Source organism: Rhipicephalus microplus, unplaced genomic scaffold (genome assembly GCF_043290135.1).
Source record: "Rhipicephalus microplus isolate Deutch F79 unplaced genomic scaffold, USDA_Rmic scaffold_35, whole genome shotgun sequence".
In the NCBI taxonomy this organism is placed as follows: Eukaryota; Metazoa; Arthropoda; class Arachnida; order Ixodida; family Ixodidae; genus Rhipicephalus; species Rhipicephalus microplus.
The window spans coordinates 1,860,957-1,925,814 of NW_027464608.1; positions in this window are offsets into that span (position 1 = coordinate 1,860,957).

Consider the following 64,858-nt stretch of genomic DNA (forward strand, 5'->3'; position numbering starts at 1 on the left):
CTAGTTGTGGAGTCTCTAGTTGCGGAGTTTCTCGTTTTTGAGTCTCTAGTTGTGGAGTTTCTAGTTGCGGAGTTTCTAGTTGTGGAGTTCCTATTTGTGGAGTTTCTAGTTGTGGAGTTTCAAGTTCTGGAGTTTCTAGTTGTGGAGTTTGTAGTTGTGGAGTTTCCAGTTGTTGAGGTTCTAGTTGTTGAGTCTCTAGTTGTCGAGTTTCTAGTTGTGGAGTTTCTAGTTGTGAAGCTTCTAGTTCTGGAGTTTCTAGTTGTGGAGTCTCTAGTTGTCGAGTCTCTAATGGTGGAGTCTCTAGTTTTGGAGATTCTAGTCGGAGTTTCTAGTTGTGGAGTTTCTAGTTGCGGAGTTTCTAGTTTTGGAGTTTCTAGTTGTGAAGTCTCTAGTTGTGGAGTCTCTAGTTGTGGAGTTTCTAGTTGTTGAGTTTCTCGTTGTGGAGTTTCTAGTTGCGACGTTTCAAATGCGGAGTCTCTAGTTTTGGAGTTTCTAGTTGCGGAGTATCTAGTTGTGGAGTTACTAGTTATGGAGTTTCTAGTTGCGGAGTTTCTAGTTTTGGAGTTTCTAGTTGTGAAGTGTCTTGTTTGGAGTCTCTAGTTGTGGAGTTCCTAGTTGTTGAGTTTCTAGTTGCGGAGTTTCTTGTGTGAGAGCTTCATTTGCGTCGTCTCTAGTTGTGGAGTTTCTAGTTGTGGAGTTTCCAGTTGTGGAGTTTCTAGTTGCGGAGTTTCTGATTGTGGAGTTTCTAGTTGTGGAATTTCTAGTCGTGGAGGTTCTAGTTGTAGAGTTTCTAGTCGTGGAGTTTCTAGTTGAGCAGTTTCTAGTTGTGGAGTTTCTAGTTCTGGAGTTTCCTGTTGCGGAGTATTTAGTTGTCGGGTCTCTAGTTGTGGAGCCTCTAGTTGCGGAGTTTCTAGTCGGAGTTTCTTGTTGCAGAGTTTCTAGTTGTGAAATTTGTAGTTGTGGAGTTTCTAGTTGTGGAGTCTCTAGTTGTGGAGTTTCTAGTTGTTGAGTTTCTAGTTGTTGAGTTTCTAGTTGCGGAGGTTCAATTGCGGAGTCTGTAGTTGTGGAGTTTCCTGTTGTGGATTTTCTGGTTGCGGAGTTTCTGGTTGTGGAGTCTCTAGTTGTGGAGTCTGTAGTTGTGGAGTCCCTGGTTGTGCAGTTTGTAATCGGAGTTTCTAGTCGGAGTTTCTGGTTGTGGAGTTTCTAGTTGTGGAATTTCTAGTTGTGGAGTTTTAAGTTGGGGAGTTTCTAGTTGTGGAGTTTCTAGTTGCGGAGTTTCTTGTGTCAGAGTTTCATTTGCGTCGTCTCTAGTTGTGGAGTTTCTACTTGTGGAGTTTCCAGTTGTGGAGTTTCTAGTTGCGGAGTTTCTGATTGTGGAGTTTCTAGTTGTGGAATTTCTAGTCGTGGAGGTTCTAGTTGTAGAGTTTCTAGTCGTGGAGTTTCTAGTTGAGCAGTTTCTAGTTGTGGAGTTTCTAGCTCTGGAGTTTCCAGTTGCGGAGTATCTAGTTGTCGAGTCTCTAGTTGTGGAGCCTCTAGTTGTGGAGTTTCTGGTCGGAGTTTCTCGTTGCAGAGTTTCTAGTTGTGAAATTTGTAGTTGTGGAGTTTCTAGTTGTGGAGTCTCTAGTTGCGGAGTTTCTGGTTTTTGAGTCTCTAGTTGTGGAGTTTCTAGTTGCGGAGTTTCTAGTTGTGGAGTTCCTATTTGTGGAGTTTCTAGCTGGGGAGTTTCAAGTTCTGGAGTTTCTAGTTGTGGAGTTTCTAGTTGCGGAGTTTCCAGTTGTGGAGGTTCTAGTTGTTGAGTCTCTAGTTGTCGAGTTTCTAGTTGTGGAGTTTCTAGTTGTGAAGTTTCTAGTTCTGGAGTTTCTAGTTGTGGAGTCTCTAGTTGTCGAGTCTCTAATGGTGGAGTCTCTAGTTGTGGAGATTCTAGTCGGAGTTTCTAGTTGTGGAGTTTCTAGTTGCGGAGTTTCTAGTTTTGAAGTTTCTAGTTGTGAAGTCTCTAGTTGTGGAGTCTCTAGTTGTGGAGTTTCTAGTTGTTGAGTTTCTCGTTGTGGAGTTTCTAGTTGCGAAGTTTCAAATGCCGAGTCTCTAGTTTTGGAGTTTCTAGTTGCGGAGTATCTAGTTGTGGAGTTTCTAGTTGTGGAGTTTCTAGTTGCGGAGTTTCTAGTTTTGGAGTTTTTAGTTGTGAAGTCTCTAGTTTGGAGTCTCTAGTTGTGGAGTTCCTAGTTGTTGAGTTTCTAGTTGCGGAGTTTCTTGTGTCAGAGTTTCATTTGCATCGTCTCTAGTTGTGGAGTTTCTAGTTGTGGAGTTTCCAGTTGTGGAGTTTCTAGTTGCGGAGTTTCTGATTGCGGAGTTTCTAGTTGTGGAATTTCTAGTCCTGGAGGTTCTAGTTGTAGAGTTTCTAGTCGTGGAGTTTCTAGTTGAGCAGTTTCTAGTTGTGGAGTTTCTAGTTCTGGAGTTTCCAGTTGCGGAGTATCTAGTTGTGAAATTTGTAGTTGTGGAGTTTCTAGTTGTGGAGTCTCTAGTTGTTGAGTTTCTAGTTGTTGAGTTTCTAGTTGTTGAGTTTCTAGTTGCGGAGGTTCAATTGCGGAGTCTCTAGTTGTGGAGTTTCCAGTTGTGGATTTTCTGGTTTTGGAGTTTCTGGTTGTGGAGTCTGTAGTTGTGGAGTCCCTGGTTGTGCAGTTTGTAATCAGAGTTTCTAGTTGCGGAGTTTCTGGTTGTGGAGTTTCTAGTTGTGGAATTTCTAGTTGTGGAGTTTTAAGTTGGGGAGTTTCTAGTTGTGGAGTTTCTAGTTGCGGAGTTTCTAGTTGTGGAGGTTCTAGTTGTGGAGTTTCTAGTCGTGGAGTTTCTAGTTGCGCAGTTTCTATTTGTGGAGTTTCTAGCTCTGGAGTTTCCAGTTGCGGAGTATCTAGTTGTCGAGTCTCTAGTTGTGGAGCCTCTAGTTGTGGAGTTTCTGGTCGGAGTTTCTTGTTGCAGAGTTTCTAGTTGTGAAATTTGTAGTTGTGGAGTTTCTAGTTGTGGAGTCTCTAGTTGCGGAGTTTCTGGTTTTTGAGTCTCTAGTTGTGGAGTTTCTAGTTGCGGAGTTTCTAGTTGTGGAGTTCCTATTTGTGGAGTTTCTAGTTGGGGAGTTTCAAGTTCTGGAGTTTCTAGTTGTGGAGTTTCTAGTTGCGGAGTTTCCAGTTGTGGAGGTTCTAGTTGTTGAGTCTCTAGTTGTCGAGTTTCTAGTTGTGGAGTTTCTAGTTGTGAAGTTTCTAGTTCTGGAGTTTCTAGTTGTGGAGTCTCTAGTTGTCGAGTCTCTAATGGTGGAGTCTCTAGTTGTGGAGATTCTAGTCGGAGTTTCTAGTTGTGGAGTTTCTAGTTGCGGAGTTTCTAGTTTTGGAGTTTCTAGTTGTGAAGTCTCTAGTTGTGGAGTCTCTAGTTGTGGAGTTTCTAGTTGTTGAGTTTCTCGTTGTGGAGTTTCTAGTTGCGAAGTTTCAAATGCCGAGTCTCTAGTTTTGGAGTTTCTAGTTGCGGAGTATCTAGTTGTGGAGTTTCTAGTTGTGGAGTTTCTAGTTGTGGAGTTTCTAGTTTTGGAGTTTCTAGTTGTGAAGTCTCTAGTTTGGAGTCTCTAGTTGTGGAGTTCCTAGTTGTTGAGTTTCTAGTTGCGGAGTTTCTTGTGTCAGAGTTTCATTTGCGTCGTCTCTAGTTGTGGAGTTTCTAGTTGTGGAGTTTCCAGTTGTGGAGTTTCTAGTTGCGGAGTTTCTGATTGTGGAGCTTCTAGTTGTGGAATTTCTAGTCGTGGAGGTTCTAGTTGTAGAGTTTCTAGTCGTGGAGTTTCTAGTTGAGCAGTTTCTAGTTGTGGAGTTTCTAGTTCTGGAGTTTCCAGTTGCGGAGTATCTAGTTGTGAAATTTGTAGTTGTGGAGTTTCTAGTTGTGGAGTCTCTAGTTGTGGAGTTTCTAGTTGTTGAGTTTCTAGTTGTTGAGTTTCTAGCTGCGGAGGTTCAATTGCGGAGTCTCTAGTTGTGGAGTTTCCAGTTGTGGATTTTCTGGTTTCGGAGTTTCTAGTTGTGGAGTCTCTAGTTTTGGAGTTTCTAGTTGTTGAGTTTCTAGTTGTTGAGTTTCTAGTTGCGGAGGTTCAATTGCGGAGTCTCTAGTTGTGGAGTTTCCAGTTGTGGATTTTCTGGTTGCGGAGTTTCTCGTTGTGGAGTCTCTAGTTGTGGAGTCTGTAGTTGTGGAGTCCCTGGTTGTGCAGTTTGTAATCGGAGTTTCTAGTCGGAGTTTCTGGTTGTGGAGTTTCTAGTTGTGGAGTTTCTAGTTGTGGAGTTTTAAGTTGGGGAGTTTCTAGTTGTGGAGTTTCTAGTTGCGGAGTTTCTAGTTGTGGAGGTTCTAGTTGTGGAGTTTCAAGTCGTGGAGCTTCTAGTTGCGCAGTTTCTATTTGTGGAGTTTCCAGTTCTGAAGTTTCCAGTTGCGGAGTGTCTAGTTGTCGAGTCTCTAGTTGTGGAGTTTCTAGTCGGAGTTTCTAGTTGCAGAGTTTCCAGTCTTGAAATTACTAGTTGTGGAGTTTGTAGTTGTAGAGTCTCTAGTTGTGGAGTTTCTAGTTGTTGAGTTTATAGTTGTGGAGTTTCTAGTTGCGGAGGTTCAATTGCAGAGTCTCTAGTTGTGGAGTTTCTAGTTGTGGAGTTTCCAGTTGTGGAGTTTCTAGTTGCGGAGTTTCTGGTTTTTGAGTCTCTAGTTGTGGAGTTTCTAGTTGCGGAGTTTCTAGTTGTGGAGTTCCTATTTGTGGAGTTTCTAGTTCTGGAGTTTCTAGTTGTGGAGTTTCTAGTTGCGGAGTTTCCAGTTGTGGAGGTTCTAGTTGTTGAGTCTCTAGTTATCGAGTTTCTAGTTGTGGAGTTTCTAGTTGTGAAGTTTCTAGTTCTGAAGTTTCTAGTTGTGGAGTCTCTAGTTGTCGAGTCTCTAATGGTGGAGTCTCTAGTTGTGGAGATTCTAGTCGGAGTTTCTAGTTGTGGAGTTTCTAGTTGCGGAGTTTCTAATTTTGGAGTTTCTAGTTGTGAAGTCTCTAGTTGTGGAGTCTCTAGTGTTGGAGTTTCTAGTTGTTGAGTTTCTCGTTGTGGAGTTTCTAGTTGCGAAGTTTCAAATGCGGAGTCTCTAGTTTTGGAGTTTCTAGTTGCGGAGTATCTAGTTGTGGACTTTCTAGTTGTGGAGTCTCTAGATGCGGAGTTTCTAGTTGTGAAGTTTCTAGTTGTGGAGTTTCAAGTTCTGGAGTCTCTAGTTGCGGAGTCTCTAGTTGCAGAGTCTCTAGTTGCGGATTTTCTAGTTCAAGTATCTCTAGTTGTGGAGTTTTTATTGTTGAGTTTCTAGCTGTGGAGTTTCTAGTTGCGGAGTCTCAAGTTTTGGAGTTTCCAGTTGTGGAGCTTCTATTTGTGGAGTCTCTAATTGCGGAGTCACTAGTTGTGGAGTTTGTAGTTGTGAAGTTTCTAGTTGTGGAGTTTGTAGTTGCGAAGTTTCTAGTTTTGGAGTTTCAATTGTGGAGTTTGTAGTTGAGTTTCTTGTTGTTGGGTTTCTAGTTGTGGAGTTTCTAGTTGTGGAGTTTCTAGTTGTGGAGTCTCTTGTCGTGGAGTGTCCAGTTGTGGAGTCTCTAGTTGCGAAGTTTCTAGTCGTGCAGTGTCTAGTTGCGGAGTATCTAGTTGCGGAGTTTCTAGTTGTGGAGTTTCTGGTTGTGGAGTTTCTATTTGTGGAGTTTCTGGGTACAGTCTCTAGTTGTGGAGTTTAGAGTTGAGGAGTCTCTAGTCACGGAGTCTCTAGTTGTGGAGTTCCTATTTGTAGAGTTTCTAGTTGTGGAGTTTCTAGTGTTGGAGTTTCTAGTTGTGGAGTTTCTAGTTTCGGAGTTTCTAGTTGTGGAGTTTCAAGTTCTGCAGTTTCTAGTTGTGGAGTTTCTAGTTGTGGAGTTTCCAGTTGTGGAGGTTCTAGTTGTTGAGTCTCTAGTTGTGGAGTTTCTAGTTGTGAAGTTTCTAGTTCTGGAGTTTCTAGTTGTGGAGTCTCTAGTTGTCGAGTCTCTAATGGTGGAGTCTCTAGTTGTGGAGATTCTAGTCGGAGTTTCTAGTTGTGGAGTTTCTAGTTGCGGAGTTTCTAGTTTTGGAGTTTCTAGTTATGAAGTCTCTAGTTTTGGAGTTTCTAGTTGCGGAGTTTCAAATGCGGAGTCTCTAGTTTTGGAGTTTCTAGTTGCGGAGTGTCTAGTTGTGGAGTTTCTTGTTATGCAGGTTCTAGTTGTGGAGTTTCTAGTCGTGGAGTTTCTAGTTGCGAAGTTTCTAGTTGTGGAGTTTCTAGTTCTGGAGTTTCCAGTTGCGGAGTATCTAGTTGTCGAGTCTCTAGTTGTGGAGTCTCTAGTTGTGGAGTTTCTAGTCGGAGTTTCATGTTGCAGAGTTTCTAGTTGTGAAATTTCTAGTTGTGGAGTTTCAAGTTGTGGAGTCTCTAGTTGTGGAGTTTCTAGTTGTTGAGTTTCTAGTTGTGGAGTTTCTAGTTGTGGATGTTCAATTGCGGAGTCTCTAGTTGTGGAGTTTCTAGTTGTGGAGTTTCCAGTTGTGGAGTTTCTAGTTGCGGAGTTTCTGGTTGTGGAGTCACCAGTTGAGAAGTCTTTAGTTGTGGAGTTTCTGGTTGTGCAGTTTGTAATCGGAGTTTCTAGATGCAGAGTTTCTAGTTGTTAAGTTTCTAGTTGTGGAGTTTCAAGTTCTGCAGTTTCTAGTTGTGGAGTTTGTAGTTGTAGAGTATCTAGTTGTGGAGTTTCTAGTCGCGGAGTTTCTAGTCGCGGAGTCTCTGGTTGCGGAGTCTCTAATTCCGGAGTTTCTAGTTTTGGAGTCTCTAGTTGCGGAGTGTCTAGTTGCAGAGTCTCTAGTTGCAGAGTTTCTAGTTCAAGTATCTCTAGTTGTGGAGTTTCTATTGTGGAGTTTCTAGCTGTGGAGTTTCTAGTTGCGGAGTCTCAAGGTTTGGAGTTTCCAGTTGTGGAGCTTCTATTTGGAGGTCTCTAATTGCGGAGTCACAAGTTGTGGAGTTTGTAGTTGTGAAGTTTCTAGTTGTGGAGTTTGTAGTTGCGAAGTTTCTAGTTTTGGAGTTTCAATTGTGGAGTTTGTAGTTGCGCAGTCTCTAGTTGTGAAGTTTGTAGTTGAGTTTCTTGTTGTTGGGTTTCTAGTTGTGGAGTTTCTAGTTGTTGAGTTTCTAGTTGTGGAGTCTCCAGTTGTGGAGTTTCTAGTTGCGGAGTTTCTTGTTGCAGAGTTTCTAGTTGTGAAATTTGTAGTTGTGGAGTTTCTAGTTGTGGAGTCTCTAGTTGTGGAGTTTCTAGTTGTTGAGTTTCTAGTTGTTGAGTTTCTAGTTGCGGAGGTTCAATTGCGGAGTCTCTAGTTGTGGAGTTTCCAGTTGTGGATTTTCTGGTTGCGGAGTTTCTGGTTGTGGAGTCTCTAGTTGTGGAGTCTGTAGTTGTGGAGTCCCTGGTTGTGCAGTTTGTAATCGGAGTTTCTAGTCGGAGTTTCTGGTTGTGGAGTTTCTAGTTGTGGAATTTCTAGTTGTGGAGCTTTAAGTTGGGGAGTTTCTAGTTGTGGAGTTTCTAGTTGCGGAGTTTCTAGTTGTGGAGGTTCTAGTTGTGGAGTTTCTAGTCGTGGAGCTTCTAGTTGCGCAGTTTCTATTTGTGGAGTTTCCAGTTCTGAAGTTTCCAGTTGCGGAGTGTCTAGTTGTCGAGTCTCTAGTTGTGGAGTCTCTAGTTGTGGAGTTTCTAGTCGGAGTTTCTAGTTGCAGAGTTTCTAGTCTTGAAATTACTAGTTGTGGAGTTTGTAGTTGTGGAGTCTCTAGTTGTGGAGTTTCAAGTTGTTGAGTTTATAGTTGTGGAGTTTCTAGTTGCGGAGGCTCAATTGCAGAGTCTCTAGTTGTGGAGTTTCTAGTTGTGGAGTTTCCAGTTGTGGAGTTTCTAGTTGCGGAGTTTCTGGTTTTTGAGTCTCTAGTTGTTGAGTCTCTAGTTGTCGAGTTTCTAGTTGTGGAGTTTCTAGTTGTGAAGTTTCTAGTTCTGGAGTTTCTAGTTGTGGAGTCTCTAGTTGTCGAGTCTCTAATGGTGGAGTCTCTAGTTGTGGAGATTCTAGTCGGAGTTTCTAGTTGTGGAGTTTCTAGTTGCGGAGTTTCTAGTTTTGGAGTTTCTAGTTGTGAAGTCTCTAGTTGTGGAGTCTCTAGTTGTGAAGTTTCTAGTTGTTGAGTTTCTCGTTGTGGAGTTTCTAGTTGCGAAGTTTCAAATGCGGAGTCTCTAGTTTTGGAGTTTGTAGTTGTGGAGCTTCTATTTGTGGAGTCTCTAATTGCGGAGTCACTAGTTGTGGAGTTTGTAGTTGTGAAGTTTCTAGTTGTGGAGTTTGTAGTTGCGAAGTTTCTAGTTTTGGAGTTTCAATTTTGGAGTTTCTAGTTGCGGAGTCTCTAGTTGTCGAGTCTCTAATGGTGGAGTCTCTAGATGCGGAGATTCTAGTCGGAGTTTCTAGTTGTGGAGTTTCTAGTTGCGGAGTTTCTAGTTTTGGAGTTTCTAGTTGTGGAGTTTCTAGTTGTGGAGTCTCTTGTCGTGGAGTGTCCAGTTGTGGAGTCTCTAGTTGCGAAGTTTCTAGTCGTGCAGTGTCTAGTTGCGGAGTATCTAGTTGCGGAGTTTCTAGTTGTGGAGTTTCTGGTTGTGGAGTTTCTAGTTGTGGAGTTTCTGGGTACAGTCTCTAGTTGTGGAGTTTAGAGTTGAGGAGTCTCTAGTCACGGAGTCTCTAGTTGTGGAGTTCCTATTTGTAGAGTTTCTAGTTGTGGAGTTTCTAGTGTTGGAGTTTCTAGTTGTGGAGTTTCTAGTTTCGGAGTTTCTAGTTGTGGAGTTTCAAGTTCTGCAGTTTCTAGTTGTGGAGTTTCTAGTTGTGGAGTTTCCAGTTGTGGAGGTTCTAGTTCTGGAGTATCTAGTTGTGGAGTCTCTAGTTGTCGAGTCTCTAATGGTGGAGTCTCTAGTTGTGGAGATTCTAGTCGGAGTTTCTAGTTGTGGAGTTTCTAGTTGCGGAGTTTCTAGTTTTGGAGTTTCTAGTTGTGAAGTCTCTAGTTTTGGAGTTTCTAGTTGCGGAGTATCAAATGCGGAGTCTCAAGTTTTGGAGTTTCTAGTTGCGGAGTATCTAGTTGTGGAGTTTCTAGTTATGCAGGTTCTAGTTGTGGAGTTTCTACTCGTGGAGTTTCTAGTTGCGCAGTTTCTAGTTGCGCAGTTTCTTGTTCTGGAGTTTCCAGTTGCGGAGTATCTAGTTGTCGAGTCTCTAGTTGTGGAGTCTCCAGTTGTGGAGTTTCTAGTCGGAGTTTCTTGTTGCAGAGTTTCTAGTTGTGAAATTTCTAGTTGTGGAGTTTCTAGTTGTGGAGTCTCCAGTTGTGGAGTTTCTAGTTGTTGAGTTTCTAGTTGTGGAGTTTCTAGTTGTGGATGTTCAATTGCGGAGTCTCTAGTTGTGGAGTTTCTAGTTGTGGAGTTTCCAGTTGTGGAGTTTCTAGTTGCGGAGTTTCTGGTTGTGGAGTCACTAGTTGAGAAGTCTTTAGTTGTGGAGTTTCTGGTTGTGCAGTTTGTAATCGGAGTTTCTAGATGCAGAGTTTCTAGTTGTTAAGTTTCTAGTTGTGGAGTTTCAAGTTCTGCAGTTTTTAGTTGTGGAGTTTGTAGTTGTAGAGTATCTAGTTGTGGAGTTTCTAGTCGCGGAGTTTCTAGTCGCGGAGTCTCTGGTTGCGGAGTCTCTGGTTGCGGAGTCTCTAGTTCCGGAGTCTCTAGTGGCGGAGTCTCTAGTTGCAGAGTCTCTAGTTGCAGAGTTTCTAGTTCAAGTATCTCTAGTTGTGGAGTTTCTATTGTGGAGTTTCTAGCTGTGGAGTTTCTAGTTGCGGAGTCTCAAGGTTTGGAGTTTCCAGTTGTGGAGCTTCTATTTGGAGGTCTCTAATTGCGGAGTCACAAGTTGTGGAGTTTGTAGTTGTGAAGTTTCTAGTTTTGGAGTTTCAATTGTGGAGTTTGTAGTTGCGCAGTCTCTAGTTGTGAAGTTTGTAGTTGAGTTTCTTGTTGTTGGGTTTCTAGTTGTGGAGTTTCTAGTTGTTGAGTTTCTAGTTGTGGAGTCTCTTGTCGTGGAGTGTCTAGTTGTGGAGTCTCTAGTTGCGAAGTTTCTAGTCGTGCAGTGTCTAGTTCGGAGTTTCTAGTTGTGGAGTTTCTAGTGTTGGAGTTTCTAGTTGTGGAGTTTCTAGTTTCGGAGTTTCTAGTTGTGGAGTCTCTAGTTGTAGAGTCTCTAGTTGTGGAGTTTCTAGCTGTGGAGTCTCTATTTGCAGAGTTCCTAGTTGTGGAGTCTTTAGTTGCGGAGTTTCTTGTTGCGGAGTTTCTAGTTGTGGAGGTTCTAGTTGTGGACTTTCTAGTCGTGGAGTTTCTAGCTGTAGAGTTTCTAGTTGTTGAGTTTCTAGTTGTGGAGTCTCTAGTTGTGGAGTTTGAAGTCGGTTTTCCTACTAGTGGAGTTTCTAGTTGCGGAGTGTGTAGCTGTGGAGTTTCTGTTTGCAGAGTTTTTAGTTGTGAAATTTCTAGTTGTGAAGTCTAGTTGTGGAGTTCCTGTTGTTGAGTTCCTAGTTGTTGAGTTTCTAGTTGCGGAGTTTCTAGTGTCGGCGTTTCATTTGCGTCGTCTCTAGTTGTGGAGTTTCTAGTTGTAGAGTTTCCAGTTGTGGAGTTTCTAGTTGCGGAGTTTCTGATTGTGGAGTTTCTAGTTTTTGAATTTCTAGTTGTGGAGTTTCTAGTTGCGGAGTTTCTAGTTGTGGAGTTCCTATTTGTGGAGTTTATAGTTGTGGAGTTTCAAGTTCTGGAGTTTCTAGTTGGGGAGTTTCTAGTTGCGGAGTTTCCAGTTGTGGAGGTTTTAGTTGTTGAGTCTCTAGTTGTGGCATTTCTAGTTGTGAAGTTTCTAGTTCTGGAGTTTCTAGTTGTGGAGTCTCTAGTTGTCGAGTCTCTAATGGTGGAGTCTCTAGTTGTGGAGATTCCAGCCGGAGTTTCTAGTTGTGGAGTTTCTAGTGGCGGAGTTTCTAGTTTTGGAGTCTCTAGTTGTGGATTTCCTGGTTGCGGAGTTTCTGGTTGTGGAGTCTCTAGTTGTGGAGTCTGTAGTTGTGGAGTCCCTGGTTGTGCAGTTTGTAATCGGAGTTTCTAGTTGCGGAGTTTCTGGTTGTGGAGTTTCTAGTTGTGGAATTTCTAGTTGTGGAGTTTCAAGTTGGGGAGTTTCTAGTTGTGGAGTTTCTAGTTGCGGAGTCTCAAGGTTTGGAGTTTCCAGTTGTGGAGCTTCTATTTGGAGGTCTCTAATTGCGGAGTCACAAGTTGTGGAGTTTGTAGTTGTGAAGTTTCTAGTTGTAGAGTTTGTAGTTGCGAAGTTTCTAGTTTTGGAGTTTCAATTGTGGAGTTTGTAGTTGCGCAGTCTCTAGTTGTGAAGTTTGTAGTTGAGTTTCTTGTTGTTGGGTTTCTAGTTGTGGAGTCTCTAGTTGCAGAGTTTCTAGTTCAAGTATCTCTAGTTGTGGAGTTTCTATTGTGGAGTTTCTAGCTGTGGAGTTTCTAGTTGCGGAGTCTCAAGGTTTGGAGTTTCCAGTTGTGGAGCTTCTATTTGGAGGTCTCTAATTGCGGAGTCACAAGTTGTGGAGTTTGTAGTTGTGAAGTTTCTAGTTGTGGAGTTTGTAGTTGCGAAGTTTCTAGTTTTGGAGTTTCAATTGTGGAGTTTGTAGTTGCGCAGTCTCTAGTTGTGAAGTTTGTAGTTGAGTTTCTTGTTGTTGGGTTTCTAGTTGTGGAGTTTCTAGTTGTTGAGTTTCTAGTTGTGGAGTCTCCAGTTGTGGAGTTTCTAGTTGCGGAGTTTCTGATTGTGGAGTTTCTAGTTGTGGAATTTCTAGTCGTGGAGGTTCTAGTTGTAGAGTTTCTAGTCGTGGAGTTTCTAGTTGAGCAGTTTCTAGTTGTGGAGTTTCTAGCTCTGGAGTTTCCAGTTGCGGAGTATCTAGTTGTCGAGTCTCTAGTTGTGGAGCCTCTAGTTGTGGAGTTTCTAGTCGGAGTTTCTTGTTGCAGAGTTTCTAGTTGTGAAATTTGTAGTTGTGGAGTTTCTAGTTGTGGAGTCTCTAGTTGCGGAGTTTCTCGTTTTTGAGTCTCTAGTTGTGGAGTTTCTAGTTGCGGAGTTTCTAGTTGTGGAGTTCCTATTTGTGGAGTTTCTAGTTGTGGAGTTTCAAGTTCTGGAGTTTCTAGTTGTGGAGTTTGTAGTTGTGGAGTTTCCAGTTGTTGAGGTTCTAGTTGTTGAGTCTCTAGTTGTCGAGTTTCTAGTTGTGGAGTTTCTAGTTGTGAAGCTTCTAGTTCTGGAGTTTCTAGTTGTGGAGTCTCTAGTTGTCGAGTCTCTAATGGTGGTGTCTCTAGTTTTGGAGATTCTAGTCGGAGTTTCTAGTTGTGGAGTTTCTAGTTGCGGAGTTTCTAGTTTTGGAGTTTCTAGTTGTGAAGTCTCTAGTTGTGGAGTCTCTAGTTGTGGAGTTTCTAGTTGTTGAGTTTCTCGTTGTGGAGTTTCTAGTTGCGACGTTTCAAATGCGGAGTCTCTAGTTTTGGAGTTTCTAGTTGCGGAGTATCTAGTTGTGGAGTTTCTAGTTATGGAGTTTCTAGTTGCGGAGTTTCTAGTTTTGGAGTTTCTAGTTGTGAAGTGTCTTGTTTGGAGTCTCTAGTTGTGGAGTTCCTAGTTGTTGAGTTTCTAGTTGCGGAGTTTCTTGTGTGAGAGCTTCATTTGCGTCGTCTCTAGTTGTGGAGTTTCTAGTTGTGGAGTTTCCAGTTGTGGAGTTTCTAGTTGCGGAGTTTCTGATTGTGGAGTTTCTAGTTGTGGAATTTCTAGTCGTGGAGGTTCTAGTTGTAGAGTTTCTAGTCGTGGAGTTTCTAGTTGAGCAGTTTCTAGTTGTGGAGTTTCTAGTTCTGGAGTTTCCTGTTGCGGAGTATTTAGTTGTCGGGTCTCTAGTTGTGGAGCCTCTAGTTGCGGAGTTTCTAGTCGGAGTTTCTTGTTGCAGAGTTTCTAGTTGTGAAATTTGTAGTTGTGGAGTTTCTAGTTGTGGAGTCTCTAGTTGTGGAGTTTCTAGTTGTTGAGTTTCTAGTTGTTGAGTTTCTAGTTGCGGAGGTTCAATTGCGGAGTCTGTAGTTGTGGAGTTTCCTGTTGTGGATTTTCTGGTTGCGGAGTTTCTGGTTGTGGAGTCTCTAGTTGTGGAGTCTGTAGTTGTGGAGTCCCTGGTTGTGCAGTTTGTAATCGGAGTTTCTAGTCGGAGTTTCTGGTTGTGGAGTTTCTAGTTGTGGAATTTCTAGTTGTGGAGTTTTAAGTTGGGGAGTTTCTAGTTGTGGAGTTTCTAGTTGCGGAGTTTCTTGTGTCAGAGTTTCATTTGCGTCGTCTCTAGTTGTGGAGTTTCTACTTGTGGAGTTTCCAGTTGTGGAGTTTCTAGTTGCGGAGTTTCTGATTGTGGAGTTTCTAGTTGTGGAATTTCTAGTCGTGGAGGTTCTAGTTGTAGAGTTTCTAGTCGTGGAGTTTCTAGTTGAGCAGTTTCTAGTTGTGGAGTTTCTAGCTCTGGAGTTTCCAGTTGCGGAGTATCTAGTTGTCGAGTCTCTAGTTGTGGAGCCTCTAGTTGTGGAGTTTCTGGTCGGAGTTTCTCGTTGCAGAGTTTCTAGTTGTGAAATTTGTAGTTGTGGAGTTTTTAGTTGTGGAGTCTCTAGTTGCGGAGTTTCTGGTTTTTGAGTCTCTAGTTGTGGAGTTTCTAGTTGCGGAGTTTCTAGTTGTGGAGTTCCTATTTGTGGAGTTTCTAGCTGGGGAGTTTCAAGTTCTGGAGTTTCTAGTTGTGGAGTTTCTAGTTGCGGAGTTTCCAGTTGTGGAGGTTCTAGTTGTTGAGTCTCTAGTTGTCGAGTTTCTAGTTGTGGAGTTTCTAGTTGTGAAGTTTCTAGTTCTGGAGTTTCTAGTTGTGGAGTCTCTAGTTGTGGAGTTTCTAGTTGTGGAGTCTCTTGTCGTGGAGTGTCCAGTTGTGGAGTCTCTAGTTGCGAAGTTTCTAGTCGTGCAGTGTCTAGTTGCGGAGTATCTAGTTGCGGAGTTTCTAGTTGTGGAGTTTCTGGTTGTGGAGTTTCTAGTTGTGGAGTTTCTGGGTACAGTCTCTAGTTGTGGAGTTTAGAGTTGAGGAGTCTCTAGTCACGGAGTCTCTAGTTGTGGAGTTCCTATTTGTAGAGTTTCTAGTTGTGGAGTTTCTAGTGTTGGAGTTTCTAGTTGTGGAGTTTCTAGTTTCGGAGTTTCTAGTTGTGGAGTTTCAAGTTCTGCAGTTTCTAGTTGTGGAGTTTCTAGTTGTGGAGTTTCCAGTTGTGGAGGTTCTAGTTGTTGAGTCTCTAGTTGTGGAGTTTCTAGTTGTGAAGTTTCTAGTTCTGGAGTTTCTAGTTGTGGAGTCTCTAGTTGTCGAGTCTCTAATGGTGGAGTCTCTAGTTGTGGAGATTCTAGTCGGAGTTTCTAGTTGTGGAGTTTCTAGTTGCGGAGTTTCTAGTTTTGGAGTTTCTAGTTGTGAAGTCTCTAGTTTTGGAGTTTCTAGTTGCGGAGTATCAAATGCGGAGTCTCAAGTTTTGGAGTTTCTAGTTGCGGAGTATCTAGTTGTGGAGTTTCTAGTTATGCAGGTTCTAGTTGTGGAGTTTCTACTCGTGGAGTTTCTAGTTGCGCAGTTTCTAGTTGCGCAGTTTCTTGTTCTGGAGTTTCCAGTTGCGGAGTATCTAGTTGTCGAGTCTCTAGTTGTGGAGTCTCCAGTTGTGGAGTTTCTAGTCGGAGTTTCTTGTTGCAGAGTTTCTAGTTGTGAAATTTCTAGTTGTGGAGTTTCTAGTTGTGGAGTCTCCAGTTGTGGAGTTTCTAGTTGTTGAGTTTCTAGTTGTGGAGTTTCTAGTTGTGGATGTTCAATTGCGGAGTCTCTAGTTGTGGAGTTTCTAGTTGTGGAGTTTCCAGTTGTGGAGTTTCTAGTTGCGGAGTTTCTGGTTGTGGAGTCACTAGTTGAGAAGTCTTTAGTTGTGGAGTTTCTGGTTGTGCAGTTTGTAATCGGAGTTTCTAGATGCAGAGTTTCTAGTTGTTAAGTTTCTAGTTGTGGAGTTTCAAGTTCTGCAGTTTTTAGTTGTGGAGTTTGTAGTTGTAGAGTATCTAGTTGTGGAGTTTCTAGTCGCGGAGTTTCTAGTCGCGGAGTCTCTGGTTGCGGAGTCTCTAGTTCCGGAGTTTCTAGTTTTGGAGTCTCTAGTGGCGGAGTCTCTAGTTGCAGAGTCTCTAGTTGCAGAGTTTCTAGTTCAAGTATCTCTAGTTGTGGAGTTTCTATTGTGGAGTTTCTAGCTGTGGAGTTTCTAGTTGCGGAGTCTCAAGGTTTGGAGTTTCCAGTTGTGGAGCTTCTATTTGGAGGTCTCTAATTGCGGAGTCACAAGTTGTGGAGTTTGTAGTTGTGAAGTTTCTAGTTTTGGAGTTTCAATTGTGGAGTTTGTAGTTGCGCAGTCTCTAGTTGTGAAGTTTGTAGTTGAGTTTCTTGTTGTTGGGTTTCTAGTTGTGGAGTTTCTAGTTGTTGAGTTTCTAGTTGTGGAGTCTCTTGTCGTGGAGTGTCTAGTTGTGGAGTCTCTAGTTGCGAAGTTTCTAGTCGTGCAGTGTCTAGTTCGGAGTTTCTAGTTGTGGAGTTTCTAGTGTTGGAGTTTCTAGTTGTGGAGTTTCTAGTTTCGGAGTTTCTAGTTGTGGAGTCTCTAGTTGTAGAGTCTCTAGTTGTGGAGTTTCTAGCTGTGGAGTCTCTATTTGCAGAGTTCCTAGTTGTGGAGTCTTTAGTTGCGGAGTTTCTTGTTGCGGAGTTTCTAGATGTGGAGTTTCTATTTGCGGAGTTCCTAGTTTCCGAGTCTCTAGTGTTGGAGTTTCTAGTTGCGGAGTCTCTAGTTGTGGAGGTTCTAGTTGTGGACTTTCTAGTCGTGGAGTTTCTAGCTGTAGAGTTTCTAGTTGTTGAGTTTCTAGTTGTGGAGTCTCTAGTTGTGGAGTTTGAAGTCGGTTTTCCTACTAGTGGAGTTTCTAGTTGCGGAGTGTGTAGCTGTGGAGTTTCTGTTTGCAGAGTTTTTAGTTGTGAAATTTCTAGTTGTGAAGTCTAGTTGTGGAGTTCCTGTTGTTGAGTTCCTAGTTGTTGAGTTTCTAGTTGCGGAGTTTCTAGTGTCGGCGTTTCATTTACGTCGTCTCTAGTTGTGGAGTTTCTAGTTGTAGAGTTTCCAGTTGTGGAGTTTCTAGTTGCGGAGTTTCTGATTGTGGAGTTTCTAGTTTTTGAATTTCTAGTTGTGGAGTTTCTAGTTGCGGAGTTTCTAGTTGTGGAGTTCCTATTTGTGGAGTTTATAGTTGTGGAGTTTCAAGTTCTGGAGTTTCTAGTTGGGGAGTTTCTAGTTGCGGAGTTTCCAGTTGTGGAGGTTCTAGTTGTTGAGTCTCTAGTTGTGGCGTTTCTAGTTGTGAAGTTTCTAGTTCTGGAGATTCTAGTTGTGGAGTCTCTAGTTGTCGAGTCTCTAATGGTGGAGTCTCTAGTTGTGGAGATTCCAGCCGGAGTTTCTAGTTGTGGAGTTTCTAGTGGCGGAGTTTCTAGTTTTGGAGTCTCTAGTTGTGGATTTCCTGGTTGCGGAGTTTCTGGTTGTGGAGTCTCTAGTTGTGGAGTCTGTAGTTGTGGAGTCCCTGGTTGTGCAGTTTGTAATCGGAGTTTCTAGTTGCGGAGTTTCTGGTTGTGGAGTTTCTAGTTGTGGAATTTCTAGTTGTGGAGTTTCAAGTTGGGGAGTTTCTAGTTGTGGAGTTTCTAGTTGCGGAGTCTCAAGGTTTGGAGTTTCCAGTTGTGGAGCTTCTATTTGGAGGTCTCTAATTGCGGAGTCACAAGTTGTGGAGTTTGTAGTTGTGAAGTTTCTAGTTGTGGAGTTTGTAGTTGCGAAGTTTCTAGTTTTGGAGTTTCAATTGTGGAGTTTGTAGTTGCGCAGTCTCTAGTTGTGAAGTTTGTAGTTGAGTTTCTTGTTGTTGGGTTTCTAGTTGTGGAGTCTCTAGTTGCAGAGTTTCTAGTTCAAGTATCTCTAGTTGTGGAGTTTCTATTGTGGAGTTTCTAGCTGTGGAGTTTCTAGTTGCGGAGTCTCAAGGTTTGGAGTTTCCAGTTGTGGAGCTTCTATTTGGAGGTCTCTAATTGCGGAGTCACAAGTTGTGGAGTTTGTAGTTGTGAAGTTTCTAGTTGTGGAGTTTGTAGTTGCGAAGTTTCTAGTTTTGGAGTTTCAATTGTGGAGTTTGTAGTTGCGCAGTCTCTAGTTGTGAAGTTTGTAGTTGAGTTTCTTGTTGTTGGGTTTCTAGTTGTGGAGTTTCTAGTTGTTGAGTTTCTAGTTGTGGAGTCTCCAGTTGTGGAGTTTCTAGTTGCGGAGTTTCTGATTGTGGAGTTTCTAGTTGTGGAATTTCTAGTCGTGGAGGTTCTAGTTGTAGAGTTTCTAGTCGTGGAGTTTCTAGTTGAGCAGTTTCTAGTTGTGGAGTTTCTAGCTCTGGAGTTTCCAGTTGCGGAGTATCTAGTTGTCGAGTCTCTAGTTGTGGAGCCTCTAGTTGTGGAGTTTCTAGTCGGAGTTTCTTGTTGCAGAGTTTCTAGTTGTGAAATTTGTAGTTGCGAAGTTTCTAGTTTTGGAGTTTCAATTGTGGAGTTTGTAGTTGCGCAGTCTCTAGTTGTGAAGTTTGTAGTTGAGTTTCTTGTTGTTGGGTTTCTCGTTTTTGAGTCTCTAGTTGTGGAGTTTCTAGTTGCGGAGTTTCTAGTTGTGGAGTTCCTATTTGTGGAGTTTCTAGTTGTGGAGTTTCAAGTTCTGGAGTTTCTAGTTGTGGAGTTTGTAGTTGTGGAGTTTCCAGTTGTTGAGGTTCTAGTTGTTGAGTCTCTAGTTGTCGAGTTTCTAGTTGTGGAGTTTCTAGTTGTGAAGCTTCTAGTTCTGGAGTTTCTAGTTGTGGAGTCTCTAGTTGTCGAGTCTCTAATGGTGGAGTCTCTAGTTTTGGAGATTCTAGTCGGAGTTTCTAGTTGTGGAGTTTCTAGTTGCGGAGTTTCTAGTTTTGGAGTTTCTAGTTGTGAAGTCTCTAGTTGTGGAGTCTCTAGTTGTGGAGTTTCTAGTTGTTGAGTTTCTCGTTGTGGAGTTTCTAGTTGCGACGTTTCAAATGCGGAGTCTCTAGTTTTGGAGTTTCTAGTTGCGGAGTATCTAGTTGTGGAGTTTCTAGTTATGGAGTTTCTAGTTGCGGAGTTTCTAGTTTTGGAGTTTCTAGTTGTGAAGTGTCTTGTTTGGAGTCTCTAGTTGTGGAGTTCCTAGTTGTTGAGTTTCTAGTTGCGGAGTTTCTTGTGTGAGAGCTTCATTTGCGTCGTCTCTAGTTGTGGAGTTTCTAGTTGTGGAGTTTCCAGTTGTGGAGTTTCTAGTTGCGGAGTTTCTGATTGTGGAGTTTCTAGTTGTGGAATTTCTAGTCGTGGAGGTTCTAGTTGTAGAGTTTCTAGTCGTGGAGTTTCTAGTTGAGCAGTTTCTAGTTGTGGAGTTTCTAGTTCTGGAGTTTCCTGTTGCGGAGTATTTAGTTGTCGGGTCTCTAGTTGTGGAGCCTCTAGTTGCGGAGTTTCTAGTCGGAGTTTCTTGTTGCAGAGTTTCTAGTTGTGAAATTTGTAGTTGTGGAGTTTCTAGTTGTGGAGTCTCTAGTTGTGGAGTTTCTAGTTGTTGAGTTTCTAGTTGTTGAGTTTCTAGTTGCGGAGGTTCAATTGCGGAGTCTGTAGTTGTGGAGTTTCCTGTTGTGGATTTTCTGGTTGCGGAGTTTCTGGTTGTGGAGTCTCTAGTTGTGGAGTCTGTAGTTGTGGAGTCCCTGGTTGTGCAGTTTGTAATCGGAGTTTCTAGTCGGAGTTTCTGGTTGTGGAGTTTCTAGTTGTGGAATTTCTAGTTGTGGAGTTTTAAGTTGGGGAGTTTCTAGTTGTGGAGTTTCTAGTTGCGGAGTTTCTTGTGTCAGAGTTTCATTTGCGTCGTCTCTAGTTGTGGAGTTTCTACTTGTGGAGTTTCCAGTTGTGGAGTTTCTAGTTGCGGAGTTTCTGATTGTGGAGTTTCTAGTTGTGGAATTTCTAGTCGTGGAGGTTCTAGTTGTAGAGTTTCTAGTCGTGGAGTTTCTAGTTGAGCAGTTTCTAGTTGTGGAGTTTCTAGCTCTGGAGTTTCCAGTTGCGGAGTATCTAGTTGTCGAGTCTCTAGTTGTGGAGCCTCTAGTTGTGGAGTTTCTGGTCGGAGTTTCTCGTTGCAGAGTTTCTAGTTGTGAAATTTGTAGTTGTGGAGTTTCTAGTTGTGGAGTCTCTAGTTGCGGAGTTTCTGGTTTTTGAGTCTCTAGTTGTGGAGTTTCTAGTTGCGGAGTTTCTAGTTGTGGAGTTCCTATTTGTGGAGTTTCTAGCTGGGGAGTTTCAAGTTCTGGAGTTTCTAGTTGTGGAGTTTCTAGTTGCGGAGTTTCCAGTTGTGGAGGTTCTAGTTGTTGAGTCTCTAGTTGTCGAGTTTCTAGTTGTGGAGTTTCTAGTTGTGAAGTTTCTAGTTCTGGAGTTTCTAGTTGTGGAGTCTCTAGTTGTCGAGTCTCTAATGGTGGAGTCTCTAGTTGTGGAGATTCTAGTCGGAGTTTCTAGTTGTGGAGTTTCTAGTTGCGGAGTTTCTAGTTTTGAAGTTTCTAGTTGTGAAGTCTCTAGTTGTGGAGTCTCTAGTTGTGGAGTTTCTAGTTGTTGAGTTTCTCGTTGTGGAGTTTCTAGTTGCGAAGTTTCAAATGCCGAGTCTCTAGTTTTGGAGTTTCTAGTTGCGGAGTATCTAGTTGTGGAGTTTCTAGTTGTGGAGTTTCTAGTTGCGGAGTTTCTAGTTTTGGAGTTTTTAGTTGTGAAGTCTCTAGTTTGGAGTCTCTAGTTGTGGAGTTCCTAGTTGTTGAGTTTCTAGTTGCGGAGTTTCTTGTGTCAGAGTTTCATTTGCATCGTCTCTAGTTGTGGAGTTTCTAGTTGTGGAGTTTCCAGTTGTGGAGTTTCTAGTTGCGGAGTTTCTGATTGCGGAGTTTCTAGTTGTGGAATTTCTAGTCCTGGAGGTTCTAGTTGTAGAGTTTCTAGTCGTGGAGTTTCTAGTTGAGCAGTTTCTAGTTGTGGAGTTTCTAGTTCTGGAGTTTCCAGTTGCGGAGTATCTAGTTGTGAAATTTGTAGTTGTGGAGTTTCTAGTTGTGGAGTCTCTAGTTGTTGAGTTTCTAGTTGTTGAGTTTCTAGTTGTTGAGTTTCTAGTTGCGGAGGTTCAATTGCGGAGTCTCTAGTTGTGGAGTTTCCAGTTGTGGATTTTCTGGTTTTGGAGTTTCTGGTTGTGGAGTCTGTAGTTGTGGAGTCCCTGGTTGTGCAGTTTGTAATCGGAGTTTCTAGTTGCGGAGTTTCTGGTTGTGGAGTTTCTAGTTGTGGAATTTCTAGTTGTGGAGTTTTAAGTTGGGGAGTTTCTAGTTGTGGAGTTTCTAGTTGCGGAGTTTCTAGTTGTGGAGGTTCTAGTTGTGGAGTTTCTAGTCGTGGAGTTTCTAGTTGCGCAGTTTCTATTTGTGGAGTTTCTAGCTCTGGAGTTTCCAGTTGCGGAGTATCTAGTTGTCGAGTCTCTAGTTGTGGAGTCTCCAGTTGTGGAGTTTCTAGTCGGAGTTTCTTGTTGCAGAGTTTCTAGTTGTGAAATTTCTAGTTGTGGAGTTTCTAGTTGTGGAGTCTCCAGTTGTGGAGTTTCTAGTTGTTGAGTTTCTAGTTGTGGAGTTTCTAGTTGTGGATGTTCAATTGCGGAGTCTCTAGTTGTGGAGTTTCTAGTTGTGGAGTTTCCAGTTGTGGAGTTTCTAGTTGCGGAGTTTCTGGTTGTGGAGTCACTAGTTGAGAAGTCTTTAGTTGTGGAGTTTCTGGTTGTGCAGTTTGTAATCGGAGTTTCTAGATGCAGAGTTTCTAGTTGTTAAGTTTCTAGTTGTGGAGTTTCAAGTTCTGCAGTTTTTAGTTGTGGAGTTTGTAGTTGTAGAGTATCTAGTTGTGGAGTTTCTAGTCGCGGAGTTTCTAGTCGCGGAGTCTCTGGTTGCGGAGTCTCTAGTTCCGGAGTTTCTAGTTTTGGAGTCTCTAGTGGCGGAGTCTCTAGTTGCAGAGTCTCTAGTTGCAGAGTTTCTAGTTCAAGTATCTCTAGTTGTGGAGTTTCTATTGTGGAGTTTCTAGCTGTGGAGTTTCTAGTTGCGGAGTCTCAAGGTTTGGAGTTTCCAGTTGTGGAGCTTCTATTTGGAGGTCTCTAATTGCGGAGTCACAAGTTGTGGAGTTTGTAGTTGTGAAGTTTCTAGTTTTGGAGTTTCAATTGTGGAGTTTGTAGTTGCGCAGTCTCTAGTTGTGAAGTTTGTAGTTGAGTTTCTTGTTGTTGGGTTTCTAGTTGTGGAGTTTCTAGTTGTTGAGTTTCTAGTTGTGGAGTCTCTTGTCGTGGAGTGTCTAGTTGTGGAGTCTCTAGTTGCGAAGTTTCTAGTCGTGCAGTGTCTAGTTCGGAGTTTCTAGTTGTGGAGTTTCTAGTGTTGGAGTTTCTAGTTGTGGAGTTTCTAGTTTCGGAGTTTCTAGTTGTGGAGTCTCTAGTTGTAGAGTCTCTAGTTGTGGAGTTTCTAGCTGTGGAGTCTCTATTTGCAGAGTTCCTAGTTGTGGAGTCTTTAGTTGCGGAGTTTCTTGTTGCGGAGTTTCTAGATGTGGAGTTTCTATTTGCGGAGTTCCTAGTTTCCGAGTCTCTAGTGTTGGAGTTTCTAGTTGCGGAGTCTCTAGTTGTGGAGGTTCTAGTTGTGGACTTTCTAGTCGTGGAGTTTCTAGCTGTAGAGTTTCTAGTTGTTGAGTTTCTAGTTGTGGAGTCTCTAGTTGTGGAGTTTGAAGTCGGTTTTCCTACTAGTGGAGTTTCTAGTTGCGGAGTGTGTAGCTGTGGAGTTTCTGTTTGCAGAGTTTTTAGTTGTGAAATTTCTAGTTGTGAAGTCTAGTTGTGGAGTTCCTGTTGTTGAGTTCCTAGTTGTTGAGTTTCTAGTTGCGGAGTTTCTAGTGTCGGCGTTTCATTTGCGTCGTCTCTAGTTGTGGAGTTTCTAGTTGTAGAGTTTCCAGTTGTGGAGTTTCTAGTTGCGGAGTTTCTGATTGTGGAGTTTCTAGTTTTTGAATTTCTAGTTGTGGAGTTTCTAGTTGCGGAGTTTCTAGTTGTGGAGTTCCTATTTGTGGAGTTTATAGTTGTGGAGTTTCAAGTTCTGGAGTTTCTAGTTGGGGAGTTTCTAGTTGCGGAGTTTCCAGTTGTGGAGGTTCTAGTTGTTGAGTCTCTAGTTGTGGCGTTTCTAGTTGTGAAGTTTCTAGTTCTGGAGTTTCTAGTTGTGGAGTCTCTAGTTGTCGAGTCTCTAATGGTGGAGTCTCTAGTTGTGGAGATTCCAGCCGGAGTTTCTAGTTGTGGAGTTTCTAGTGGCGGAGTTTCTAGTTTTGGAGTCTCTAGTTGTGGATTTCCTGGTTGCGGAGTTTCTGGTTGTGGAGTCTCTAGTTGTGGAGTCTGTAGTTGTGGAGTCCCTGGTTGTGCAGTTTGTAATCGGAGTTTCTAGTTGCGGAGTTTCTGGTTGTGGAGTTTCTAGTTGTGGAATTTCTAGTTGTGGAGTTTCAAGTTGGGGAGTTTCTAGTTGTGGAGTTTCTAGTTGCGGAGTCTCAAGGTTTGGAGTTTCCAGTTGTGGAGCTTCTATTTGGAGGTCTCTAATTGCGGAGTCACAAGTTGTGGAGTTTGTAGTTGTGAAGTTTCTAGTTGTGGAGTTTGTAGTTGCGAAGTTTCTAGTTTTGGAGTTTCAATTGTGGAGTTTGTAGTTGCGCAGTCTCTAGTTGTGAAGTTTGTAGTTGAGTTTCTTGTTGTTGGGTTTCTAGTTGTGGAGTCTCTAGTTGCAGAGTTTCTAGTTCAAGTATCTCTAGTTGTGGAGTTTCTATTGTGGAGTTTCTAGCTGTGGAGTTTCTAGTTGCGGAGTCTCAAGGTTTGGAGTTTCCAGTTGTGGAGCTTCTATTTGGAGGTCTCTAATTGCGGAGTCACAAGTTGTGGAGTTTGTAGTTGTGAAGTTTCTAGTTGTGGAGTTTGTAGTTGCGAAGTTTCTAGTTTTGGAGTTTCAATTGTGGAGTTTGTAGTTGCGCAGTCTCTAGTTGTGAAGTTTGTAGTTGAGTTTCTTGTTGTTGGGTTTCTAGTTGTGGAGTTTCTAGTTGTTGAGTTTCTAGTTGTGGAGTCTCCAGTTGAGCAGTTTCTAGTTGTGGAGTTTCTAGCTCTGGAGTTTCCAGTTGCGGAGTATCTAGTTGTCGAGTCTCTAGTTGTGGAGCCTCTAGTTGTGGAGTTTCTGGTCGGAGTTTCTCGTTGCAGAGTTTCTAGTTGTGAAATTTGTAGTTGTGGAGTTTCTAGTTGTGGAGTCTCTAGTTGCGGAGTTTCTGGTTTTTGAGTCTCTAGTTGTGGAGTTTCTAGTTGCGGAGTTTCTAGTTGTGGAGTTCCTATTTGTGGAGTTTCTAGCTGGGGAGTTTCAAGTTCTGGAGTTTCTAGTTGTGGAGTTTCTAGTTGCGGAGTTTCCAGTTGTGGAGGTTCTAGTTGTTGAGTCTCTAGTTGTCGAGTTTCTAGTTGTGGAGTTTCTAGTTGTGAAGTTTCTAGTTCTGGAGTTTCTAGTTGTGGAGTCTCTAGTTGTCGAGTCTCTAATGGTGGAGTCTCTAGTTGTGGAGATTCTAGTCGGAGTTTCTAGTTGTGGAGTTTCTAGTTGCGGAGTTTCTAGTTTTGAAGTTTCTAGTTGTGAAGTCTCTAGTTGTGGAGTCTCTAGTTGTGGAGTTTCTAGTTGTTGAGTTTCTCGTTGTGGAGTTTCTAGTTGCGAAGTTTCAAATGCCGAGTCTCTAGTTTTGGAGTTTCTAGTTGCGGAGTATCTAGTTGTGGAGTTTCTAGTTGTGGAGTTTCTAGTTGCGGAGTTTCTAGTTTTGGAGTTTTTAGTTGTGAAGTCTCTAGTTTGGAGTCTCTAGTTGTGGAGTTCCTAGTTGTTGAGTTTCTAGTTGCGGAGTTTCTTGTGTCAGAGTTTCATTTGCATCGTCTCTAGTTGTGGAGTTTCTAGTTGTGGAGTTTCCAGTTGTGGAGTTTCTAGTTGCGGAGTTTCTGATTGCGGAGTTTCTAGTTGTGGAATTTCTAGTCCTGGAGGTTCTAGTTGTAGAGTTTCTAGTCGTGGAGTTTCTAGTTGAGCAGTTTCTAGTTGTGGAGTTTCTAGTTCTGGAGTTTCCAGTTGCGGAGTATCTAGTTGTGAAATTTGTAGTTGTGGAGTTTCTAGTTGTGGAGTCTCTAGTTGTTGAGTTTCTAGTTGTTGAGTTTCTAGTTGTTGAGTTTCTAGTTGCGGAGGTTCAATTGCGGAGTCTCTAGTTGTGGAGTTTCCAGTTGTGGATTTTCTGGTTTTGGAGTTTCTGGTTGTGGAGTCTGTAGTTGTGGAGTCCCTGGTTGTGCAGTTTGTAATCGGAGTTTCTAGTTGCGGAGTTTCTGGTTGTGGAGTTTCTAGTTGTGGAATTTCTAGTTGTGGAGTTTTAAGTTGGGGAGTTTCTAGTTGTGGAGTTTCTAGTTGCGGAGTTTCTAGTTGTGGAGGTTCTAGTTGTGGAGTTTCTAGTCGTGGAGTTTCTAGTTGCGCAGTTTCTATTTGTGGAGTTTCTAGCTCTGGAGTTTCCAGTTGCGGAGTATCTAGTTGTCGAGTCTCTAGTTGTGGAGTCTCCAGTTGTGGAGTTTCTAGTCGGAGTTTCTTGTTGCAGAGTTTCTAGTTGTGAAATTTCTAGTTGTGGAGTTTCTAGTTGTGGAGTCTCCAGTTGTGGAGTTTCTAGTTGTTGAGTTTCTAGTTGTGGAGTTTCTAGTTGTGGATGTTCAATTGCGGAGTCTCTAGTTGTGGAGTTTCTAGTTGTGGAGTTTCCAGTTGTGGAGTTTCTAGTTGCGGAGTTTCTGGTTGTGGAGTCACTAGTTGAGAAGTCTTTAGTTGTGGAGTTTCTGGTTGTGCAGTTTGTAATCGGAGTTTCTAGATGCAGAGTTTCTAGTTGTTAAGTTTCTAGTTGTGGAGTTTCAAGTTCTGCAGTTTTTAGTTGTGGAGTTTGTAGTTGTAGAGTATCTAGTTGTGGAGTTTCTAGTCGCGGAGTTTCTAGTCGCGGAGTCTCTGGTTGCGGAGTCTCTAGTTCCGGAGTTTCTAGTTTTGGAGTCTCTAGTGGCGGAGTCTCTAGTTGCAGAGTCTCTAGTTGCAGAGTTTCTAGTTCAAGTATCTCTAGTTGTGGAGTTTCTATTGTGGAGTTTCTAGCTGTGGAGTTTCTAGTTGCGGAGTCTCAAGGTTTGGAGTTTCCAGTTGTGGAGCTTCTATTTGGAGGTCTCTAATTGCGGAGTCACAAGTTGTGGAGTTTGTAGTTGTGAAGTTTCTAGTTTTGGAGTTTCAATTGTGGAGTTTGTAGTTGCGCAGTCTCTAGTTGTGAAGTTTGTAGTTGAGTTTCTTGTTGTTGGGTTTCTAGTTGTGGAGTTTCTAGTTGTTGAGTTTCTAGTTGTGGAGTCTCTTGTCGTGGAGTGTCTAGTTGTGGAGTCTCTAGTTGCGAAGTTTCTAGTCGTGCAGTGTCTAGTTCGGAGTTTCTAGTTGTGGAGTTTCTAGTGTTGGAGTTTCTAGTTGTGGAGTTTCTAGTTTCGGAGTTTCTAGTTGTGGAGTCTCTAGTTGTAGAGTCTCTAGTTGTGGAGTTTCTAGCTGTGGAGTCTCTATTTGCAGAGTTCCTAGTTGTGGAGTCTTTAGTTGCGGAGTTTCTTGTTGCGGAGTTTCTAGATGTGGAGTTTCTATTTGCGGAGTTCCTAGTTTCCGAGTCTCTAGTGTTGGAGTTTCTAGTTGCGGAGTCTCTAGTTGTGGAGGTTCTAGTTGTGGACTTTCTAGTCGTGGAGTTTCTAGCTGTAGAGTTTCTAGTTGTTGAGTTTCTAGTTGTGGAGTCTCTAGTTGTGGAGTTTGAAGTCGGTTTTCCTACTAGTGGAGTTTCTAGTTGCGGAGTGTGTAGCTGTGGAGTTTCTGTTTGCAGAGTTTTTAGTTGTGAAATTTCTAGTTGTGAAGTCTAGTTGTGGAGTTCCTGTTGTTGAGTTCCTAGTTGTTGAGTTTCTAGTTGCGGAGTTTCTAGTGTCGGCGTTTCATTTGCGTCGTCTCTAGTTGTGGAGTTTCTAGTTGTAGAGTTTCCAGTTGTGGAGTTTCTAGTTGCGGAGTTTCTGATTGTGGAGTTTCTAGTTTTTGAATTTCTAGTTGTGGAGTTTCTAGTTGCGGAGTTTCTAGTTGTGGAGTTCCTATTTGTGGAGTTTATAGTTGTGGAGTTTCAAGTTCTGGAGTTTCTAGTTGGGGAGTTTCTAGTTGCGGAGTTTCCAGTTGTGGAGGTTCTAGTTGTTGAGTCTCTAGTTGTGGCGTTTCTAGTTGTGAAGTTTCTAGTTCTGGAGTTTCTAGTTGTGGAGTCTCTAGTTGTCGAGTCTCTAATGGTGGAGTCTCTAGTTGTGGAGATTCCAGCCGGAGTTTCTAGTTGTGGAGTTTCTAGTGGCGGAGTTTCTAGTTTTGGAGTCTCTAGTTGTGGATTTCCTGGTTGCGGAGTTTCTGGTTGTGGAGTCTCTAGTTGTGGAGTCTGTAGTTGTGGAGTCCCTGGTTGTGCAGTTTGTAATCGGAGTTTCTAGTTGCGGAGTTTCTGGTTGTGGAGTTTCTAGTTGTGGAATTTCTAGTTGTGGAGTTTCAAGTTGGGGAGTTTCTAGTTGTGGAGTTTCTAGTTGCGGAGTCTCAAGGTTTGGAGTTTCCAGTTGTGGAGCTTCTATTTGGAGGTCTCTAATTGCGGAGTCACAAGTTGTGGAGTTTGTAGTTGTGAAGTTTCTAGTTGTGGAGTTTGTAGTTGCGAAGTTTCTAGTTTTGGAGTTTCAATTGTGGAGTTTGTAGTTGCGCAGTCTCTAGTTGTGAAGTTTGTAGTTGAGTTTCTTGTTGTTGGGTTTCTAGTTGTGGAGTCTCTAGTTGCAGAGTTTCTAGTTCAAGTATCTCTAGTTGTGGAGTTTCTATTGTGGAGTTTCTAGCTGTGGAGTTTCTAGTTGCGGAGTCTCAAGGTTTGGAGTTTCCAGTTGTGGAGCTTCTATTTGGAGGTCTCTAATTGCGGAGTCACAAGTTGTGGAGTTTGTAGTTGTGAAGTTTCTAGTTGTGGAGTTTGTAGTTGCGAAGTTTCTAGTTTTGGAGTTTCAATTGTGGAGTTTGTAGTTGCGCAGTCTCTAGTTGTGAAGTTTGTAGTTGAGTTTCTTGTTGTTGGGTTTCTAGTTGTGGAGTTTCTAGTTGTTGAGTTTCTAGTTGTGGAGTCTCCAGTTGTGGAGTTTCTAGTTGCGGAGTTTCTGATTGTGGAGTTTCTAGTTGTGGAATTTCTAGTCGTGGAGGTTCTAGTTGTAGAGTTTCTAGTCGTGGAGTTTCTAGTTGAGCAGTTTCTAGTTGTGGAGTTTCTAGCTCTGGAGTTTCCAGTTGCGGAGTATCTAGTTGTCGAGTCTCTAGTTGTGGAGCCTCTAGTTGTGGAGTTTCTAGTCGGAGTTTCTTGTTGCAGAGTTTCTAGTTGTGAAATTTGTAGTTGTGGAGTTTCTAGTTGTGGAGTCTCTAGTTGCGGAGTTTCTCGTTTTTGAGTCTCTAGTTGTGGAGTTTCTAGTTGCGGAGTTTCTAGTTGTGGAGTTCCTATTTGTGGAGTTTCTAGTTGTGGAGTTTCAAGTTCTGGAGTTTCTAGTTGTGGAGTTTGTAGTTGTGGAGTTTCCAGTTGTTGAGGTTCTAGTTGTTGAGTCTCTAGTTGTCGAGTTTCTAGTTGTGGAGTTTCTAGTTGTGAAGCTTCTAGTTCTGGAGTTTCTAGTTGTGGAGTCTCTAGTTGTCGAGTCTCTAATGGTGGAGTCTCTAGTTTTGGAGATTCTAGTCGGAGTTTCTAGTTGTGGAGTTTCTAGTTGCGGAGTTTCTAGTTTTGGAGTTTCTAGTTGTGAAGTCTCTAGTTGTGGAGTCTCTAGTTGTGGAGTTTCTAGTTGTTGAGTTTCTCGTTGTGGAGTTTCTAGTTGCGACGTTTCAAATGCGGAGTCTCTAGTTTTGGAGTTTCTAGTTGCGGAGTATCTAGTTGTGGAGTTTCTAGTTATGGAGTTTCTAGTTGCGGAGTTTCTAGTTTTGGAGTTTCTAGTTGTGAAGTGTCTTGTTTGGAGTCTCTAGTTGTGGAGTTCCTAGTTGTTGAGTTTCTAGTTGCGGAGTTTCTTGTGTGAGAGCTTCATTTGCGTCGTCTCTAGTTGTGGAGTTTCTAGTTGTGGAGTTTCCAGTTGTGGAGTTTCTAGTTGCGGAGTTTCTGATTGTGGAGTTTCTAGTTGTGGAATTTCTAGTCGTGGAGGTTCTAGTTGTAGAGTTTCTAGTCGTGGAGTTTCTAGTTGAGCAGTTTCTAGTTGTGGAGTTTCTAGTTCTGGAGTTTCCTGTTGCGGAGTATTTAGTTGTCGGGTCTCTAGTTGTGGAGCCTCTAGTTGCGGAGTTTCTAGTCGGAGTTTCTTGTTGCAGAGTTTCTAGTTGTGAAATTTGTAGTTGTGGAGTTTCTAGTTGTGGAGTCTCTAGTTGTGGAGTTTCTAGTTGTTGAGTTTCTAGTTGTTGAGTTTCTAGTTGCGGAGGTTCAATTGCGGAGTCTGTAGTTGTGGAGTTTCCTGTTGTGGATTTTCTGGTTGCGGAGTTTCTGGTTGTGGAGTCTCTAGTTGTGGAGTCTGTAGTTGTGGAGTCCCTGGTTGTGCAGTTTGTAATCGGAGTTTCTAGTCGGAGTTTCTGGTTGTGGAGTTTCTAGTTGTGGAATTTCTAGTTGTGGAGTTTTAAGTTGGGGAGTTTCTAGTTGTGGAGTTTCTAGTTGCGGAGTTTCTTGTGTCAGAGTTTCATTTGCGTCGTCTCTAGTTGTGGAGTTTCTACTTGTGGAGTTTCCAGTTGTGGAGTTTCTAGTTGCGGAGTTTCTGATTGTGGAGTTTCTAGTTGTGGAATTTCTAGTCGTGGAGGTTCTAGTTGTAGAGTTTCTAGTCGTGGAGTTTCTAGTTGAGCAGTTTCTAGTTGTGGAGTTTCTAGCTCTGGAGTTTCCAGTTGCGGAGTATCTAGTTGTCGAGTCTCTAGTTGTGGAGCCTCTAGTTGTGGAGTTTCTGGTCGGAGTTTCTCGTTGCAGAGTTTCTAGTTGTGAAATTTGTAGTTGTGGAGTTTCTAGTTGTGGAGTCTCTAGTTGCGGAGTTTCTGGTTTTTGAGTCTCTAGTTGTGGAGTTTCTAGTTGCGGAGTTTCTAGTTGTGGAGTTCCTATTTGTGGAGTTTCTAGCTGGGGAGTTTCAAGTTCTGGAGTTTCTAGTTGTGGAGTTTCTAGTTGCGGAGTTTCCAGTTGTGGAGGTTCTAGTTGTTGAGTCTCTAGTTGTCGAGTTTCTAGTTGTGGAGTTTCTAGTTGTGAAGTTTCTAGTTCTGGAGTTTCTAGTTGTGGAGTCTCTAGTTGTCGAGTCTCTAATGGTGGAGTCTCTAGTTGTGGAGATTCTAGTCGGAGTTTCTAGTTGTGGAGTTTCTAGTTGCGGAGTTTCTAGTTTTGAAGTTTCTAGTTGTGAAGTCTCTAGTTGTGGAGTCTCTAGTTGTGGAGTTTCTAGTTGTTGAGTTTCTCGTTGTGGAGTTTCTAGTTGCGAAGTTTCAAATGCCGAGTCTCTAGTTTTGGAGTTTCTAGTTGCGGAGTATCTAGTTGTGGAGTTTCTAGTTGTGGAGTTTCTAGTTGCGGAGTTTCTAGTTTTGGAGTTTTTAGTTGTGAAGTCTCTAGTTTGGAGTCTCTAGTTGTGGAGTTCCTAGTTGTTGAGTTTCTAGTTGCGGAGTTTCTTGTGTCAGAGTTTCATTTGCATCGTCTCTAGTTGTGGAGTTTCTAGTTGTGGAGTTTCTAGTTGCGGAGTTTCTGATTGCGGAGTTTCTAGTTGTGGAATTTCTAGTCCTGGAGGTTCTAGTTGTAGAGTTTCTAGTCGTGGAGTTTCTAGTTGAGCAGTTTCTAGTTGTGGAGTTTCTAGTTCTGGAGTTTCCAGTTGCGGAGTATCTAGTTGTGAAATTTGTAGTTGTGGAGTTTCTAGTTGTGGAGTCTCTAGTTGTTGAGTTTCTAGTTGTTGAGTTTCTAGTTGTTGAGTTTCTAGTTGCGGAGGTTCAATTGCGGAGTCTCTAGTTGTGGAGTTTCCAGTTGTGGATTTTCTGGTTTTGGAGTTTCTGGTTGTGGAGTCTGTAGTTGTGGAGTCCCTGGTTGTGCAGTTTGTAATCGGAGTTTCTAGTTGCGGAGTTTCTGGTTGTGGAGTTTCTAGTTGTGGAATTTCTAGTTGTGGAGTTTTAAGTTGGGGAGTTTCTAGTTGTGGAGTTTCTAGTTGCGGAGTTTCTAGTTGTGGAGGTTCTAGTTGTGGAGTTTCTAGTCGTGGAGTTTCTAGTTGCGCAGTTTCTATTTGTGGAGTTTCTAGCTCTGGAGTTTCCAGTTGCGGAGTATCTAGTTGTCGAGTCTCTAGTTGTGGAGCCTCTAGTTGTGGAGTTTCTGGTCGGAGTTTCTTGTTGCAGAGTTTCTAGTTGTGAAATTTGTAGTTGTGGAGTTTCTAGTTGTGGAGTCTCTAGTTGCGGAGTTTCTGGTTTTTGAGTCTCTAGTTGTGGAGTTTCTAGTTGCGGAGTTTCTAGTTGTGGAGTTCCTATTTGTGGAGTTTCTAGTTGGGGAGTTTCAAGTTCTGGAGTTTCTAGTTGTGGAGTTTCTAGTTGCGGAGTTTCCAGTTGTGGAGGTTCTAGTTGTTGAGTCTCTAGTTGTCGAGTTTCTAGTTGTGGAGTTTCTAGTTGTGAAGTTTCTAGTTCTGGAGTTTCTAGTTGTGGAGTCTCTAGTTGTCGAGTCTCTAATGGTGGAGTCTCTAGTTGTGGAGATTCTAGTCGGAGTTTCTAGTTGTGGAGTTTCTAGTTGCGGAGTTTCTAGTTTTGGAGTTTCTAGTTGTGAAGTCTCTAGTTGTGGAGTCTCTAGTTGTGGAGTTTCTAGTTGTTGAGTTTCTCGTTGTGGAGTTTCTAGTTGCGAAGTTTCAAATGCCGAGTCTCTAGTTTTGGAGTTTCTAGTTGCGGAGTATCTAGTTGTGGAGTTTCTAGTTGTGGAGTTTCTAGTTGTGGAGTTTCTAGTTTTGGAGTTTCTAGTTGTGAAGTCTCTAGTTTGGAGTCTCTAGTTGTGGAGTTCCTAGTTGTTGAGTTTCTAGTTGCGGAGTTTCTTGTGTCAGAGTTTCATTTGCGTCGTCTCTAGTTGTGGAGTTTCTAGTTGTGGAGTTTCCAGTTGTGGAGTTTCTAGTTTCGGAGTTTCTGATTGTGGAGTTTCTAGTTGTGGAATTTCTAGTCGTGGAGGTTCTAGTTGTAGAGTTTCTAGTCGTGGAGTTTCTAGTTGAGCAGTTTCTAGTTGTGGAGTTTCTAGTTCTGGAGTTTCCAGTTGCGGAGTATCTAGTTGTGAAATTTGTAGTTGTGGAGTTTCTAGTTGTGGAGTCTCTAGTTGTGGAGTTTCTAGTTGTTGAGTTTCTAGTTGTTGAGTTTCTAGCTGCGGAGGTTCAATTGCGGAGTCTCTAGTTGTGGAGTTTCCAGTTGTGGATTTTCTGGTTTCGGAGTTTCTAGTTGTGGAGTCTCTAGTTTTGGAGTTTCTAGTTGTTGAGTTTCTAGTTGTTGAGTTTCTAGTTGCGGAGGTTCAATTGCGGAGTCTCTAGTTGTGGAGTTTCCAGTTGTGGATTTTCTGGTTGCGGAGTTTCTCGTTGTGGAGTCTCTAGTTGTGGAGTCTGTAGTTGTGGAGTCCCTGGTTGTGCAGTTTGTAATCGGAGTTTCTAGTCGGAGTTTCTGGTTGTGGAGTTTCTAGTTGTGAAGTTTCTAGTTGTGGAGTTTTAAGTTGGGGAGTTTCTAGTTGTGGAGTTTCTAGTTGCGGAGTTTCTAGTTGTGGAGGTTCTAGTTGTGGAGTTTCAAGTCGTGGAGCTTCTAGTTGCGCAGTTTCTATTTGTGGAGTTTCCAGTTCTGAAGTTTCCAGTTGCGGAGTGTCTAGTTGTCGAGTCTCTAGTTGTGGAGTCTCTAGTTGTGGAGTTTCTAGTCGGAGTTTCTAGTTGCAGAGTTTCCAGTCTTGAAATTACTAGTTGTGGAGTTTGTAGTTGTAGAGTCTCTAGTTGTGGAGTTTCTAGTTGTTGAGTTTATAGTTGTGGAGTTTCTAGTTGCGGAGGTTCAATTGCAGAGTCTCTAGTTGTGGAGTTTCTAGTTGTGGAGTTTCCAGTTGTGGAGTTTCTAGTTGCGGAGTTTCTGGTTTTTGAGTCTCTAGTTGTGGAGTTTCTAGTTGCGGAGTTTCTAGTTGTGGAGTTCCTATTTGTGGAGTTTCTAGTTCTGGAGTTTCTAGTTGTGGAGTTTCTAGTTGCGGAGTTTCCAGTTGTGGAGATTCTAGTTGTTGAGTCTCTAGTTATCGAGTTTCTAGTTGTGGAGTTTCTAGTTGTGAAGTTTCTAGTTCTGGAGTTTCTAGTTGTGGAGTCTCTAGTTGTCGAGTCTCTAATGGTGGAGTCTCTAGTTGTGGAGATTCTAGTCGGAGTTTCTAGTTGTGGAGTTTCTAGTTGCGGAGTTTCTAATTTTGGAGTTTCTAGTTGTGAAGTCTCTAGTTGTGGAGTCTCTAGTTGTGGAGTTTCTAGTTGTTGAGTTTCTCGTTGTGGAGTTTCTAGTTGCGAAGTTTCAAATGCGGAGTCTCTAGTTTTGGAGTTTCTAGTTGCGGAGTATCTAGTTGTGGACTTTCTAGTTGTGGAGTCTCTAGATGCGGAGTTTCTAGTTGTGAAGTTTCTAGTTGTGGAGTTTCAAGTTCTGGAGTCTCTAGTTGCGGAGTCTCTAGTTGCAGAGTCTCTAGTTGCGGATTTTCTAGTTCAAGTATCTCTAGTTGTGGAGTTTTTATTGTTGAGTTTCTAGCTGTGGAGTTTCTAGTTGCGGAGTCTCAAGTTTTGGAGTTTCCAGTTGTGGAGCTTCTATTTGTGGAGTCTCTAATTGCGGAGTCACTAGTTGTGGAGTTTGTAGTTGTGAAGTTTCTAGTTGTGGAGTTTGTAGTTGCGAAGTTTCTAGTTTTGGAGTTTCAATTGTGGAGTTTGTAGTTGAGTTTCTTGTTGTTGGGTTTCTAGTTGTGGAGTTTCTAGTTGTGGAGTTTCTAGTTGTGGAGTCTCTTGTCGTGGAGTGTCCAGTTGTGGAGTCTCTAGTTGCGAAGTTTCTAGTCGTGCAGTGTCTAGTTGCGGAGTATCTAGTTGCGGAGTTTCTAGTTGTGGAGTTTCTGGTTGTGGAGTTTCTATTTGTGGAGTTTCTGGGTACAGTCTCTAGTTGTGGAGTTTAGAGTTGAGGAGTCTCTAGTCACGGAGTCTCTAGTTGTGGAGTTCCTATTTGTAGAGTTTCTAGTTGTGGAGTTTCTAGTGTTGGAGTTTCTAGTTGTGGAGTTTCTAGTTTCGGAGTTTCTAGTTGTGGAGTTTCAAGTTCTGCAGTTTCTAGTTGTGGAGTTTCTAGTTGTGGAGTTTCCAGTTGTGGAGGTTCTAGTTGTTGAGTCTCTAGTTGTGGAGTTTCTAGTTGTGAAGTTTCTAGTTCTGGAGTTTCTAGTTGTGGAGTCTCTAGTTGTCGAGTCTCTAATGGTGGAGTCTCTAGTTGTGGAGATTCTAGTCGGAGTTTCTAGTTGTGGAGTTTCTAGTTGCGGAGTTTCTAGTTTTGGAGTTTCTAGTTTTGAAGTCTCTAGTTTTGGAGTTTCTAGTTGCGAAGTTTCAAATGCGGAGTCTCTAGTTTTGGAGTTTCTAGTTGCGGAGTGTCTAGTTGTGGAGTTTCTTGTTATGCAGGTTCTAGTTGTGGAGTTTCTAGTCGTGGAGTTTCTAGTTGCGAAGTTTCTAGTTGTGGAGTTTCTAGTTCTGGAGTTTCCAGTTGCGGAGTATCTAGTTGTCGAGTCTCTAGTTGTGGAGTCTCTAGTTGTGGAGTTTGTAGTCGGAGTTTCTTGTTGCAGAGTTTCTAGTTGTGAAATTTCTAGTTGTGGAGTTTCTAGTTGTGGAGTCTCCAGTTGTGGAGTTTCTAGTTGTTGAGTTTCTAGTTGTGGAGTTTCTAGTTGTGGATGTTCAATTGCGGAGTCTCTAGTTGTGGAGTTTCTAGTTGTGGAGTTTCCAGTTGTGGAGTTTCTAGTTGCGGAGTTTCTGGTTGTGGAGTCACTAGTTGAGAAGTCTCTAGTTGTGGAGTTTCTGGTTGTGCAGTTTGTAATCGGAGTTTCTAGATGCAGAGTTTCTAGTTGTTAAGTTTCTAGTTGTGGAGTTTCAAGTTCTGCAGTTTTTAGTTGTGGAGTTTGTAGTTGTAGAGTATCTAGTTGTGGAGTTTCTAGTCGCGGAGTTTCTAGTCGCGGAGTCTCTGGTTGCGGAGTCTCTAGTTCCGGAGTTTCTAGTTTTGGAGTCTCTAGTTGCGGAGTCTCTAGTTGCAGAGTCTCTAGTTGCAGAGTTTCTAGTTCAAGTATCTCTAGTTGTGGAGTTTCTATTGTGGAGTTTCTAGCTGTGGAGTTTCTAGTTGCGGAGTCTCAAGGTTTGGAGTTTCCAGTTGTGGAGCTTCTATTTGGAGGTCTCTAATTGCGGAGTCACAAGTTGTGGAGTTTGTAGTTGTGAAGTTTCTAGTTGTGGAGTTTGTAGTTGCGAAGTTTCTAGTTTTGGAGTTTCAATTGTGGAGTTTGTAGTTGCGCAGTCTCTAGTTGTGAAGTTTGTAGTTGAGTTTCTTGTTGTTGGGTTTCTAGTTGTGGAGTTTCTAGTTGGTGAGTTTCTAGTTGTGGAGTCTCTTGTCGTGGAGTGTCTAGTTGTGGAGTCTCTAGTTGCGAAGTTTCTAGTCGTGCAGTGTCTAGTTCGGAGTTTCTAGTTGTGGAGTTTCTAGTTTCGAAGTTTCTAGTTGTGGAGTCTCTAGTTGTAGAGTCTCTAGTTGTGGAGTTTCTAGCTGTGGAGTCTCTACTTGCAGAGTTCCTAGTTGTGGAGTCTTTAGTTGCGGAGTTTCTAGTTGCGGAGTTTCTAGATGTGGAGTTTCTATTTGCGGAGTTCCTAGTTTCCGAGTCTCTAGTGTTGGAGTTTCTAGTTGCGGAGTCTCTAGTTGTGGAGGTTCTAGTTGTGGACTTTCTAGTCGTGGAGTTTCTAGCTGTAGAGTTTCTAGTTGTTGAGTTTCTAGTTGTGGAGTCTCTAGTTGTGGAGTTTGAAGTCGGTTTTCCTACTTGTGGAGTTTCTAGTTGCGGAGTGTGTAGCTGTGGAGTTTCTGTTTGCAGAGTTTTTAGTTGTGAAATTTCTAGTTGTGAAGTCTAGTTGTGGAGTTCCTGTTGTTGAGTTCCTAGTTGTTGAGTTTCTAGTTGCGGAGTTTCTAGTGTCGGCGTTTCATTTGCGTCGTCTCTAGTTGTGGAGTTTCTAGTTGTAGAGTTTCCAGTTGTGGAGTTTCTAGTTGCGGAGTTTCTGATTGTGGAGTTTCTAGTTGTGGAATTTCTAGTTGTGGAGTTTCTAGTTGCGGAGTTTCTAGTTGTGGAGTTCCTATTTGTGGAGTTTCTAGTTGTGGAGTTTCAAGTTCTGAAGTTTCTAGTTGGGGAGTTTCTAGTTGCGGAGTTTCCAGTTGTGGAGGTTCTAGTTGTTGAGTCTCTAGTTGTGGCGTTTCTAGTTGTGAAGTTTCTAGTTCTGGAGTTTCTAGTTGTGGAGTCTCTAGTTGTCGAGTCTCTAATGGTGGAGTCTCTAGTTGTGGAGATTCCAGCCGGAGTTTCTAGTTGTGGAGTTTCTAGTGGCGGAGTTTCTAGTTTTGGAGTTTCTAGTTGTGGATTTCCTGGTTGCGGAGTTTCTGGTTGTGGAGTCTCTAGTTGTGGAGTCTGTAGTTGTGGAGTCCCTGGTTGTGCAGTTTGTAATCGGAGTTTCTAGTTGCGGAGTTTCTGGTTGTGGAGTTTCTAGTTGTGGAATTTCTAGTTGTGGAGTTTCAAGTTGGGGAGTTTCTAGTTGTGGAGTTTCTAGTTGCGGAGTCTCAAGGTTTGGAGTTTCCAGTTGTGGAGCTTCTATTTGGAGGTCTCTAATTGCGGAGTCACAAGTTGTGGAGTTTGTAGTTGTGAAGTTTCTAGTTGTGGAGTTTGTAGTTGCGAAGTTTCTAGTTTTGGAGTTTCAATTGTGGAGTTTGTAGTTGCGCAGTCTCTAGTTGTGAAGTTTGTAGTTGAGTTTCTTGTTGTTGGGTTTCTAGTTGTGGAGTCTCTAGTTGCAGAGTTTCTAGTTCAAGTATCTCTAGTTGTGGAGTTTCTATTGTGGAGTTTCTAGCTGTGGAGTTTCTAGTTGCGGAGTCTCAAGGTTTGGAGTTTCCAGTTGTGGAGCTTCTATTTGGAGGTCTCTAATTGCGGAGTCACAAGTTGTGGAGTTTGTAGTTGTGAAGTTTCTAGTTGTGGAGTTTGTAGTTGCGAAGTTTCTAGTTTTGGAGTTTCAATTGTGGAGTTTGTAGTTGCGCAGTCTCTAGTTGTGAAGTTTGTAGTTGAGTTTCTTGTTGTTGGGTTTCTAGTTGTGGAGTTTCTAGTTGTTGAGTTTCTAGTTGTGGAGTCTCCAGTTGTGGAGTTTCTAGTTGCGGAGTTTCTGATTGTGGAGTTTCAAGTTGTGGAATTTCTAGTCGTGGAGGTTCTAGTTGTAGAGTTTCTAGTCGTGGAGTTTCTAGTTGAGCAGTTTCTAGTTGTGGAGTTTCTAGCTCTGGAGTTTCCAGTTGCGGAATATCTAGTTGTCGAGTCTCTAGTTGTGGAGCCTCTAGTTGTGGAGTTTCTAGTCGGAGTTTCTTGTTGCAGAGTTTCTAGTTGTGAAATTTGTAGTTGTGGAGTTTCTAGTTGTGGAGTCTCTAGTTGCGGAGTTTCTCGTTTTTGAGTCTCTAGTTGTGGAGTTTCTAGTTGCGGAGTTTCTAGTTGTGGAGTTCCTATTTGTGGAGTTTCTAGTTGTGGAGTTTCAAGTTCTGGAGTTTCTAGTTGTGGAGTTTGTAGTTGCGGAGTTTCCAGTTGTTGAGGTTCTAGTTGTTGAGTCTCTAGTTGTCGAGTTTCTAGTTGTGGAGTTTCTAGTTGTGAAGCTTCTAGTTCTGGAGTTTCTAGTTGTGGAGTCTCTAGTTGTCGAGTCTCTAATGGTGGAGTCTCTAGTTTTGGAGATTCTAGTCGGAGTTTCTAGTTGTGGAGTTTCTAGTTGCGGAGTTTCTAGTTTTGGAGTTTCTAGTTGTGAAGTCTCTAGTTGTGGAGTCTCTAGTTGTGGAGTTTCTAGTTGTTGAGTTTCTCGTTGTGGAGTTTCTAGTTGCGACGTTTCAAATGCGGAGTCTCTAGTTTTGGAGTTTCTAGTTGCGGAGTATCTAGTTGTGGAGTTTCTAGTTATGGAGTTTCTAGTTGCGGAGTTTCTAGATTTGGAGTTTCTAGTTGTGAAGTGTCTTGTTTGGAGTCTCTAGTTGTGGAGTTCCTAGTTGTTGAGTTTCTAGTTGCGGAGTTTCTTGTGTGAGAGCTTCATTTGCGTCGTCTCTAGTTGTGGAGTTTCTAGTTGTGGAGTTTCCAGTTGTGGAGTTTCTAGTTGCGGAGTTTCTGATTGTGGAGTTTTTAGTTGTGGAATTTCTAGTCGTGGAGGTTCTAGTTGTAGAGTTTCTAGTCGTGGAGTTTCTAGTTGAGCAGTTTCTAGTTGTGGAGTTTCTAGTTCTGGAGTTTCCTGTTGCGGAGTATTTAGTTGTCGGGTCTCTAGTTGTGGAGCCTCTAGTTGCGGAGTTTCTAGTCGGAGTTTCTTGTTGCAGAGTTTCTAGTTGTGAAATTTGTAGTTGTGGAGTTTCTAGTTGTGGAGTCTCCAGTTGTGGAGTTTCTAGTTGTTGAGTTTCTAGTTGTTGAGTTTCTAGTTGCCGAGGTTCAATTGCGGAGTCTGTAGTTGTGGAGTTTCCTGTTGTGGATTTTCTGGTTGCGGAGTTTCTGGTTGTGGAGTCTCTAGTTGTGGAGTCTGTAGTTGTGGAGTCCCTGGTTGTGCAGTTTGTAATCGGAGTTTCTAGTCGGAGTTTCTGGTTGTGAAGTTTCTAGTTGTGGAATTTCTAGTTGTGGAGTTTTAAGTTGGGGAGTTTCTAGTTGTGGAGTTTCTAGTTGCGGAGTTTCTAGTTGTGGAGGTTCTAGTTGTGGAGTTTCTAGTCGTGGAGCTTCTAGTTGCGCAGTTTCTATTTGTGGAGTTTCCAGTTCTGAAGTTTCCAGTTGCGGAGTGTCTAGTTGTCGAGTCTCTAGTTGTGGAGTCTCTAGTTGTGGAGTTTCTAGTCGGAGTTTCTAGTTGCAGAGTTTCTAGTCTTGAAATTACTAGTTGTGGAGTTTGTAGTTGTGGAGTCTCTAGTTGTGGAGTTTCTAGTTGTTGAGTTTATAGTTGTGGAGTTTCTAGTTGCAGAGGTTCAATTGCAGAGTCTCTAGTTGTGGAGTTTCTAGTTGTGGAGTTTCCAGTTGTGGAGTTTCTAGTTGTGGAGTTTCTGGTTTTTGAGTCTCTAGTTGTAAAGTTTCTAGTTGCGGAGTTTCTAGTTGTGGAGTTCCTATTTGTGGAGTTTCTAGTTCTGGAGTTTCTAGTTGTGGAGTTTCTAGTTGCGGAGTTTCCAGTTGTGGAGGTTCTAGTTGTTGAGTCTCTAGTTGTCGAGTTTCTAGTTGTGGAGTTTCTAGTTGTGAAGTTTCTAGTTCTGGAGTTTCTAGTTGTGGAGTCTCTAGTTGTCGAGTCTCTAATGGTGGAGTCTCTAGTTGTGGAGATTCTAGTCGGAGTTTCTACTTGTGGAGTTTCTAGTTGCGGAGTTTCTAGTTTTGGAGTTTCTAGTTGTGAAGTCTCTAGTTGTGGAGTCTCTAGTTGTGAAGTTTCTAGTTGTTGAGTTTCTCGTTGTGGAGTTTCTAGAGTCGAAGTTTCAAATGCGGAGTCTCTAGTTTTGGAGTTTCTAGTTGCGGAGTATCTAGTTGTGGAGTTTCTAGTTGTGGAGTATCTAGATGCGGAGTTTCTAGTTGTGAAGTATCTAGTTGTGGAGTTTCAAGTTCTGGAGTTTCTAGTTGTGGAGTTTCTAGTTTTAGAGTATCTAGTTGTGGAGTTTCTAGTCGCGGAGTTTCTAGTCGCGGAGTCTCTGGTTGCGGAGTCTCTAGTTCCGGAGTTTCTAGTTTTGGAGTCTCTAGTTGCGGAGTCTCTAGTTGCAGAGTCTCTAGTTGCAGAGTTTCTAGTTCAAGTATCTCTAGTTGTGGAGTTTCTATTGTGGAGTTTCCAGCTGTGGAGTTTCTAGTTGCGGAGTCTCAAGGTTTGGAGTTTCCAGTTGTGGAGCTTCTATTTGGAGGTCTCTAATTGCGGAGTCACAAGTTGTGGAGTTTGTAGTTGTGAAGTTTCTAGTTGTGGAGTTTGTAGTTGCGAAGTTTCTAGTTTTGTAGTTTCAATTGTGGAGTTTGTAGTTGCGCAGTCTCTAGTTGTGAAGTTTGTAGTTGAGTTTCTTGTTGTTGGGTTTCTAGTTGTGGAGTTTCTAGTTGTTGAGTTTCTAGTTGTGGAGTCTCTTGTCGTGGAGTGTCTAGTTGTGGAGTCTCTAGTTGCGAAGTTTCTAGTCGTGCAGTGTCTAGTTCAGAGTTTCTAGTTGCGGAGTTTCTAGTTGTGGAGTTTCTGGTTGTGGAGTTTCTAGTTGTGGAGTTTCTGGGTACAGTCTCTAGTTGTGGAGTTTAGAGTTGAGGAGTCTCTAGTCACGGAGTCTCTAGTTGTGGAGTTCCTATTTGTAGAGTTTCTAGTTGTGGAGTTTCTAGTGTTGGAGTTTCTAGTTGTGGAGTTTCTAGTTTCGGAGTTTCTAGTTGTGGAGTCTCTAGTTGTGGAGTCTCTAGTTGTGGAGTTTCTAGCTGTGGAGTCTCTATTTGCAGAGTTCCTAGATGTGGAGTCTTTAGTTGCGGAGTTTCTAGTTGCGGAGTTTCTAGATGTGGAGTTTCTATTTGCGGAGTTCCTAGTTTCCGAGTCTCTAGTGTTGGAGTTTCTAGTTGTGGAGTCTCTAGTTGTGGAGGTTCTAGTTGTGGACTTTCTAGTCGTGGAGTTTCTAGCTGTAGAGTTTCTAGTTGTTGAGTTTCTAGTTGTGGAGTCTCTAGTTGTGGAGTTTGAAGTCGGTTTTCCTACTTGTGGAGTTTCTAGTTGCGGAGTGTGTAGCTGTGGAGTTTCTGTTTGCAGAGTTTTTAGTTGTGAAATTTCTAGTGTTGAAGTCTAGTTGTGGAGTTCCTGTTGTTGAGTTCCTAGTTGTTGAGTTTCTAGTTGCGGAGTTTCTAGTGTCGGCGTTTCATTTGCGTCGTCTCTAGTTGTGGAGTTTCTAGTTGTAGAGTTTCCAGTTGTGGAGTTTCTAGTTGCGGAGTTTCTGATTGTGGAGTTTCTAGTTGTGGAATTTCTAGTTGTGGAGTTTCTAGTTGCGGAGTTTCTAGTTGTGGAGTTCCTATTTGTGGAGTTTCTAGTTGTGGAGTTTCAAGTTCTGGAGTTTCTAGTTGTGGAGTTTCTAGTTGCGGAGTTTCCAGTTGTGGAGGTTCTAGTTGTTGAGTCTCTAGTTGTGGCGTTTCTAGTTGTGAAGTTTCTAGTTCTGGAGTTTCTAGTTGTGGAGCCTCTAGTTGTCGAGTCTCTAATGGTGGAGTCTCTAGTTGTGGAGATTCAAGCCGGAGTTTCTAGTTGTGGAGTTTCTAGTTGCGGAGTTTCTAGTTTTGGAGTTTCTAGTTGTGGATTTCCTGGTTGCGGAGTTTCTGGTTGTGGAGTCTCTAGTTGTGGAGTCTGTAGTTGTGGAGTCCCTGGTTGTGCAGTTTGTAATCGGAGTTTCTAGTTGCGGAGTTTCTGGTTGTGGAGTTTCTAGTTGTGGAATTTCTAGTTGGGGAGTTTCAAGTTGGGGAGTTTCTAGTTGTGGAGTTTCTAGTTGCGGAGTTTCTAGTTTTGGAGTTTCTAGTTGTGAAGTCTCTAGTTTGGAGTCTCTAGTTGTGGAGTTCCTAGTTGTTGATTTTCTAGTTGCAGAGTTTCTTGTGTCAGAGTTTCATTTGCGTCGTCTCTTGTTGTGGAGTTTCTAGTTGTGGAGTTTCCAGCTGTGGAGTTTCTAGTTGTGGAGTTTCTGATTGTGGAGTTTCTAGTTGTGGAATTTCTAGTCGTGGAGGTTCTAGTTGTAGAGTTTCTAGTCGTGGAGTTTCTAGTTGAGCAGTTTCTAGTTATGGAGTTTCTAGTTCTGGAGTTTCCAGTTGCGGAGTTTCTAGTTGCGGAGTTTCTAGTTGTGGAGGTTCTAGTTGTTGAGTCTCTAGTTGTGGAGTTTCTAGTTGTGAAGTTTCTAGTTCTGGAGTTTCTAGTTCTCGAGTCTCTAGTTGTCGAGTCTCTAATGGTGGAGTCTCTAGTTGTGTAGATTCTAGTCGGAGTTTCTAGTTGTGGAGTTTCTAGTTGCAGAGTTTCTAGTTTTGGAGTTTCTTGTTGTGGATTTTCTGGTTGCGGAGTTTCTGGTTGTGGAGTCTCTAGTTGTGGAGTCTGTAGTTGTGGAGTCCCTGGTTGTGCAGTTTGTAATCGGAGTTTCTAGTTGCGGAGTGTGTGGTTGTGGAGTTTCTAGTTGTGGAATTTCTAGTTGTGGAGTTTCAAGTTGGGGAGTTTCTAGTTGTGGAGTTTCTAGTTGTGGAGTTTCTAGTTGCGGAGTTTCTAGTTTTGGAGTTCTAGTTGTGAAGTCTCTAGTTTGGAGTCTCTAGTTGTGGAGTTCCTAGTTGTTGAGTTTCTAGTTGCGGAGTTTCTGATTGTGGAGTTTCTAGTTGTGGAATTTCTAGTCGTGGAGGTTCTAGTTGTAGAGTTTCTAGTCGTGGAGTTTCTAGTTGAGCAGTTTCTAGTTGTGGAGTTTCTAGTTCTGGAGTTTCCAGTTGCGGAGTATCTAGTTGTCGAGTCTCTAGTTGTGGAGCCTCTAGTTGTGGAGTTGCCAGTCGGAGTTTCTTGTTGCAAAGTTGCTAGTCTTGAAATTACTAGTTGTGGAGTTTGTAGTTGTGGAGTCTCTAGTTGTGGAGTTTCTAGTTGTTGAGTTTCTAGTTGTTGAGTTTCTAGTTGCGGAGGTTCAATTGCAGAGTCTCTAGTTGTGGAGTTTCTAGTTGTGGAGTTTCCAGTTGTGGAGTTTCTAGTTGCGGAGTTTCTGGTTTTTGAGTCTCTAGTTGTGGAGTTTCTAGTTGCGGAGTTTCTAGTTGTGGAGTTCCTATTTGTGGAGTTTCTAGTTGTGGAGTTTCAAGTTCTGGAGTTTCTAGTTGTGGAGTTTCTAGTTGCGGAGTTTCCAGTTGTGGAGGTTCTAGTTGTTGAATCTCTAGTTGTCGAGTTTCTAGTTGCGGAGTTTCTAGTTCTGGAGTTTCTAGTTGTGGAGTCTCTAGTTGTCGAGTCTCTAATGGTGGAGTCTCTAGTTGTGGAGATTCTAGTCGGAGTTTCTAGTTGTGGAGTTTCTAGTTGCGGAGTTTCTAGTTTTGGAGTTTCTAGTTGTGAAGTCTCTAGTTGTTGAGTCTCTAGTTGTGGAGTTTCTAGTTGTTGAGTTTCTCGTTGTGGAGTTTCTAGTTGCGAAGTTTAAAATGCGGAGTCTCTAGTTTTGGAGTTTCTAGTTGCGGAGTATCTAGTTGTGGAGTTTCTAGTTGTGGAGTTTCTAGTTGCGGAGTTTCTAGTTTTGGAGTTTCTAGTTGTGAAGTCTCTAGTTTGGAGTCTCTAGTTGTGGAGTTCCTAGTTGTTGAGTTTCTAGTTGCGGAGTTTCTTGTGTCAGAGTTTCATTTGCGTCGTCTCTAGTTGTGGAGTTTCTAGTTGTGGAGTTTCCAGTTGTGGAGTTTCTAGTTGCGGAGTTTCTGATTGTGGAGTTTCTAGTTGTGGAATTTCTAGTCGTGGAGGTTCTAGTTGTAGAGTTTCTAGTCGTGGAGTTTCTAGTTGAGCAGTTTCTAGTTGTGGAGTTTCTAGCTCTGGAGTTTCCAGTTGCGGAGTATCTAGTTGTCGAGTCTCTAGTTGTGGAGCCTCTAGTTGTGGAGTTTCTGGTCGGAGTTTCTTGTTGCAGAGTTTCTAGTTGTGAAATTTGTAGTTGTGGAGTTTCTAGTTGTGGAGTCTCTAGTTGCGGAGTTTCTGGTTTTTGAGTCTCTAGTTGTGGAGTTTCTAGTTGCGGAGTTTCTAGTTGTGGAGTTCCTATTTGTGGAGTTTCTAGTTGGGGAGTTTCAAGTTCTGGAGTTTCTAGTTGTGGAGTTTCTAGTTGCGGAGTTTCCAGTTGTGGAGGTTCTAGTTGTTGAGTCTCTAGTTGTCGAGTTTCTAGTTGTGGAGTTTCTAGTTGTGAAGCTTCTAGTTCTGGAGTTTCTAGTTGTGGAGTCTCTAGTTGTCGAGTCTCTAATGGTGGAGTCTCTAGTTGTGGAGATTCTAGTCGGAGTTTCTAGTTGTGGAGTTTCTAGTTGCGGAGTTTCTAGTTTTGGAGTTTCTAGTTGTGAAGTCTCTAGTTTTGGAGTTTCTAGTTGCGGAGTTTCAAATGCGGAGTCTCTAGTTTTGGAGTTTCTAGTTGCGGAGTATCTAGTTGTGGAGTTTCTAGTTATGCAGGTTCTAGTTGTGGAGTTTCTAGTCGTGGAGTTTCTAGTTGCGCAGTTTCTAGTTGCGCAGTTTCTAGTTCTGGAGTTTCCAGTTGCGGAGTATCTAGTTGTCGAGTCTCTAGTTGTGGAGTCTCTAGTTGTGGAGTTTCTAGTCGGAGTTTCTTGTTGCAGAGTTTCTAGTTGTGAAATTTCTAGTTGTGGAGTTTCTAGTTGTGGAGTCTCCAGTTGTGGAGTTTCTAGTTGTTGAGTTTCTAGTTGTGGAGTTTCTAGTTGTGGATGTTCAATTGCGGAGTCCCTAGTTGTGGAGTTTCTAGTTGTGGAGTTTCCAGTTGTGGAGTTTCTAGTTGCGGAGTTTCTGGTTGTGGAGTCACTAATTGAGAAGTCTCTAGTTGTGGAGTTTCTGGTTGTGCAGTTTGTAATCGGAGTTTCTAGATGCAGAGTTTCTAGTTGTTAAGTTTCTAGTTGTGGAGTTTCAAGTTCTGCAGTTTCTAGTTGTGGAGTTTGTAGTTGTAGAGTATCTAGTTGTGGAGTTTCTAGTCGCGGAGTTTCTAGTCGCGGAGTCTCTGGTTGCGGAGTCTCTAGTTCCGGAGTTTCTAGTTTTGGAGTCTCTAGTTGCGGAGTCTCTAGTTGCAGAGTCTCTAGTTGCAGAGTTTCTAGTTCAAGTATCTCTAGTTGTGGAGTTTCTATTGTGGAGTTTCCAGCTGTGGAGTTTCTAGTTGCGGAGTCTCAAGGTTTGGAGTTTCCAGTTGTGGAGCTTCTATTTGGAGGTCTCTAATTGCGGAGTCACAAGCTGTGGAGTTTGTAGTTGTGAAGTTTCTAGTTGTGGAGTTTGTAGTTGCGAAGTTTCTAGTTTTGGAGTTTCAATTGTGGAGTTTGTAGTTGCGCAGTCTCTAGTTGTGAAGTTTGTAGTTGAGTTTCTTGTTGTTGGGTTTCTAGTTGTGGAGTTTCTAGTTGCGGAGTTTCTAGTTGTGGAGTTTCTGGTTGTGGAGTTTCTAGTTGTGGAGTTTCTGGGTACAGTCTCTAGTTGTGGAGTTTAGAGTTGAGGAGTCTCTAGTCACGGAGTCTCTAGTTGTGGAGTTCCTATTTGTAGAGTTTCTAGTTGTGGAGTTTCTAGTGTTGGAGTTTCTAGTTGTGGAGTTTCTAGTTTCGGAGTTTCTAGTTGTGGAGTCTCTAGTTGTGGAGTCTCTAGTTGTGGAGTTTCTAGCTGTGGAGTCTCTATTTGCAGAGTTCCTAGTTGTGGAGTCTTTAGTTGCAGAGTTTCTAGTTGCGGAGTTTCTAGATGTGGAGTTTCTATTTGCGGAGTTCCTAGTTTCCGAGTCTCTAGTGTTGGAGTTTCTAGTTGCGGAGTCTCTAGTTGTGGAGGTTCTAGTTGTGGACTTTCTAGTCGTGGAGTTTCTAGCTGTAGAGTTTCAAGTTGTTGAGTTTCTAGTTGTGGAGTCTCTAGTTGTGGAGTTTGAAGTCGGTTTTCCTACTTGTGGAGTTTCTAGTTGCGGAGTGTGTAGCTGTGGAGTTTCTGTTTGCAGAGTTTTTAGTTGTGAAATTTCTAGTTGTGAAGTCTAGTTGTGGAGTTCCTGTTGTTGAGTTCCTAGTTGTTGAGTTTCTAGTTGCGGAGTTTCTAGTGTCGGCGTTTCATTTGCGTCGTCTCTAGTTGTGGAGTTTCTAGTTGTAGAGTTTCCAGTTGTGGAGTTTCTAGTTGCGGAATTTCTGATTGTGGAGTTTCTAGTTGTGGAATTTCTAGTTGTGGAGTTTCTAGTTGTGGAGTTTCTAGTTGTGGAGTTTCTAGTTGCGGAGTTTCCAGTTGTGGAGGTTCTAGTTGTTGAGTCTCTAGTTGTGGCGTTTCTAGTTGTGAAGTTTCTAGTTCTGGAGTTTCTAGTTGTGGAGTCTCTAGTTGTCGAGTCTCTAATGGTTGAGTCTCTAGTTGTGGAGATTCCAGCCGGAGTTTCTAGTTGTGGAGTTTCTAGTTGCGGAGTTTCTAGTTTTGGAGTTTCTAGTTGTGGATTTCCTGGTTGCGGAGTTTCTGGTTGTGGAGTCTCTAGTTGTGGAGTCTGTAGTTGTGGAGTCCCTGGTTGTGCAGTTTGTAATCGGAGTTTCTAGTTGCGGAGTTTCTGGTTGTGGAGTTTCTAGTTGTGGAATTTCTAGTTGTGGAGTTTCAAGTTGGGGAGTTTCTAGTTGTGGAGTTTCTAGTTGTGGAGTTTCTAGTTGCGGAGTTTCTAGTTTTGGAGTTTCTAGTTGTTAAGTATCTAGTTTGGAGTCTCTAGTTGTGGAGTTCCTAGTTGTTGATTTTCTAGTTGCGGAGTTTCTTGTGTCAGAGTTTCATTTGCGTCGTCTCTAGTTGTGGAGTTTCTAGTTGTGGAGTTTCCAGCTGTGGAGTTTCTAGTTGTGGAGTTTCTGATTGTGGAGTTTCTAGTTGTGGAATTTCTAGTCGTGGAGGTTCTAGTTGTAGAGTTTCTAGTCGTGGAGTTTCTAGTTGAGCAGTTTCTAGTTATGGAGTTTCTAGTTCTGGAGTTTCCAGTTGCGGAGTATCTAGTTGTCGAGTCTCTAGTTGTGGAGCCTCTAGTTGTGGAGTTGCCAGTCGGAGTTTCTTGTTGCAAAGTTTCTAGTCTTGAAATTACTAGTTGTGGAGTTTGTAGTTGTGGAGTCTCTAGTTGTGGAGTTTCTAGTTGTTGAGTTTCTAGTTGTTGAGTTTCTAGTTGCGGAGGTTCAATTGCAGAGTCTCTAGTTGTGGAGTTTCTAGTTGTGGAGTTTCCAGTTGTGGAGTTTCTAGTTGCGGAGTTTCTGATTGTGGAGTTTCTAGTTGTGGAATTTCTAGTCGTGGAGGTTCTAGTTGTAGAGTTTCTAGTCGTGGAGTTTCTAGTTGAGCAGTTTCTAGTTGTGGAGTTTCTAGTTCTGGAGTTTCCAGTTGCGGAGTATCTAGTTGTCGAGTCTCTAGTTGTGGAGCCTCTAGTTGTGGAGTTGCCAGTCGGAGTTTCTTGTTGCAAAGTTTCTAGTCTTGAAATTACTAGTTGTGGAGTTTGTAGTTGTGGAGTCTCTAGTTGTGGAGTTTCTAGTTGTTGAGTTTCTAGTTGTTGAGTTTCTAGTTGCGGAGGTTCAATTGCAGAGTCTCTAGTTGTGGAGTTTCTAGTTGTGGAGTTTCCAGTTGTGGAGTTTCTAGTTGCGGAGTTTCTGGTTTTTGAGTCTCTAGTTGTGGAGTTTCTAGTTGCGGAGTTTCTAGTTGTGGAGTTCCTATTTGTGGAGTTTCTAGTTGTGGAGTTTCAAGTTCTGGAGTTTCTAGTTGTGGAGTTTCTAGTTGCGGAGTTTCCAGTTGTGGAGGTTCTAGTTGTTGAATCTCTAGTTGTCGAGATTCTAGTTGTGGAGTTTCTAGTTCTGGAGTTTCTAGTTGTGGAGTCTCTAGTTGTCGAGTCTCTAATGGTGGAGTCTCTAGTTGTGGAGATTCTAGTCGGAGTTTCTAGTTGTGGAGTTTCTAGTTGCGGAGTTTCTAGTTTTGGAGTTTCTAGTTGTGAAGTCTCTAGTTGTGGAGTCTCTAGTTGTGGAGTTTCTAGTTGTTGAGTTTCTCGTTGTGGAGTTTCTAGTTGCGAAGTTTAAAATGCGGAGTCTCTAGTTTTGGAGTTTCTAGTTGCGGAGTATCTAGTTGTGGAGTTTCTAGTTGTGGAGTTTCTAGTTGCGGAGTTTCTAGTTTTGGAGTTTCTAGTTGTGAAGTCTCTAGTTTGGAGTCTCTAGTTGTGGAGTTCCTAGTTGTTGAGTTTCTAGTTGCGGAGTTTCTTGTGTCAGAGTTTCATTTGCGTCGTCTCTAGTTGTGGAGTTTCTAGTTGTGGAGTTTCCAGTTGTGGAGTTTCTAGTTGCGGAGTTTCTGATTGTGGAGTTTCTAGTTGTGGAATTTCTAGTCGTGGAGGTTCTAGTTGTAGAGTTTCTAGTCGTGGAGTTTCTAGTTGAGCAGTTTCTAGTTGTGGAGTTTCTAGCTCTGGAGTTTCCAGTTGCGGAGTATCTAGTTGTCGAGTCTCTAGTTGTGGAGCCTCTAGTTGTGGAGTTTCTGGTCCGAGTTTCTTGTTGCAGAGTTTCTAGTTGTGAAATTTGTAGTTGTGGAGTTTCTAGTTGTGAAGTCTCTAGTTGCGGAGTTTCTGGTTTTTGAGTCTCTAGTTGTGGAGTTTCTAGTTGCGGAGTTTCTAGTTGTGGAGTTCCTATTTGTGGAGTTTCTAGTTGGGGAGTTTCAAGTTCTGGAGTTTCTAGTTGTGGAGTTTCTAGTTGCGGAGTTTCCAGTTGTGGAGGTTCTAGTTGTTGAATCTCTAGTTGTCGAGTTTCTAGTTGTGGAGTTTCTAGTTCTGGAGTTTCTAGTTGTGGAGTCTCTAGTTGTCGAGTCTCTAATGGTGGAGTCTCTAGTTGTGGAGATTCTAGTCGGAGTTTCTAGTTGTGGAGTTTCTAGTTGCGGAGTTTCTAGTTTTGGAGTTTCTAGTTGTGAAGTCTCTAGTTGTTGAGTCTCTAGTTGTGGAGTTTCTAGTTGTTGAGTTTCTCGTTGTGGAGTTTCTAGTTGCGAAGTTTAAAATGCGGAGTCTCTAGTTTTGGAGTTTCTAGTTGCGGAGTATCTAGTTGTGGAGTTTCTAGTTGTGGAGTTTCTAGTTGCGGAGTTTCTAGTTTTGGAGTTTCTAGTTGTGAAGTCTCTAGTTTGGAGTCTCTAGTTGTGGAGTTCCTAGTTGTTGAGTTTCTAGTTGCGGAGTTTCTTGTGTCAGAGTTTCATTTGCGTCGTCTCTAGTTGTGGAGTTTCTAGTTGTGGAGTTTCCAGTTGTGGAGTTTCTAGTTGCGGAGTTTCTGATTGTGGAGTTTCTAGTTGTGGAATTTCTAGTCGTGGAGGTTCTAGTTGTAGAGTTTCTAGTCGTGGAGTTTCTAGTTGAGCAGTTTCTAGTTGTGGAGTTTCTAGCTCTGGAGTTTCCAGTTGCGGAGTATCTAGTTGTCGAGTCTCTAGTTGTGGAGCCTCTAGTTGTGGAGTTTCTGGTCGGAGTTTCTTGTTGCAGAGTTTCTAGTTGTGAAATTTGTAGTTGTGGAGTTTCTAGTTGTGGAGTCTCTAGTTGCGGAGTTTCTGGTTTTTGAGTCTCTAGTTGTGGAGTTTCTAGTTGCGGAGTTTCTAGTTGTGGAGTTCCTATTTGTGGAGTTTCTAGTTGGGGAGTTTCAAGTTCTGGAGTTTCTAGTTGTGGAGTTTCTAGTTGCGGAGTTTCCAGTTGTGGAGGTTCTAGTTGTTGAGTCTCTAGTTGTAGAGTTTCTAGTTGTGGAGTTTCTAGTTGTGAAGTTTCTAGTTCTGGAGTTTCTAGTTGTGGAGTCTCTAGTTGTCGAGTCTCTAATGGTGGAGTCTCTAGTTGTGGAGATTCTAGTCGGAGTTTCTAGTTTTGGAGTTTCTAGTTGCGGAGTTTCTAGTTTTGGAGTTTCTAGTTGTGAAGTCTCTAGTTTTGGAGTTTCTAGTTGCGGAGTTTCAAATGCGGAGTCTCTAGTTTTGGAGTTTCTAGTTGCGGAGTATCTAGTTGTGGAGTTTCTAGTTATGCAGGTTCTAGTTGTGGAGTTTCTAGTCGTGGAGTTTCTAGTTGCGCAGTTTCTAGTTGCGCAGTTTCTAGTTCTGGAGTTTCCAGTTGCGGAGTATCTAGTTGTCGAGTCTCTAGTTGTGGAGTTTCTAGTTGTGGAGTTTCTAGTCGGAGTTTCTTGTTGCAGAGTTTCTAGTTGTGAAATTTCTAGTTGTGGAGTTTCTAGTTGTGGAGTCTCCAGTTGTGGAGTTTCTAGTTGTTGAGTTTCTAGTTGTGGAGTTTCTAGTTGTGGATGTTCAATTGCGGAGTCTCTAGTTGTGGAGTTTCTAGTTGTGGAGTTTCCAGTTGTGGAGTTTCTAGTTGCGGAGTTTCTGGTTGTGGAGTCACTAGTTGAGAAGTCTCTAGTTGTGGAGTTTCTGGTTGTGCAGTTTGTAATCGGAGTTTCTAGATGCAGAGTTTCTAGTTGTGGAGTTTCAAGTTCTGCAGTTTCTAGTTGTGGAGTTTGTAGTTGTAGAGTATCTAGTTGTGGAGTTTCTAGTCGCGGAGTTTCTAGTCGCGGAGTCTCTGGTTGCGGAGTCTCTAGTTCCGGAGTTTCTAGTTTTGGAGTCTCTAGTTGCGGAGTCTCTAGTTGCAGAGTCTCTAGTGGCAGAGTTTCTAGTTCAAGTATCTCTAGTTGTGGAGTTTCTATTGTGGAGTTTCCAGCTGTGGAGTTTCTAGTTGCGGAGTCTCAAGGTTTGGAGTTTCCAGTTGTGGAGCTTCTATTTGGAGGTCTCTAATTGCGGAGTCACAAGTTGTGGAGTTTGTAGTTGTGAAGTTTCTAGTTGTGGAGTTTGTAGTTGCGAAGTTTCTAGTTTTGGAGTTTCAATTGTGGAGTTTGTAGTTGCGCAGTCTCTAGTTGTGAAGTTTGTAGTTGAGTTTCTTGTTGTTGGGTTTCTAGTTGTGGAGTTTCTAGTTGTTGAGTTTCTAGTTGTGGAGTCTCTTGTCGTGGAGTGTCTAGTTGTGGAGTCTCTAGTTGCGAAGTTTCTAGTCGTGCAGTGTGTAGTTCGGAGTTTCTAGTTGCGGAGTTTCTAGTTGTGGAGTTTCTGGTTGTGGAGTTTCTAGTTGTGGAGTTTCTGGGTACAGTCTCTAGTTGTGGAGTTTAGAGTTGAGGAGTCTCTAGTCACGGAGTCTCTAGTTGTGGAGTTCCTATTTGTAGAGTTTCTAGTTGTGGAGTTTCTAGTGTTGGAGTTTCTAGTTGTGGAGTTTCTAGTTTCGGAGTTTCTAGTTGTGGAGTCTCTAGTTGTGGAGTCTCTAGTTGTGGAGTTTCTAGCTGTGGAGTCTCTATTTGCAGAGTTCCTAGTTGTGGAGTCTTTAGTTGCAGAGTTTCTAGTTGCGGAGTTTCTAGATGTGGAGTTTCTATTTGCGGAGTTCCTAGTTTCCGAGTCTCTAGTGTTGGAGTTTCTAGTTGCGGAATCTCTAGTTGTGGAGGTTCTAGTTGTGGACTTTCTAGTCGTGGAGTTTCTAGCTGTAGAGTTTCTAGTTGTTGAGTTTCTAGTTGTGGAGTCTCTAGTTGTGGAGTTTGAAGTCGGTTTTCCTACTTGTGGAGTTTCTAGTTGCGGAGTGTGTAGCTGTGGAGTTTCTGTTTGCAGAGTTTTTAGTTGTGAAATTTCTAGTTGTGAAGTCTAGTTGTGGAGTTCCTGTTGTTGAGTTCCTAGTTGTTGAGTTTCTAGTTGCGGAGTTTCTAGTGTCGGCGTTTCATTTGCGTCGTCTCTAGTTGTGGAGTTTCTAGTTGTAGAGTTTCCAGTTGTGGAGTTTCTAGTTGCGGAATTTCTGATTGTGGAGTTTCTAGTTGTGGAATTTCTAGTTGTGGAGTTTCTAGTTGTGGAGTTTCTAGTTGTGGAGTTCCTATTTGTGGAGTTTCTAGTTGTGGAGTTTCAAGTTCTGGAGTTTCTAGTTGTGGAGTTTCTAGTTGCGGAGTTTCCAGTTGTGGAGGTTCTAGTTGTTGAGTCTCTAGTTGTGGCGTTTCTAGTTGTGAAGTTTCTAGTTCTGGAGTTTCTAGTTGTGGAGTCTCTAGTTGTCGAGTCTCTAATGGTGGAGTCTCTAGTTGTGGAGATTCCAGCCGGAGTTTCTAGTTGTGGAGTTTCTAGTTGCGGAGTTTCTAGTTTTGGAGTTTCTAGTTGTGGATTTCCTGGTTGCGGAGTTTCTGGTTGTGGAGTCTCTAGTTGTGGAGTCTGTAGTTGTGGAGTCCCTGGTTGTGCAGTTTGTAATCGGAGTTTCTAGTTGCGGAGTTTCTGGTTGTGGAGTTTCTAGTTGTGGAATTTCTAGTTGTGGAGTTTCAAGTTGGGGAGTTTCTAGTTGTGGAGTTTCTAGTTGTGGAGTTTCTAGTTGCGGAGTTTCTAGTTCTGGAGTTTCTAGTTCTGGAGTCTCTAGTTGTCGAGTCTCTAATGGTGGAGTCTCTAGTTGTGGAGATTCTAGTCGGAGTTTCTAGTTGTGGAGTTTCTAGTGGCGGAGTTTCTAGTTGCGGAGTTTCTGGTTGTGGAGTTTCTAGTTGTGGAATTTCTAGTTGTGGAGTTTCAAGTTGGGGAGTTTCTAGTTGTGGAGTTTCTAGTTGTGGAGTTTCTAGTTGCGGAGTTTCTAGTTTTGGAGTTTCTAGTCGTGAAGTCTCTAGTTTGGAGTCTCTAGTTGTGGAGTTCCTAGTTGTTGAGTTTCTAGTTGCGGAGTTTCTTGTGTCAGAGATTCATTTGCGTCGTCTCTAGTTGTGGAGTTTCTAGTTGTGGAGTTTCCAGTTGTGGAGTTTCTAGTTGCGGAGTTTCTGATTGTGGAGTTTCTAGTTGTGGAATTTCTAGTCGTGGAGGTTCTAGTTGTAGAGTTTCTAGTCGTGGAGTTTCTAGTTGAGCAGTTTCTAGTTGTGGAGTTTCTAGTTCTGGAGTTTCCAGTTGCGGAGTATCTAGTTGTCGAGTCTCTAGTTGTGGAGCCTCTAGTTGTGGAGTTGCCAGTCGGAGTTTCTTGTTGCAAAGTTTCTAGTCTTGAAATTACTAGTTGTGGAGTTTGTAGTTGTGGAGTCTCTAGTTGTGGAGTTTCTAGTTGTTGAGTTTCTAGTTGTTGAGTTTCTAGTTGCGGAGGTTCAATTGCAGAGTCTCTAGTTGTGGAGTTTCTAGTTGTGGAGTTTCCAGTTGTGGAGTTTCTAGTTGCGGAGTTTCTGGTTTTTGAGTCTCTAGTTGTGGAGTTTCTAGTTGCGGAGTTTCTAGTTGTGGAGTTCCTATTTGTGGAGTTTCTAGTTGTGGAGTTTCAAGTTCTGGAGTTTCTAGTTGTGGAGTTTCTAGTTGCGGAGTTTCCAGTTGTGGAGGTTCTAGTTGTTGAATCTCTAGTTGTCGAGTTTCTAGTTGTGGAGTTTCTAGTTCTGGAGTTTCTAGTTGTGGAGTCTCTAGTTGTCGAGTCTCTAATGGTGGAGTCTCTAGTTGTGGAGATTCTAGTCGGAGTTTCTAGTTGTGGAGTTTCTAGTTGCGGAGTTTCTAGTTTTGGAGTTTCTAGTTGTGAAGTCTCTAGTTGTGGAGTCTCTAGTTGTGGAGTTTCTAGTTGTTGAGTTTCTCGTTGTGGAGTTTCTAGTTGCGAAGTTTAAAATGCGGAGTCTCTATTTTTGGAGTTTCTAGTTGCGGAGTATCTAGTTGTGGAGTTTCTAGTTGTGGAGTTTCTAGTTGCGGAGTTTCTAGTTTTGGAGTTTCTAGTTGTGAAGTCTCTAGTTTGGAGTCTCTAGTTGTGGAGTTCCTAGTTGTTGAGTTTCTAGTTGCGGAGTTTCTTGTGTCAGAGTTTCATTTGCGTCGTCTCTAGTTGTGGAGTTTCTAGTTGTGGAGTTTCCAGTTGTGGAGTTTCTAGTTGCGGAGTTTCTGATTGTGGAGTTTCTAGTTGTGGAATTTCTAGTCGTGGAGGTTCTAGTTGTAGAGTTTCTAGTCGTGGAGTTTCTAGTTGAGCAGTTTCTAGTTGTGGAGTTTCTAGCTCTGGAGTTTCCAGTTGCAGAGTATCTAGTTGTCGAGTCTCTAGTTGTGGAGCCTCTAGTTGTGGAGTTTCTGGTCCGAGTTTCTTGTTGCAGAGTTTCTAGTTGTGAAATTTGTAGTTGTGGAGTTTCTAGTTGTGAAGTCTCTAGTTGCGGAGTTTCTGGTTTTTGAGTCTCTAGTTGTGGAGTTTCTAGTTGCGGAGTTTCTAGTTGTGGAGTTCCTATTTGTGGAGTTTCTAGTTGGGGAGTTTCAAGTTCTGGAGTTTCTAGTTGTGGAGTTTCTAGTTGCGGAGTTTCCAGTTGTGGAGGTTCTAGTTGTTGAGTCTCTAGTTGTCGAGTTTCTAGTTGTGGAGTTTCTAGTTGTGAAGTTTCTAGTTCTGGAGTTTCTAGTTGTGGAGATTCTAGTCGGAGTTTCTAGTTGTGGAGTTTCTAGTTGCGGAGTTTCTAGTTTTGGAGTTTCTAGTTGTGAAGTCTCTAGTTGTGGAGTCTCTAGTTGTGGAGTTTCTAGTTGTTGAGTTTCTCGTTGTGGAGTTTCTAGTTGCGAAGTTTCAAATGCCGAGTCTCTAGTTTTGGAGTTTCTAGTTGCGGAGTATCTAGTTGTGGAGTTTCTAGTTGTGGAGTTCCTAGTTGTTGAGTTTCTAGTTGCGGAGTTTCTTGTGTCAGAGTTTCATTTGCGTCGTCTCTAGTTGTGGAGTTTCCAGTTGTGGAGTTTCTAGTTGCGGAGTTTCTGATTGTGGAGTTTCTAGTTGTGGAATTTCTAGTTGTGGAGGTTCTAGTTGTAGAGTTTCTAGTCGTGGAGTTTCTAGTTGAGCAGTTTCTAGTTGTGGAGTTTCTAGTTCTGGAGTTTCCAGTTGCAGAGTATCTAGTTGTGAAATTTGTATTTGTGGAGTTTCTAGTTGTGGAGTCTCTAGTTGTGGAGTTTCTAGTTGTTGAGTTTCTAGTTGTTGAGTTTCTAGTTGCGGAGGTTCAATTGCGGAGTCTCTAGTTGTGGAGTTTCCAGTTGTGGAGTTTCTAGTTGCGGAGTTTCTGCTTGTGGAGTTTCTAGTTGTGGAATTTCTAGTTGTGGAGTTTTAAGTTGGGGAGTTTCTAGTTGTGGAGTTTCTTGTTGCGGAGTTTCTAGTTGTGGAGGTTCTAGTTGTGGAGTTTCTAGTCGTGGAGTTTCTAGTTGCGCAGTTTCTATTTGTGGAGTTTCCAGTTCTGGAGTTTCCAGTTGCGGAGTGTCTAGTTGTCGAGTCTCTAGTTGTGGAGTTTCTAGTCTTGAAATTACTAGTTGTGGAGTTTGTAGTTGTGGAGTCTCTAGTTGTGGAGTTTCTAGTTGTTGAGTTTCTAGTTGTGGAGTTTCTAGTTGCGGAGGTTCAATTGCAGAGTCTCTAGTTGTGGAGTTTCTAGTTGTGGAGTTTCCAGTTGTGGAGTTTCTAGTTGCGGAGTTTCTGGTTTTTGAGTCTCTAGTTGTGGAGTTTCTAGTTGCGGAGTTTCTAGTTGTGGAGTTCCTATTTGTGGAGTTTCTAGTTCTGGAGTTTCTAGTTGTGGAGTTTCTAGTTGCGGAGTTTCCAGTTGTGGAGGTTCTAGTTGTTGAGTCTCTAGTTGTCGAGTTTCTAGTTGTGGAGTTTCTAGTTGTGAAGTTTCTAGTTCTGGAGTTTCTAGTTGTGGAGTCTCTAGTTGTCGAGTCTCTAATGGTGGAGTCTCTAGTTGTGGAGATTCTAGTCGGAGTTTCTAGTTGTGGAGTTTCTAGTTGCGGAGTTTCTAGTTTTGGAGTTTCTAGTTGTGAAGTCTCTAGTTGTGGAGTCTCTAGTTGTGGAGTTTCTAGTTGTTGAGTTTCTCGTTGTGGAGTTTCTAGTTGCGAAGTTTCTAATGCGGAGTCTCTAGTTTTGGAGTTTCTAGTTGTGGAGTCTCTAGTTGTGGAGTTTCTAGTTGTGGAGTTTCCAGTTGTAGAGTCTCTAGTTGTGGAGTATCTAGTTGTGGAGTTTCTGGTCGTGGAGACTCTAGTAATGGAGGTTCTAGTTGTGGAGTTTCTAGTCATGGAGTTTCTAGTTGCGCATTGTCTAGTTGTGGAGTTTCTAGTTCTGGAGTTTCCAGTTGGTGAGTCACTAGTTGAGAAGTCTCTAGTTGTGGAGTTTCTGGTTGTGCAGTTTGTAATCGGAGTCTCTAGATGCGGAGTTTCTAGTTGTGAAGTTTCTAGTTGTGGAGTTTCAAGTTCTGGAGTTTCTAGTTGTGGAGTTTCTAGTTGTAGAGTATCTAGTTGTGGAGTTTCTAGTCGTGGAGTTTCTAGTCGCGGAGTCTCTGGTTGCAGAGTCTCTAGTTCCGGAGTTTCTAGTTATGGAGTCTCTAGTTGCGGAGTCTCTAGTTGCAGAGTCTCTAGTTGCGGAGTTTCTAGTTCAAGTATCTCTAGTTGTGGAGTTTTTATTGTGGAGTTTCTATCTGTGGAGTTTCTAGTTGCGGAGTCTCAAGTTTTGGAGTTTCCAGTTGTAGAGCTTCTATTTGGGGAGTCTCTAATTGCGGAGTCACTAGTTGTGGAGCTTGTAGTTGTGAAGTTTCCAGTTGTGGAGTTTGTAGTTGCGAAGTTTCTAGTTTTGGAGTTTCAATTGTGGAGTTTGTAGTTGCGCAGTCTCTAGTTGTGAAGTTTGTAGTTGAGTTTCTTGTTGTTGGGTTTCTAGTTGTGGAGTTTCTAGTTGTGGAGTTTCTAGTTGTGGAGTCTCTTGTCGTGGAGTGTCTAGTTATGGAGTCTCTAGTTGCGAAGTTTCTAGTCGTGCAGTGTCTAGTTGCGGAGTTTCTAGTTTTGGAGTTTCTAGTTGTGAAGTCTCTAGTTTGGAGTCTCTAGTTGTGGAGTTCCTAGTTGTTGAGTTTCAAGTTGCGGAGTTTCTTGTGTCAGAGTTTCATTTGCGTCGTCTCTAGTTGTGGAGTTTCTAGTTGTGGAATTTCTAGTCGTGGAGGTTCTAGTTGTAGAGTTTCTAGTCGTGGAGTTTCTAGTTTAGCAGTTTCTAGTTGTGGAGTTTCTAGTTCTGGTGTTTCCAGTTGCGGAGTATCTAGTTGTCGAGTCTCTAGTATTGGAGCCTCTAGTTGTGGAGTTGCCAGTCGGAGTTTCTTGTTGCAGAGTTTCTAGTCTTGAAATTACTAGTTGTGGAGTTTGTAGTTGTGGAGTTTCTAGTTGTGGAGTTTCTAGTTGTAGAGTTTCTAGTTGTTGAGTTTCTAGTTGCGGAGGTTCAATTGCAGAGTCTCTAGTTGTGGAGTTTCTAGTTGTGGAGTTTTCAGTTGTGGAGTTTCTAGTTGCGGAGTTTCTGGTTTTTGAGTCTCTAGTTGTGGAGTTTCTAGTTGCGGAGTTTCTAGTTGTGGAGTTCCTATTTGTGGAGTTTCTAGTTGTGGAGTTTCAAGTTCTGGAGTTTCTAGTTGTAGAGTTTCTAGTTTGGAGTCTCTAGTTGTGGAGTTCCTAGTTGTTGAGTTTCAAGTTGCGGAGTTTCTTGTGTCAGAGTTTCATTTGCGTCGTCTCTAGTTGTGGAGTTTCTAGTTGTGGAATTTCTAGTCGTGGAGGTTCTAGTTGTAGAGTTTCTAGTCGTGGAGTTTCTAGTTTAGCAGTTTCTAGTTGTGCAGTTTCTAGTTCTGGAGTTTCCAGTTGCGGAGTATCTAGTTGTCGAGTCTCTAGTTGTGGAGCCTCTAGTTGTGGAGTTGCCAGTCGGAGTTTCTTGTTGCAGAGTTTCTAGGCTTGAAATTACTAGTTGTGGAGTTTGTAGTTGTGGAGTCTCTAGTTGTGGAGTTTCTAGTTGTTGAGTTTCTAGTTGTTGAGTTTCTAGTTGCGGTGGTTCAATTGCAGAGTCTCTAGTTGTGGAGTTTCTAGTTGTGGAGTTTCCAGTTGTGGAGTTTCTAGTTGCGGAGTTTCTGGTTTTTGAGTCTCTAGTTGTGGAGTTTCTAGTTGCGGAGTTTCTAGTTGTGGAGTTCCTATTTGTGGAGTTTATAGTTGTGGAGTTTCAAGTTCTGGAGTTTCTAGTTGTAGAGTTTCTAGTTGCGGAGTTTCTAGTTGCGGAGTATCTAGTTGTGGAGTTTCTAGTTATGGAGTTTCTAGTTGCGGAGTTTCTAGTTTTGGAGTTTCTAGTTGTGAAGTCTCTAGTTTGGAGTCTCTAGTTGTGGAGTTCCTAGTTGTTGAGTTTCTAGTTGCGGAGTTTCTTGTGTCAGAGTTTCATTTGCGTCGTCTCTAGTTGTGGAGTTTCTAGTTGTGGAGTTTCCAGTTGTGAAGTTTCTAGTGGCGGAGTTTCTGATTGTGGAGTTTCTAGTTGTAGAATTTCTAGTCGTGGACGTTCTAGTTGTAGAGTTTCTAGTCGTAGAGTTTCTAGTTGAGCAGTTTGTAGTTGTGGAGTTTCTAGTTCTGGAGTTTCCAGTTGCGGAGTATCTAGTTGTGAAATTTGTAGTTGTGGAGTTTCTAGTTGTGGAGTCTCTAGTTGTGGAGTTTCTAGTTGTTGAGTTTCTAGTTGTTGAGTTTCTAGTTGCGGAGGTTCAATTGCGGAGTCTCTAGTTGTGGAGTTTCCAGTTGTGGATTTTCTGGTTTTGGAGTTTCTGGTTGTGGAGTCTCTAGTTTGGAGTCTCTAGTTGTGGAGTTCCTAGTTGTTGAGTTTCTAGTTGCGGAGTTTCTTGTGTCAGAGTTTCATTTGCGTCGTCTCTAGTTGTGGAGTTTCTAGTTGTGGAGTTTCCAGTTGTGGAGTTTTAAGTTGGGGAGTTTCTAGTTGTGGAGTTTCTAGTTGCGGAGTTTCTAGTTGTGGAGGTTCTAGTTGTAGAGTTTCTAGTCGTGGAGTTTCTAGTTGCGCAGTTTCTATTTGTGGAGTTTCTAGCTCTGGAGTTTCCAGTTGCGGAGTATCTAGTTGTCGAGTCTCTAGTTGTGGAGCCTCTAGTTGTGGAGTTTCTGGTCGGAGTTTCTTGTTGCAGAGTTTCTAGTTGTGAAATTTGTAGTTGTGGAGTTTCTAGTTGTGGAGTCTCTAGTTGCGGAGTTTCTGGTTTTTGAGTCTCTAGTTGTGGAGCTTCTAGTTGCGGAGTTTCTAGTTGTGGAGTTCCTATTTGTGGAGTTTCTAGTTGGGGAGTTTCAAGTTCTGGAGTTTCTAGTTGTGGAGTTTCTAGTTGCGGAGTTTCCAGTTGTGGAGGTTCTAGTTGTTGAGTCTCTAGTTGTCGAGTTTCTAGTTGTGGAGTTTCTAGTTGTGAAGTTTCTAGTTCTGGAGTTTCTAGTTGTGGAGTCTCTAGTTGTCGAATCTCTAATGGTGGAGTCTCTAGTTGTGGAGATTCTAGTCGGAGTTTCTAGTTGTGGAGTTTCTAGTTGCGGAGTTTCTAGTGTTGGAGTTTCTAGTTGTGAAGTCTCTAGTTGTGGAGTCTCTAGTTGTGGAGTTTCTAGTTGTTGAGTTTCTCGTTGTGGAGTTTCTAGTTGCGAAGTTTCAAATGCCGAGTCTCTAGTTTTGGAGTTTCTAGTTGCGGAGTATCTAGTTGTGGAGTTTCTAGTTGTGGAGTTTCTAGTTGTGGAGTCTCTTGTCGTGGAGTGTCTAGTTATGGAGTCTCTAGTTGCGAAGTTTCTAGTCGTGCAGTGTCTAGTTGCGGAGTTTCTAGTTTTTGAGTTTCTAGTTGTGAAGTCTCTAGTTTGGAGTCTCTAGTTGTGGAGTTCCTAGTTGTTGAGTTTCAAGTTGCGGAGTTTCTTGTGTCAGAGTTTCATTTGCGTCGTCTCTAGTTGTGAAGTTTCTAGTTGTGGAATTTCTAGTCGTGGAGGTTCTAGTTGTAGAGTTTCTAGTCGTGGAGTTTCTAGTTTAGCAGTTTCTAGTTGTGGAGTTTCTAGTTCTGGAGTTTCCAGTTGCGGAGTATCTAGTTGTCGAGTCTCTAGTTGTGGAGCCTCTAGTTGTGGAGTTGCCAGTCGGAGTTTCTTGTTGCAGAGTTTCTAGTCTTGAAATTACTAGCTGTGGAGTTTGTAGTTGTGGAGTCTCTAGTTGTGGAGTTTCTAGTTGTTGAGTTTCTAGTTGTTGAGTTTCTAGTTGCGGAGGTTCAATTGCAGAGTCTCTAGTTGTGGAGTTTCTAGTTGTGAAGTTTCCAGTTGTGGAGTTTCTAGTTGCAGAGTTTCTGGTTTTTGAGTCTCTAGTTGTGGAGTTTCTAGTTGCGGAGCTTCTAGTTGTGGAGTTCCAATTTGTGGAGTTTCTAGTTGTGGAGTTTCAAGTTCTGGAGTTTCTAGTTGTAGAGTTTCTAGTTGCGGAGTTTCCAGTTGTGGAGGTTCTAGTTGTTGAATCTCTAGTTGTCGAGTTTCTAGTTGTGGAGTTTCTAGTTCTGGAGTTTCTAGTTGTGGAGTCTCTAGTTGTCGAGTCTCTAATGGTGGAGTCTCTAGTTGTGGAGATTCTAGTCGGAGTTTCTAGTTGTGGAGTTTCTAGTTGTGGAGTTTCTAGTTGTGGAGTCTCTTGTCGTGGAGTGTCTAGTTATGGAGTCTCTAGTTGCGAAGTTTCTTCTCGTGCAGTGTCTAGTTGCGGAGTTTCTAGTTTTGGAGTTTCTAGTTGTGAAGTCTCTAGTTTGGAGTCTCTAGTTGTGGAGTTCCTAGTTGTTGAGTTTCAAGTTGCGGAGTTTCTTGTGTCAGAGTTTCATTTGCGTCGTCTCTAGTTGTGGAGTTTCTAGTTGTGGAATTTCTAGTCGTGGAGGTTCTAGTTGTAGAGTTTCTAGTCGTGGAGTTTCTAGTTTAGCAGTTTCTAGTTGTGGAGTTTCTAGTTCTGGAGTTTCCAGTTGCGGAGTATCTAGTTGTCGAGTCTCTAGTATTGGAGCCTCTAGTTGTGGAGTTGCCAGTCGGAGTTTCTTGTTGCAGAGTTTCTAGTCTTGAAATTACTAGTTGTGGAGTTTGTAGTTGTGGAGTCTCTAGTTGTGGAGTTTCTAGTTGTTGAGTTTCTAGTTGTTGAGTTTCTAGTTGCGGAGGTTCAATTGCAGAGTCTCTAGTTGTGGAGTTTCTAGTTGTGGAGTTTTCAGTTGTGGAGTTTCTAGTTGCGGAGTTTCTGGTTTTTGAGTCTCTAGTTGTGGAGTTTCTAGTTGCGGAGTTTCTAGTTGTGGAGTTCCTATTTGTGGAGTTTCTAGTTGTGGAGTTTCAAGTTCTGGAGTTTCTAGTTGTAGAGTTTCTAGTTTGGAGTCTCTAGTTGTGGAGTTCCTAGTTGTTGAGTTTCAAGTTGCGGAGTTTCTTGTGTCAGAGTTTCATTTGCGTCGTCTCTAGTTGTGGAGTTTCTAGTTGTGGAATTTCTAGTCGTGGAGGTTCTAGTTGTAGAGTTTCTAGTCGTGGAGTTTCTAGTTTAGCAGTTTCTAGTTGTGCAGTTTCTAGTTCTGGAGTTTCCAGTTGCGGAGTATCTAGTTGTCGAGTCTCTAGTTGTGGAGCCTCTAGTTGTGGAGTTGCCAGTCGGAGTTTCTTGTTGCAGAGTTTCTAGGCTTGAAATTACTAGTTGTGGAGTTTGTAGTTGTGGAGTCTCTAGTTGTGGAGTTTCTAGTTGTTGAGTTTCTAGTTGTTGAGTTTCTAGTTGCGGAGGTTCAATTGCAGAGTCTCTAGTTGTGGAGTTTCTAGTTGTGGAGTTTCCAGTTGTGGAGTTTCTAGTTGCGGAGTTTCTGGTTTTTGAGTCTCTAGTTGTGGAGTTTCTAGTTGCGGAGTTTCTAGTTGTGGAGTTCCTATTTGTGGAGTTTCTAGTTGTGGAGTTTCAAGTTGTGGAGTTTCTAGTTGTAGAGTTTCTAGTTGCGGAGTTTCTAGTTGCGGAGTATCTAGTTGTGGAGTTTCTAGTTATGGAGTTTCTAGTTGCGGAGTTTCTAGTTTTGGAGTTTCTAGTTGTGAAGTCTCTAGTTTGGAGTCTCTAGTTGTGGAGTTCCTAGTTGTTGAGTTTCTAGTTGCGGAGTTTCTTGTGTCAGAGTTTCATTTGCGTCGTCTCTAGTTGTGGAGTTTCTAGTTGTGGAGTTTCCAGTTGTGAAGTTTCTAGTGGCGGAGTTTCTGATTGTGGAGTTTCTAGTTGTAGAATTTCTAGTCGTGGACGTTCTAGTTGTAGAGTTTCTAGTCGTAGAGTTTCCAGTTGAGCAGTTTGTAGTTGTGGAGTTTCTAGTTCTGGAGTTTCCAGTTGCGGAGTATCTAGTTGTGAAATTTGTAGTTGTGGAGTTTCTAGTTGTGGAGTCTCTAGTTGTGGAGTTTCTAGTTGTTGAGTTTCCAGTTGTTGAGTTTCTAGTTGCGGAGGTTCAATTGCGGAGTCTCTAGTTGTGGAGTTTCCAGTTGTGGATTTTCTGGTTTTGGAGTTTCTGGTTGTGGAGTCTCTAGTTTGGAGTCTCTAGTTGTGGAGTTCCTAGTTGTTGAGTTTCTAGTTGCGGAGTTTCTTGTGTCAGAGTTTCATTTGCGTCGTCTCTAGTTGTGGAGTTTCTAGTTGTGGAGTTTCCAGTTGTGGAGTTTTAAGTTGGGGAGTTTCTAGTTGTGGAGTTTCTAGTTGCGGAGTTTCTAGTTGTGGAGGTTCTAGTTGTAGAGTTTCTAGTCGTGGAGTTTCTAGTTGCGCAGTTTCTATTTGTGGAGTTTCTAGCTCTGGAGTTTCCAGTTGCGGAGTATCTAGTTGTCGAGTCTCTAGTTGTGGAGCCTCTAGTTGTGGAGTTTCTGGTCGGAGTTTCTTGTTGCAGAGTTTCTAGTTGTGAAATTTGTAGTTGTGGAGTTTCTAGTTGTGGAGTCTCTAGTTGCGGAGTTTCTGGTTTTTGAGTCTCTAGTTGTGGAGCTTCTAGTTGCGGAGTTTCTAGTTGTGGAGTTCCTATTTGTGGAGTTTCTAGTTGGGGAGTTTCAAGTTCTGGAGTTTCTAGTTGTGGAGTTTCTAGTTGCGGAGTTTCCAGTTGTGGAGGTTCTAGTTGTTGAGTCTCTAGTTGTCGAGTTTCTAGTTGTGGAGTTTCTAGTTGTGAAGTTTCTAGTTCTGGAGTTTCTAGTTGTGGAGTCTCTAGTTGTCGAATCTCTAATGGTGGAGTCTCTAGTTGTGGAGATTCTAGTCGGAGTTTCTAGTTGTGGAGTTTCTAGTTGCGGAGTTTCTAGTGTTGGAGTTTCTAGTTGTGAAGTCTCTAGTTGTGGAGTCTCTAGTTGTGGAGTTTCTAGTTGTTGAGTTTCTCGTTGTGGAGTTTCTAGTTGCGAAGTTTCAAATGCCGAGTCTCTAGTTTTGGAGTTTCTAGTTGCGGAGTATCTAGTTGTGGAGTTTCTAGTTGTGGAGTTTCTAGTTGTGGAGTCTCTTGTCGTGGAGTGTCTAGTTATGGAGTCTCTAGTTGCGAAGTTTCTAGTCGTGCAGTGTCTAGTTGCGGAGTACTAGTTTTGGAGTTTCTAGTTGTGAAGTCTCTAGTTTGGAGTCTCTAGTTGTGGAGTTCCTAGTTGTTGAGTTTCAAGTTGCGGAGTTTCTTGTGTCAGAGTTTCATTTGCGTCGTCTCTAGTTGTGAAGTTTCTAGTTGTGGAATTTCTAGTCGTGGAGGTTCTAGTTGTAGAGTTTCTAGTCGTGGAGTTTCTAGTTTAGCAGTTTCTAGTTGTGGAGTTTCTAGTTCTGGAGTTTCCAGTTGCGGAGTATCTAGTTGTCGAGTCTCTAGTTGTGGAGCCTCTAGTTGTGGAGTTGCCAGTCGGAGTTTCTTGTTGCAGAGTTTCTAGTCTTGAAATTACTAGTTGTGGAGTTTGTAGTTGTGGAGTCTCTAGTTGTGGAGTTTCTAGTTGTTGAGTTTCTAGTTGTTGAGTTTCTAGTTGCGGAGGTTCAATTGCAGAGTCTCTAGTTGTGGAGTTTCTAGTTGTGAAGTTTCCAGTTGTGGAGTTTCTAGTTGCAGAGTTTCTGGTTTTTGAGTCTCTAGTTGTGGAGTTTCTAGTTGCGGAGTTTCTAGTTGTGGAGTTCCTATTTGTGGAGTTTCTAGTTGTGGAGTTTCAAGTTCTGGAGTTTCTAGTTGTAGAGTTTCTAGTTGCGGAGTTTCCAGTTGTGGAGGTTCTAGTTGTTGAATCTCTAGTTGTCGAGTTTCTAGTTGTGGAGTTTCTAGTTCTGGAGTTTCTAGTTGTGGAGTCTCTAGTTGTCGAGTCTCTAATGGTGGAGTCTCTAGTTGTGGAGATTCTAGTCGGAGTTTCTAGTTGTGGAGTTTCTAGTTGCGGAGTTTCTAGTTTTGGAGTTTCTAGTTGTGAAGTCTCTAGTTGTGGAGTCTCTAGTTGTGGAGTTTCTAGTTGTTGAGTTTCTCGTTGTGGAGTTTCTAGTTGCGAAGTTTAAAATGCGGAGTCTCTAGTTTTGGAGTTTCTAGTTGCGGAGTATCTAGTTGTGGAGTTTCTAGTTGTGGAGTTTCTAGTTGCGGAGTTTCTAGTTTTGGAGTTTCTAGTTGTGAAGTCTCTAGTTTGGAGTCTCTAGTTGTGGAGTTCCTAGTTGTTGAGTTTCTAGTTGCAGAGTTTCTTGTGTCAGAGTTTCATTTGCGTCGTCTCTAGTTGTGGAGTTTCTAGTTGTGGAGTTTCCAGTTGTGGAGTTTCTAGTTGCGGAGTTTCTGATTGTGGAGTTTGTAGTTGTGGAATTTCTAGTCGTGGAGGTTCTAGTTGTAGAGTTTCTAGTCGTGGAGTTTCTAGTTGAGCAGTTTCTAGTTCTGGAGTTTCTAGCTCTGGAGTTTCCAGTTGCGGAGTATCTAGTTGTCGAGTCTCTAGTTGTGGAGCCTCTAGTTGTGGAGTTTCTGGTCGGAGTGTCTTGTCGCAGAGTTTCTAGTTGTGAAATTTGTAGTTCAGGAGTTTCTAGTTGTGGAGTCTCTAGTTGCGGAGTTTCTGGTTTTTGAGTCTCTAGTTGTGGAGTTTCTAGTTGCGGAGTTTCTAGTTGTGGAGTTCCTATTTGTGGAGTTTCTAGTTGGGGAGTTTCAAGTTCTGGAGTTTCTAGTTGTGGAGTTTCTAGTTGCGGAGTTTCCAGTTGTGGAGGTTCTAGTTGTTGAGTCTCTAGTTGTCGAGTTTCTAGTTGTGGAGTTTCTAGTTGTGAAGTTTCTAGTTCTGGAGTTTCTAGTTGTGGAGTCTCTAGTTGTCGAGTCTCTAATGGTGGAGTCTCTAGTTGATGAGATTCTAGTCGGAGTTTCTAGTTGTGGAGTTTCTAGTTGCGGAGTTTCTAGTTTTGGAGTTTCTAGTTGTGAAGTCTCTAGTTGTGTAGTCTCTAGTTGTGGAGTTTCTAGTTGTTTAGTTTCTCGTTGTGGAGTTTCTAGTTGCGAAGTTTCAAATGCAGAGTCTCTAGTTTTGGAGTTTCTAGTTGCGGAGTATCTAGTTGTGGAGTTTCTAGTTGTGGAGTTTCTAGTTGCGGAGTTTCTAGTTTTGGAGTTTCTGGTTGTGAAGTCTCTAGTTTGGAGTCTCTAGTTGTGGAGTTCCTAGTTGTTGAGTTTCTAGTTGCGGAGTTTCTTGTGTCAGAGTTTCATTTGCGTCGTCTCTAGTTGTGGAGTTTCTAGTTGTGGAGTTTCCAGTTGTGAAGTTTCTAGTGGCGGAGTTTCTGATTGTGGAGTTTCTAGTTGTGGAATTTCTAGTCGTGGAGGTTCTAGTTGTAGAGTTTCTAGTCGTGGAGTTTCTAGTTGAGCAGTTTCTAGTTGTGGAGTTTCTAGTTCTGGAGTTTCCAGTTGCGGAGTATCTAGTTGTGAAATTTGTAGTTGTGGAGTTTCTAGTTGTGGAGTCTCTAGTTGTGGAGTTTCTAGTTGTTGAGTTTCTAGTTGTTGAGTTTCTAGTTGCGGAGGTTCAATTGCGGAGTCTCTAGTTGTGGAGTTTCCAGTTGTGGATTTTCTGGTTTTGGAGTTTCTGGTTGTGGAGTCTCTAGTTTGGAGTCTCTAGTTGTGGAGTTCCTAGTTGTTGAGTTTCTAGTTGCGGAGTTTCTTGTGTCAGAGTTTCATTTGCGTCGTCCCTAGTTGTGGAGTTTCTAGTTGTGGAGTTTCCAGTTGTGGAGTTTTAAGT